The sequence below is a fragment of the Carassius gibelio genome, chromosome A15 (assembly GCF_023724105.1).
Source record: "Carassius gibelio isolate Cgi1373 ecotype wild population from Czech Republic chromosome A15, carGib1.2-hapl.c, whole genome shotgun sequence".
Classification (NCBI taxonomy): domain Eukaryota; kingdom Metazoa; phylum Chordata; class Actinopteri; order Cypriniformes; family Cyprinidae; genus Carassius; species Carassius gibelio.
In genome coordinates, this window is record NC_068385.1 from 6,372,241 (window position 1) to 6,444,329 (window position 72,089).

General features: G+C 37.1%; 3 protein-coding genes and 1 long non-coding RNA gene across 6 annotated transcripts in view; 2 read left to right on the forward strand and 2 right to left on the reverse strand.

Annotated features, from left to right (window-relative positions):
• LOC128029013 (uncharacterized) overlaps positions 1 to 14,061 on the reverse strand; it is a 385,593-nt gene extending 371,532 nt beyond the window's left edge. For both annotated transcript variants that reach the window (XM_052616458.1, XM_052616457.1), the window contains exons 1-5: positions 13,650 to 14,061; positions 13,099 to 13,181; positions 12,844 to 12,963; positions 12,549 to 12,668; positions 11,975 to 12,085 (exon numbers count right to left, since the gene is read on the reverse strand). In XM_052616458.1, coding sequence (XP_052472418.1) covers positions 11,975 to 12,085; positions 12,549 to 12,668; positions 12,844 to 12,963; positions 13,099 to 13,148 — 401 coding nt within the window. In that variant the 5' untranslated portion in view covers positions 13,149 to 13,181; positions 13,650 to 14,061. The remainder of the gene's footprint in view (positions 1 to 11,974; positions 12,086 to 12,548; positions 12,669 to 12,843; positions 12,964 to 13,098; positions 13,182 to 13,649) is intronic.
• Positions 14,062 to 31,053: 16,992 nt separating this feature from the next.
• Positions 31,054 to 39,736, reverse strand: LOC128028631 (inward rectifier potassium channel 13-like). Its single transcript, XM_052615902.1, has 3 exons — positions 39,490 to 39,736; positions 33,947 to 34,460; positions 31,054 to 32,115 (listed from the first exon to the last, which is right to left on the reverse strand). Exons 2-3 carry the CDS (start codon positions 34,428 to 34,430, stop codon positions 31,517 to 31,519), a joined length of 1,083 nt encoding a protein of 360 aa, XP_052471862.1. The 5' UTR covers positions 34,431 to 34,460; positions 39,490 to 39,736; the 3' UTR covers positions 31,054 to 31,516.
• A 10,680-nt stretch (positions 39,737 to 50,416) lies between these two features.
• LOC128028556 (galactose-3-O-sulfotransferase 2) lies at positions 50,417 to 59,602 on the forward strand. 2 transcript variants are annotated; one of them, XM_052615802.1, is made up of 5 exons: positions 50,417 to 50,527; positions 50,644 to 50,873; positions 55,345 to 55,455; positions 56,636 to 57,284; positions 57,940 to 59,602. In XM_052615802.1, exons 2-5 carry the CDS (start codon positions 50,800 to 50,802, stop codon positions 58,897 to 58,899), a joined length of 1,794 nt encoding a protein of 597 aa, XP_052471762.1. In that variant the 5' UTR covers positions 50,417 to 50,527; positions 50,644 to 50,799; the 3' UTR covers positions 58,900 to 59,602. The 2 variants fall into 2 exon arrangements, with proteins under 2 accessions (XP_052471762.1, XP_052471763.1); XM_052615803.1 differs by lacking the exons at positions 50,417 to 50,527; positions 50,644 to 50,873 and adding an exon at positions 55,031 to 55,190.
• Positions 59,603 to 61,350: 1,748 nt separating this feature from the next.
• On the forward strand, positions 61,351 to 63,228 carry LOC128028623 (uncharacterized). Its single transcript, XR_008187178.1, has 2 exons — positions 61,351 to 61,493; positions 62,381 to 63,228. It is a non-coding gene; the product is annotated as an uncharacterized LOC128028623 (long non-coding RNA).
• The last annotated feature ends 8,861 nt before the right edge of the window (positions 63,229 to 72,089 follow it).

Sequence of the window (72,089 nt, forward strand, 5' to 3'; positions counted from 1 at the left end):
TTAATCATTTCGCTACCGCTACCGATTTGAAAGCCAGCGTCGTGGAACGATTTAACAGAACCTTAAAAAGTCGTATGTGGCGATTTTTAACGGCTACAAATTCCCGTCGATACATAGATGTTTTACAAGACATCGTGCAGGGGTACAATACCAGTTATCATCGAAGTATCAGAATGAGACCCGTGGACGTCGGTAAAGTAAACGAGGATCAAGTGTTTCAAAACTTGTACGGCGATATAAAGAAGACCGAGAGATCCGTATTTAATTTCAAAGTCGGCGACGTCGTCAGGATTTCTAAAGTGAGAGGTCCGTTCGCCAAAGGTTATGAGCAGAACTACACGGAGGAATTTTTCACCGTATCCTCGCGTATTCCGCGTCAACCCCCGGTCTACAGACTCACCGATTACGACGGCGATGTCATCGAGGGGGTTTTTTACGAAAAAGAGCTGCAAAAAATAATTGTGAGTAAAAACAAATCTTTTAAGGTGGAAAAGATTTTAGGCCAGAAAAAACAAGGGAAATCTACGCTCGTTTTAGTGAAATGGCTAGGGTGGCCTTCAAAATTTAATAGTTACATAGATAAAAAAACTCTGCTGGACTTAAAACACCCCGTCGTTTAACGGACGAGATCATACCGGCGAAGGACCACCATGGACGATCACGGGTTCTACGTCACGTTACCGTGCAATGCGTCGTCGTCGGTTTATCCTGAAAATCGCATATCCTCCTATACGACCAGGTTAGCAAAAGCTATAGACTTGAAAGGACAATGGGAAGTCGGACTCGCCGAAATCGAATATCCTAGAAGTTGGTACAACTTTGATGACGAAGACGGTCATTTCTTCCTACATACGGTCCCGGAACCCCCGGATAGCAAGACCTCCAAAGGCTCTTATAGCGGTTTTTCTGCAATTACGAAATTACACATAAGCGGCGGGTACTACGCAAACATTCGTACAATCCTGCGTGCTATAAATCAACTTACCGCACCGGCGGCCGTTTTGAGTCTCGACGAATTCAAAAACAAGGTGAATCTGACCGCGAAACCCAACATTTCGATAAGTTTTCGAGGGAGGCTAGCCACTATTTTAGGAACGACGCTAAAACCTCTAGGAGGTTTAAACTATCATAAAAAACCAGATTTTACCGTAAACGCCGTCGCGGACGCCCCTCATCAATGCGATATCAACGGGGGGTTCTACACGATGTACGTCTACACGGATATTATCCAATATCAAACGGTCGGCGATTCTTACGTTCCTCTTTTGAGATGCGTACATATATCGGGTAAAAGCAACGACTCGGTCATTGCTAGATACGACAACCCACATTACGCATCGATCAGCAAGGATCACATCACCGACATCACCATAGAGCTGAAGGACGATCAAAACCGCAGAGTACCATTTTCTTACGGGAAAGTCATCGTAAAACTACACTTTAAACCGAAAAATGGTTTATTATAGACCCGGAGAGACCGCCGACTACGTCAGCTACTACCGAAATCAGGCCGGCGGGGATTTGCCGGGCTATGCCGGGGGAGGGGTTATGTACGGAGCGGGGTTAGGGGGTCTTTTCAGAGGCCTGTTCAGGATGGCTGTACCTCTGTTAAAAAGAGGATTTAGCATCGCGAAACCCCATCTAAAATCGGCCGCTAAAAATATAGTATCCGACGTCGTCTCAAACGTATTGACGCGGTCTCATAACGATAAAGCTCAAGACGGATCCGGTCTGATGGTCATGGCCCGTAAGAGGATGTCTAAACCACCCGGTGTGAGGAGGCGTGGTCAGTGGGGAAAGAAGAAAACAACACTCGGACCGAAGAAACGCTCAGTCGTACGCAGAAAGCGTAAGGCGGGTGTTAGACGAAAGGCGTCGATCAAGAGAGTCGTAAAAACCATCTTCTAACATGGCGTTATTGCACCTTAGCCGGGTGAGCGATATCTGCTCCGTCAGGCCCCGTGATTTTCACCCGTAGATAGAGCATCGTGTTGTTAAGATCCAAATAATCGTCGCCGTTGCCGGCGATAAAAAACTCCAACGGTGCAGAGTACGATATGGCCGATAATGGGGCTACTTCTAAATAGCCGTTTTTCTCAATAACGGTCTGCGTCAGCGGGACCGTAAATAGGTCCAACTCGGACTTGATGCACTCCCCCGACATGCGGTGCAATAACGCCATGTTAGAAGATGGTTTTTACGACTCTCTTGATCGACGCCTTTCGTCTAACACCCGCCTTACGCTTTCTGCGTACGACTGAGCGTTTCTTCGGTCCGAGTGTTGTTTTCTTCTTTCCCCACTGACCACGCCTCCTCACACCGGGTGGTTTAGACATCCTCTTACGGGCCATGACCATCAGACCGGATCCGTCTTGAGCTTTATCGTTATGAGACCGCGTCAATACGTTTGAGACGACGTCGGATACTATATTTTTAGCGGCCGATTTTAGATGGGGTTTCGCGATGCTAAATCCTCTTTTTAACAGAGGTACAGCCATCCTGAACAGGCCTCTGAAAAGACCCCCTAACCCCGCTCCGTACATAACCCCTCCCCCGGCATAGCCCGGCAAATCCCCGCCGGCCTGATTTCGGTAGTAGCTGACGTAGTCGGCGGTCTCTCCGGGTCTATAATAAACCATTTTTCGGTTTAAAGTGTAGTTTTACGATGACTTTCCCGTAAGAAAATGGTACTCTGCGGTTTTGATCGTCCTTCAGCTCTATGGTGATGTCGGTGATGTGATCCTTGCTGATCGATGCGTAATGTGGGTTGTCGTATCTAGCAATGACCGAGTCGTTGCTTTTACCCGATATATGTACGCATCTCAAAAGAGGAACGTAAGAATCGCCGACCGTTTGATATTGGATAATATCCGTGTAGACGTACATCGTGTAGAACCCCCCGTTGATATCGCATTGATGAGGGGCGTCCGCGACGGCGTTTACGGTAAAATCTGGTTTTTTATGATAGTTTAAACCTCCTAGAGGTTTTAGCGTCGTTCCTAAAATAGTGGCTAGCCTCCCTCGAAAACTTATCGAAATGTTGGCAGGCCATCATGTTTTTGTCAAGGATGTAATCTACGTACATTACGACAATTTTGTCCACGTTTGTAATCACTTCGACGATTTTGACAACGTCGTCCTGATCATCGGAGTCATATTCTTTTGATTTCTTCATTAGCTCGGTGCAGACATCTGCCACGTAGGTACAAGTACTCAGCAGATCGGTGATCTCGAGCGGGGATCGTGATTCACACAACATATCTAGAACCTGTTTTATCATTACGATGGGTGGATCGTTACCGTCAACACATTTGTCCGTCAAATAGTCCCACGAGCTAACCAGTCCTCTTATATACGCCATATTTTTCTTTAGATTTGCCTCGCGCACGGTATCGTGACACGGAGTATCGGGGTGGGATGCGTCCATAATAATCTTGCTCACGAGATTCGTCATCTGCTCTCTGTAATGGTCTTTAAACAATAATTCCATACAGTACTTTAGGCTACAGGCTGCACCCATGTTGGAGGCGGTTTGGTCACTGGCCATTCACGTTTGGGAGATTTTCCCAGAGATCAACGACGTCGCCGACTATTTCCTTGCAGGGTTTGTCCAGAAGTCTCGCCCTGATTTCTTCCACCTTGGAGACGATGAATGGTTCGTCTTTTAATTCACGCAGAATAGTCCCGACTGTTCCTTGAATACGATGGGGTTGAGATTTTAACCCGCACCGCTCCAGGAGGGTAGTGATGATGGAATGAAAAGAGGGTTTAAACAGCTTGCCCGAAAGTTCGTCAAAGTGTGTGTCGAAGTAGTAGTTGGGAGGGTCAAACAGACAGGAATGTTGCAGCTGACTAGGATGGTCAATCGCGCAACCCTCGCACTCGTCCTTCTGCTTATCGTTGATGAGATGTTGCAGTAAAACCACGGTCGCGGCTTTCACGATTTTGAATCCGACGTGGGTGAAACATCCGTCTACGACGTCGAAGTCAGGATTAGAATGAGGAAGGGTTCGGTCGAATGTAGAGGAGTCTTGCGATTGGACCCCTAAACTTTTGTCCCCTCTGTGGGGGCTGGGGGTCCCGATCATCAGATCTGAGTCTAAGCTACGTTTGATAGGTGGTCCGAAGTAGTTTTGGAGGTCCGAGGCTTCAGCGGTGACGATGTTGTTGGGAGCCCAATCGTTTTCAAGGCACGATTCTAACTCTATGCGCCGTCTGACCGTTTTAGCCGAGACCCAGTCGTTGTGGAGGCCCGATGGACCGCCGGCGTCAGTCGGAGTATGTAGGGTTGCGTCGTCGGGAGGGTCGAGAATGCTGTCGAAAGAGATACCGCAGCTGCACACGTGGTCTTCGGCCATGGTTTATAAATGATGCTCGGGAGGGTCGAGTCGCGGTATTTTATGATCGCTGTGGAAAAGGGGAGGGGGCGTTGGAGCGCTTCAGCCTTGATTTATACACGACGCTTGACGAGGTCCGACCGTGGAGCTTTAGAATGGTTGTAGTGAATGGGCGGGGACGGCAGAGAGTATGTGCTGCTCCGAGCACATCTCTCGGGGTGGAACAGTTGAACTTTAATTTTGTTGTATCCGTCATGCATGTCACACCATTTGAACATTTTGTTGATGGTTGAAAAAAGCCTATTCAGTAGATCCAGATCGCACCACTTGAACAAAAACTGCATTTCATACAGATCGTGATGCTCGTTAGGCAGGATGCGTCCAAACCGTGTGTTGTTGAGCTTTGTCTTGTCTTTACAGCAGAATATGTAAACAGAATCATTCGGTCTCTTTTGAGTATGGTCACCCACCACACGGTACCGGACATTCGGGGTCGTCCCGTCCCACTCCGCCACGTACAAAGGCTCCTCGCCGCCGTCATTCAGATCATTCCAGACACGTTTGTAAAATAGAGACCAGTCTTTTTCAGGAAATACCAGACACTCGTCTTCCCCAGCCTGAAACTCACCGAGGCCGTCGGTGGTGTAGAGCGTAACGACTCGAGTTGGTTTGTGAAATTTGTATCCAAATACGCGGTTACTACGCATCATAAATTCACCTTTAGTCCATTCTGAAATTTCATGGAGAAAACTTGTCAAACGGATGTGTCCGAAAGGTTTTCTCGGCGCCATAGTCAGGCTATTCAACATCCTGTTGCTCGGCCCCAAATCTGCCGATTGAGGGGAGGATAAACCATCCATGCTCATGTAGCTCATGTTTCCCTTTCCGGTGATGGGTGTAGAACACACCGACCCCATTTATACACCGCTCATAAATGTAATGGGAGGGGGAGAAGCCTTATAACCACACACACACACACACACACATAACCGTATAACTGTGATAAACTTCAAACAAACTAACTGACACAGAGTTCAAACAACTGGCACACACTTCAAACAAACTAACGGTCAATAGGGTAAAACTTTCTGTCAAAACCGCATGATCGATGCGTGAGGAGTCTTTCATGTACCATTATAATTTAAAACTAATTAGGTCAATAGGGTAAAACTTTCTGTCAAAACCACATGATCGATGATTGGAGAGTCTTTCATATACCTTTATAATTTAGAACTAACAGGTCAATAGGGTAAAACTTTCTGTCAAAACCGCATGATCGATGTGTGGGGAGTCTTTCATCTTAAGTTTAAACTAGCCGTCAAAACCATGATTTAGAACTAATTAGGTCAATAGGGTAAAACTTTCTGTCAAAAGCACATGATCGATGCTTGCAAAGGTCATAGGTTAACCCTTGAAGTCGGAAAGTTCCGCCCATCCATCATAAGGTTACCGGAAGTTCAACCTGTCAAAAGGTCAAAGGTCAAAGTCATAAATCATCATGACAGAAGCTGTATTATAATAACTACTAACCTTAACTAGTAGATAATTAATAGTAGTTATTCAGGAGGTATCACAGAATATATTAGTTACTGATTAGCTAACTGTTACTTAACACAATCATAAAATTATATTACATACTGATTAGTTAACACATCTTTCTTAGTAGTTAACAGTAGTGAGTTAAGTGTTAATGAATAATTACCTGTTAGTTCTTCAGTAATTCCTAATTAGTTATGTAGTAAGTAAGAAACAGTATTCTAAAGTGTTACCCTTTATTTTTTGGTTGACAAAAGGGGATTTACTATTAAAAATAAAACATGCAAGAAATGTTAAGCAGGAGATGCTTTAAAGCGCGAGAAATAGAGGTTTCCTCAATAACAGCTGTAAATAAAGCAACGCTGAGCTCACAAACGCTGCGTTATCAGTCATATAACATGCAAGTCTTCCTTCAGAAACACAGTGATATAAAAACACCTGTGCCTCATTTTGATATTTAAACATATAAATGTAAGGAATTATTATTATTATTATTAAACGTTTTGTTTGTGTTTTTATACCCAAACTTGTAAGCATCCCACCAGAAATTATAAGTGCTCACACCTTTTATTGTTAATGAAACTCTCTGCTCCATCTTTGAACAGTATCGGACGATCTAGTGACTGGTCACTTTGTAGAGACGTGCATGAAGGTGCTGGAGATGCTGTTTGACTTTGTCTCAACGTTTGAAGGGAAGAGAGAACTGGTGCTTAACACTTGACAGACATGAAAACCAAAACTCTTTTAAATTTTCTTTATTTAATTTACTTCTGCTTATCTTACGTGTATTCGTACTGGACAGTTTTGGTGCAGGGCTTTCGGTATGGTGCACATGTGTACCGAATAACTGAAAGCAATATTTTGTGTGCGGAACATATACATTTTTGTGTTTCCAAACGAACATATTAAGTGGCGGAAGTCTCCGCGTTCAGCGCAAATCCCGCCCTGCAGCTGATTCTAAGGCCGGTGACACACTGGCTGCGTGGCGTGAGTATGGCGTTTCTGCTGCGTGTCTTGTCTTCGTGACAACAATATCTATACTTCATGTTGAGCATAAATATAAAGCCTACTGATAAAGGACACCATCACCAGTATTCAGAGGTGGGTAGTAACGAGTAACATTTACTTCGTTACTTTTACTTGAGTAATTTTTTGGAAAAATCTGTACTTTTACTTCGTTACTGTCGGCGACTTTCCTCTCGTTACTTTATCTTAATGCAATAAATGTTATAACCATTTCAGTTTATTCCAAACGCGCCGTCTACTTTTCTCTGGGCAATGAGCAATGCCCATTCGCGAATTATTCATTCTTTTGAGTCAATTCTGTTCAAAGGCTTGATCAAACCAATTGGCAAACGAGTGAATTGGTTCATGAATCAGTTTGAATGATTCGTTCAGTTCCCTACCACATGTGCTGAGCGTCTGAAGCGGTTCACTTAGAGTTGTAACGTTTAAGATCATCAGCAGCGTTGAACACGTGGCTATGGAACTGCACTGAATTGAAAGCAAATCTGCAAAGGCTATTATTTGCTTGCAATGGAGATCCTTATTAGATGAACACCGCGTGTGCTGTCTACTGTTTAACAGGTAATAACTTGGGCTATATTCGATTACAGTACACGATACCTGTGACATTAGTTTGTTGTACGTGTGACTTATAACAGAAGGGAACCAAGTTGAATGCAGCTTCCAAAAGACAAAAAATAGCCGATTAATATTTTATAAATTTTAATACAATCACATGGTGCGAGTACGTTCAGCAAGTCATATCATTAGCTACTAAATTCAGATCTGTGATCGCTTGCTGGCGCTGAGCCAAAGATAGATGCGTTTTTACAGCACTGCGCATTATAACCAATCACACAAGATTCTGCTGAGCTTATGAATGCAATGGCCAATCAGAGGCGTTCAGATGAGTCATCGCTAAAATGCAGGTGCTTCCTTCACTCGCTCGCTGACTGACTGAATACCTCTTTCTGGCGAATTCTCTCGTCAGAAACAACAAAGTGCAGATGTGTGTACGAATCTATAATTAAGATATTGATTTCACAGTGTTAACAGTTTCAGTGATTTTAATGAGAGTGATTGAACTCTAGACTGTCAGTGAAAATGATCTTTTATAATGTAAATGTTATTTGCTCTCTTTCTGAACAATGAAAGATTAGTAGCAATTTTTATATCACATTAACTTTCAATGTTAAATTCACATTTAATATAAATTCAGTCGTATTAAAAATGTTATGGCATGACACCTATATCTGTTACTTACGTAAACAGACAGGGTTTTATAATAAATTACATAAATTGGAGTAAATGCTGATGAAATATATACATTTATACATGCACACATACATTTTATCTATATATCTAAATAAAAATAGGCTCAGTATATATGACCCAAAGTAACTAGTAACTAACTACTTGAGTAGATTTTTTATCCGATACTCTTTTACTCTTACTCAAGTAACTATTCAGACTAGTACTTTTACTTTTACTTGAGTAAATATTTCTAGAATACTTTTACTTGAGTACAGTTTTTGGGTACTCTACCCACCTGAAACTTCTGAAACTTACAGGATTTTTTTATAGTACATTGACCTGTTATTTGTCGGAAATTTATGATCAATATGAGTTTTAAAGGTTTTGAGCAATCTTGATTCCTCATAATGGCGCACTTGTATATTTTTCCTGGGCACACCAGAGTGAACTGCTGTGTTTATACAGTGTGATAAAAACAAATCAAGCACGGCAGACCAACATCTAAAGTCAAGATATTCATAAAAAATAAGTTGCAATTCAATTAGAGTTTCATTATTGCATATCTTCAGAACACCTGCCAAATATAGCCAGGGGCGTAGGACTGGGGGTAAAACCAGTACTGATTACCAGGGCCCCAAAAGAAGGGAGGGCCCTTGAAAAGAGTGGGGGGGGGGAGGGCATTAGGACTGCCTATGCATAGGGCCCGGGATCTTGTTCAGCGCCCCTGAATATAGCTCTAGATGTATGGGATCATTCTGTGATACTTTTTTAAACTTTGAATGTGCTCACTGTTCACTGCCATTATATAGATTGTGAGCATTTTTTTTTTCTCCTTTTGTGATGAGAAAAAGACATGAATACTAGGGGTGTAACGATATCACAAACCGAACCGAAAAATTGCGCCTGAGATTGCAGATCCCCCGGACACATTTATGTCTCTTGTGTGGGAACATTTTGGTTTTCCAGTGGAGTACAGAATGGAATTTGTGTCGTAGACAAAGCACACACAATCTGTCGTAACTGTTTCTCAAAACTTACATAAGAAGCCTAGCGCCACATGTAGGAAGCCTCAAAAACAGGAAACTTTTCCCACTGCCTTCAGAATGAAGCTACAAGCTAACTCTTACTGTGCTCAAATAATTACAAAGGCAATAGGTGTTTTCATGGCACTAGATATGCAGCTGTTTTCCATTGTTGAGAATGACGGATTTACGCATTTGCTAAGTCTGTTGGAGCCCAGATATTAAAATTACCAAGCCGACCGCATTTCAATCAGAATGTGCTGCCTCACCTTTACAGCGAAGTAAAAGCCAAACTAATGGAAGACCTGAGCTATGCTAAATTCATTGCTTTAACTACGGACAGGTGGACCTACCGTGCAACTCTGTCTTTCATGACGATCACCGCGCAATACATTACGGATAACTGGGTAATTAAAAATCTGGTTCTGCAGTCTATGAAAGCCACACAAGTGATCATCTGTCAGAAATACTACAGGCAGCTGTAGCAGAGTGGAAAATCAACAGAGAAAGTGCCGCTACTCCTGTGACAACAGATAAAGCTAAAAACATTGCTAATGCAGTTTTTTCATCAAATATACAATGTTTTGCGCACAGTTAATCTGGCATCACAGAAGGGAATGGGGGTTAACCAGATGTCATGGCTTTTAGGCAGAGTGCGAAAGGTGGTCACCTTTTTCCATTGTAGCACTACTGCTGCAGCAGTGCTGAAGGACAAACAAGAGATGCTCTATCTACCTCCACACAAGCTAATTCAGGATGTTCCCACCAGGTGGAACAGGTGTATTAAGAGAAGCATTAAGGACATTGTTACTCTTTCAGATGATGTAAAATTATCAGAGGACATCATTCAGGTTCTTAAACTCCTGAAAATGGTCACAACTCTGCTAAGCACAGAACAGCTGCCAACCGTTTCAATGATAATGCCACTGAAACACACTATCCTGGAATCTATGAAAGTGAGTGACACCGTGATCACCGACCTTTCCTTTCGGTGAACTTGTTTATGGAGCACCGTGTTTTTTTATGAAAACAAACTGTTATTTTTATTTTAGGCTAATTACTTACATTAGACCATCCTTAAAAATATTTTTGTAAATTTAAATTTAAATAGTAAATAGTAAATAGTAAATTTAAAAAAAAAGGTTCGATAGGTAGGTCTATATTTTGTTTTTTTCAATGTAAACCGGCAAGTCGGTCAGACTAAAAGCAAAAAAAATAAAAAATTGAGTCAGTCCTAAAGGGTCAGTCGGGTTACGGCAAACAAGAATATTTTTAAGGATGGCCTAAGCTATGGATTTCCTTTAAAGCATCCCATTTTTTTGTTCCCTTAATTCAGTTAAATTATGGGTTATATAAGGAACAAAATTAATGAAAAATAAACAGCTGCCACAAATTAATAAGTCTTAGGAATGAATTAACAAGTTGTAGGAATGAATATACTGTCCTGTGTCCTGCAACCTTGCAGCCCTGTAAAGTGCAGAATATGAAACGATTATCTGGTGAAATTACTTTTTACAAAATTTCTATTGCTTTCCATGTTGAAGAACTTTGTGTTGACTTTAAAGTTAAAATCACATTAAAAGCCTAATTTGTACATTATGAATGAATGATGATGCATTTATATATGTTTATCTTCACTCACAGCTGCTCGCTCGTGTTGAGTGCGCATCAGCCGCACGCAGCCCAACATCAAATAAGTTAACCGACCATTAATAGCTTTAATTGATTGCATCTCTTATTGATAATTAATCAATCATCGATTAATCGTTGACATCCCTAATATATATGTATATTTTTCATTAAATTTAATCAGAAATCTATCTTCATTCTATCTAAATGAAATCAGTGTAGTTGGTTCGTTAATTCTCGTCTGTCTCTCCTGTCTAGTTGTTGTTCCTGTTCTTGTCCAGTTGGTATTTTCACAGTTATTCCTCGCCCACCTGGGATTCCTGCGCTGGGTTAGAGTAACTGCAGCTTGAGCGGTCTGGACGTTATTCATCTGGAGTTTATGCCATCGTCTTCCTACATTTCTCATTGCTTGCTATATTCAGATATATGCAAATAAACAATTTTTGTCCTCGCACTTTGGATCTCGAGACTCGATCATTGTGACAGGTATTTCTTGCTCGGAATCGCAATAAAATAAAATACAAGTTTATTGATCTTTGAAAAGGTGCGCCTGCATTATTATGCCATTATCATTATATTATTTGAAACTGGTCTTAGAACAACAATATTATCGTTTATCGCGATAATTTCTTGGACAATTTATCGTCTATCGTTTACTCAGTAAACTGACATAAAAGGTAAGCTGACATCACTAAAAAGACAAATGTTTATTTCTGACTAACTACATTAGAGTTATCTCATTTTAGTTTACTCCGTTAAGCTGACTACACTAAAGAGATAAATGTTTTATTCTGACTAGTGTACATTAGAAGTATTTATTTCATTTTTGTTTACTCCGGTATGCTGACTGCACTAAAAATTTGAAGCCAAAGTTAATAATGAAAAGCTCAAGTTATTATTGTTGGTATAATTAAGTTAATTGAATTTATTGTTCCTTAGCATTGCTGGTAAAATGACATGAACCCTGCCCCCACAGCAAACCGAACTGAACCGGACCTAACCGTGGCTCCAAAACCATAAACCGAACCGAACCGTGCCATTGGTATATCGTTACACTCCTAATGAATACTGAATGGAAACAACACCAGGGTAAGTAAATAGCATTTGTCCATCAAATTAGCACAGCAGGAAAATCTGTTGTGTAAACCAGTGCATGCATAATATGGACACTAACTCTTATTCCTCATTTACCTTTCCTTGCTCTGAGTTCCATCTTTGAACAGTATCGGTCGGTCCAGTGACTGGTCACCTTGTAGAGATGTACAGGAGAGTGATGGAGACATTGTTTTATCTTGTCGCAACCTTTAAACAATGAAGAAAAAAGTGAGTGTGTTCTTACTTTCCAATACAAGTAACCCTAACAAAAAACAAATAACGTACAATTCATGTCCTTTGTAGCATGAAGATGAAATTTGCATTGATAACTTTAATAACATATTTGCTTTCAAATATTAAAGCATCATTCATAGAGTAATATTTAATATACAGTTACAACACTAAGACATTTAACTTGTCTATTTGTTTTCAAAGCTTTCCTATGTGTTCTGTATTTCAAAGCAAAGTATGTCAGTGTTGTGGAGCAGAAGCCAAGAGATAAGTGTTTATTTGTCGTTGTTGTTGTTTTAAGATGTTTATTTAGTACAACAGTTCAAATGAAAGTGGAATATTGCATACTTATAGTAAATTATTTAAATAACATGAAAAACTATAAATTACAAAACCAAGACACAGATTTATATTGAGAAAATGTATGCAAGTACCACACCTTTTATTCCCCACTTTACGCTCTATTCCATCTTTGAAAAATATCGGTCGATCCAGTGACTGGTCACTTTGTAGGGATGTAACAGAAGTTGCTGGAGATGTTGATGGACCTTGTCTCAACCTTTAGTGGGGGAAAGCTTTTTAAATAATCATTTTCATACTAACATTTTAAACTGATGTGCATTTACACCTAATTTTTAAAGGTTTGGAGAAAAAATGGTTATAAGAACAAGATTTTTTTCCATTCTGGTCATAAATCGACAGGAGTTTGGCACTCCAGTTCTAAGTTAGCATACCTTTCTATCATCAGAAAACTCTGAGATCCATCTTTGAACAGTATCGGTCGATCCGGTGACTGGTCACTTTGTAGAGATGTGACTGAAGGTGATGGATATGTTGCTTTATCTGCTCTTAATCTTTAAAAAAAAAAAGACCACGGACAGTGTAATGACTAGTAAAAAATATTCTTGTTGTAATAGTTTCTTCACAATTTACACAAGACCTATTGAGAAATTAAGAAAGTGTAATATATCATAAAACTAATATTTTACCGTTCACTCTCCACCGTCCCCAGATCATCTTCCTCTTCATGTGTGTCCATAGCCTCATTTAGCAGTTATCTCAAGTGTGCACTCTTTAGAGGAAAAACAAATAATATAAAACTAAAATTCTAAAAACAATCAGATAAAGGAAAATTGAGTTCACAATGTTTGTTACTCGGCCATAAATTCAAAAAGTGTCAGATCTAGAGGTCTGTGAATCAGCACAGAAAACGTGGTAGGCTAATCGTCCATGCTGCTGGAAATGTTAACATCAAATAACATATCACATCGGCTATAGGGAGCACTGCAGAAATAAACACACCTGTACCTCCCAGAAATGTTCTACTGCACAAGCGTGTGATTAAAAATATACTTCAACCTTAAACATGGTTTCCTCGCCTTAATGACAATCTAACTGAAAACGACCTCATCTTATACTATTCTCTCTTCTATCAGGGACATTAAATTCCCACAAAATAAGTAAATTTAAACATTAAAACAGCCACAACCTTTTAATAAGCATTTAAAAACGCAATCTTCAAGATTTCTTGTATACGTACCTTATTCGGCTCCATGGCCTAGACGTCGAGTCAACCACTGGACAAATGTGTTAAAATGTAAAAACAAACGCTTCATAAACTGCTAAAAGTCTTGTTCCAGCTGACAAATACTAATATGATAACCTCTGAATACGCTTGACTGAAATACTGATACGAGCTTTTAGTTAAAGTTAGGTCTACTTTCACTTTCGCTTCTCCGTGGTCATTTTGTTCAGAAGTTAAGTCCTATATCCTCAGTTCAATATATTTCCTGTCGTCTGGTGACTGATCTTCATTTAATAAAGTGAAATACGGCAATAGGTCCCGGTCGCCTGAACTCATATTTTATCTTTTCCTCCCATCTGTTCCCGAAAAGATCATTATGAAGCCAGAGTGTGTCGTGCGAAAGAACAAAATGGAGTTCGCTCGCTCGCCCGCCGTCGCTCGCTTTCTGCTTAGTGCGTCAGGCAGTCTATGGTCGGGCATCACGTGACTGAAAATAACCCCAACAACCTATAAAACATTCAATTAGTATTTTAAACTGTTATTTATATATATATATATATATATATATATATATATATATATATATATATATATATATATATATATATATATATATGAACATTTACTTATTTTTTTTTATTAGATAATTAGATTTTAATCTCTGGTTGACTTTGTTTTTCATGTTTTTCTGGTCTCTGCATACTCTAATGTTTAATGCACACTATGTCATGCAGCATTTCTATAACTAAACATCAAAAATTATACAATAAACATCATTTTAATCCTTTTTAATTATTGTAAAATTATTAATTATTGATAAATAAATAAACAAACAAATTAGTGAATAAATATATAGATATATTTAATTTTTTTCCTTTTGTCCAGCAGATGGGAGCAAAGCCTTACTCTCCGCCTGTCAATGGCCTATATAGGATCTTAGTACACTGCAGATATGCTCATTGAATATAAACCAAACAGACCTCTCAGATCATTAGAATCGAGGAAGTTAGAAATACCAAAAGTTCACACAAAACAAGGGGAATCTGCTTTTAGCTATTTTGCCGCCCTCATTTGGATTCAGCTTCCAGATGAGATCGGATGTAATAAAACAAGTCACATTCAGATCTAGACTCCAAACTCATCTGTTTAGCTGTGCATTTATTGAATGAGCCGAACTGACTGCACTGTACTATATGTATGTATAATCATTTTCTATTTTAAACTGAAATTCATTGTTCATCCATTTTTAAGTCATCTTCAAAGTTTTTTTTTAATTCCTAGTTTTATTTGAATGATTATTGTTTTTTTAAATGATTGTTGTACTTTATTTTATGTAAAGCACTTTGTGTTACTATTGCATAGGAAATGTGCTATATAAACTGGCCTTACCTTGCCGTGACTGTTACATTTCTTTCGTGAAAAAAAAAAAAATTGACCAATGTGATTTTAAAGCTTTTTTTAGTGTATTAAAATGAACACTACTGAGGAAATATTCTGTGGGTTTAAAATAATATAGGTGTGGACAGACTGTCCAGATGGTAAGTAAATAATTAAAATAAAATAAGCTAAGATGGTTAATTTGTGTTTATTTTTATTGATTATTAAAGGAAGCATTGTAACAAACGATTGCTTCCAATTTGCATATAGACCGCCTATAAATAAGAACTGTGACTTTCTGTTCATGGTACTTTGCTAGAAGGCTAACAATGGAATCCCCCATGAGCTGTGTCCACTGAAAATGGTCCAGGACAAAAAGTAGACCACCTGCCTTGATGGTACCTGTACCATCAGCTCATGGAGAGGGAGCAAAAGACAGTGGTTGTTTCATCTCATCTAGAGTAAAATTGAAATCAGGAAATAATTAATATTTCTCACTCTTATCGCTGAAATATCTGTAGCTTTCATTTAAATAAGGAATAATTAAGGGATGAAGATGTTACATCCCTGCCCCTGTTTTCTTTTTATCTTTTGAGTTCTAGGACTGACTCCTTTTTGGTGGGCGGGATTGCTCAAATGAAGATCAGCTGCACCTGTGGCAAACTATTTAAGGAGCTCCTAAATTTTGCCTAGTTCTCTCTCACTTGGGTTTTGTGATTTTTGTTTGAAGAGTGGGTTCTTGAATTTGTGTTCCCATATTATTTCCACAACTCTACCAACCTCATTTCCAACTGTTTATTGATTTGATTTTGTGTTGATATTTACTATAATTATCTTGTGTTCGAACCCTAGACATTATTTGTTTAATTTTAAATAAACTTACAATTTCTTTATTAGAAATCATCTTGTCAGTTGTCCTCTTTATGTTATGACTTTGAGCCGGGTCGTAACATAAATTGGGGCCTCATCCAGGATCAATAATGGTTTGGATTTGAGGTTTTATTTGTTGAGTGGAGTGTGGAAAGGGGTATTGGATTATTAGAAGTCTCCGGTTAGGTAGAGTGTTCCAGCTGGGTTGCTAGTCAATCCTTCCAACGGCACACTGTTTGTTTTGTTAGTTTGTTATTTTTGAAGGTATCCCGGGTGGAGATTTAATCTCTTTTGGGGGTACGCTATTCAGGGCCTGGTTTTTTGCCAGGTGACATGAAGTTTAGTGTTTAAAGTGGCCCGAGCCTGGTAAGCCTTTGAAGATTAGAGAGGATTTTTTTTTTTTTTTTTGTACTGGAGTTGCTGTCTAAGATAGCCATGTTCAGTGGTGTTTTGTTTAGCATCATTGTTTAGTGTTGGGAACTTGTGAAAAGTTATGTTTGAGAGAGCAGGATTTTTTTTTCTCACCCCCACTTTCTTCAGGTCGGTAAGTAATTTTGCACCAGTAACCAAAGTTGTTGATATGTCAATGTGTTGGGTAACATGCGGTGGTGATGTAGCATGCTAAGTTGTTGAATGTGGTCAGCAATTTAGACATGATTTTGGTGATTTATGAGGAGGTTTCTTTTTGAAGACTACCATTGTGTTCGCATGTTACCTGTTGAGAGGTTTTTGGTAAACCCATATAGTTTTCGGGTAAGTGATTGACTTGTTGACTGGTGTAGATTTAAAATTACCTTTTTAGTAGTTGTGTGTAAATGGAGTTGGCCAAAAGTTTTCAAGAGTTGGAGTTGACTGCCAACTGCCTGTTTCACCTTTTGTTGTTCCCTCCGAGATTCCTCAAAGGGTAGAGCAAGTTTTTGATATTGGGAAGCATATAAGGATGGTTCCTCCTTTTTCTGAAAAAGAGGTAGAGAAGTATTTCTCCCACTTTGAGAGAGTTGCTGCTACACTGAAGTGGCCTAAGGAGGTTTGGACGCTGCTTTTACAATGTGTGCTTACGGGTAAGGCTCAAGAGGTTTATTCAGCACTTAGTCTAGAACAGAGTGCTGTATATGATACTGTTAAAACCTCCATTCTCCATGCTTACGAGTTAGTGCCCGAAGCATATCGTCAGCGCTTTCGAAATTACTTTAAAAGTGAGAAGCAAACGTTTGTAGAGTTTGCTCGAGAAAAGGAGAACATGTTTGATAGGTGGTGTGCTTCTAAGCAGGTTGAGACCAAAGAACAGCTCAGGGAGTTGGTTCTTTTAGAATAGTTTAAGAATTGTCTCCCAGAAGGTCTAGTTACTTACTTGAATGAACAGAAGGTTTCCAAGTTGTGTGATGCACTAGGGCCCCACTAGGGCTGATGAATTTTCTCTAACCCATAAAGGGTTGTTTGGAAATCGTGAGCTAAAAAGAAACTACTATCAGAGTCGAAGTAAGTTGGTCATGGCCGGATCTAGTTCTGGTTCAACCTCTCCTAGGAAACTTGAGGCAGTTCCTGTAAAGGCAAATATTATTTGTTTCTATTGCAAAAAGCCAGGTCATAAGATATCAGAGTGCTTTCTCAATAAGAAAGCAAAATCTACCAAGCCAGTGGGGTTAACTACTGCATGCCAATTGCCCCTTTTGCCAAGTGACGAGTGTTTTGAGCGCCATTCTCCGAAGGGGGAGAACATGGAAAGTAGTGATGGTTCCACTGATTATACTCCTTTTTTAACAACTGGAGTTGTCTCTTTATCTGGACAGGACGGTGGTGTTCCGGTGCGTATTCTCAGGGACACGGGAGCTGCACAATCGTTACTACTTAAGGGGGTATTACCTCTGTCTGACCAGACTGATACAGGTGCTCAAGTTTTGGTAAGAGGGGTTGAAATGGGCTGTACCATTGTCCCTTTACGTCGCATTGGTATGAAGTCACCCTTGGTTTCTGGTCAGGTAGTAGTAGGAGTGCTACCTTCTTTGCCAATTGAAGGGGTTTCCTTCATTTTGGGCAATGATTTGGCAGGAGTTAAAGTGATACCTAGCCCTCAAGTTACCGAAGCGCCTATATCTGGTGAGAGCTTTGAGTTGTCTCAGACTTTTCCAGATGTTTTTTCAGTATGTGCAGTGACACGGGCTATGTCTAAACAGATTTCTAGTTCCACCGGTGAAGGGGGTACGAATTTCAATTTGGCCGATACGATGGGGAGTGTGATTGGAAGGGTGGAGATAAAGATGGGTCCGTTGAATCTGAGATAATGATAGGTAAGGAAGTGTTAAAACATCCCAAGACATTCCTTACAGAAAATCATTGATTACAAGGGATCAACTCATTTTAGAACAGAGTAAAGGCTCTTCTTTATCTTCTCTGTTAGATGAACTGAGTACGGAGCAAGAGGTGAATGAGTTGTCATCTGGGTTTTTCCAGAAGGACGGGGTGCTAATGAGAAAATGGTGCCCTCGATCTTTGTCTGAACAAGATGACTGGTGCAATGTTTTTCAGGTCGTGGTACCTCAGGTTTTTCGTGAAGAAGTTCTCAAGCTAGCGCATGACTGTAGTATGGCCGGACATCTTGGTATAAATAAGACATATAATCGTTTATTGCAGAATTTCTATTGGCCTGGTCTAAAAAGAGATGTAGTTTCTTATTGTAAGACATGCCATATTTGCCAGGTAACAGGTAAATCCAACCAAACTATACCTGTTGCTCCTTTGCATCCTATTCCAGCTTTTGAGGAGCCTTTTGGTAGAGTTTTAGTAGATTGTGTTGGTCCATTACCTAAAACCAAACGCGGCCATCAGTATTTGTTGACAGTTATGTGTGCATCTACTCTCTTCCCTGAGGCCATTCCTTTAAGGAAGATAACCGTTCCCGCTGTGGTACAGGCCTTGCTGAAGTTCTTAATGTTCGGGCTTCCAAAAACTGTTCAGTCTGATCAAGGGTCCAATTTTATGTCCAATATTTTTGAGCAGGTGCTGGATCAGTTGGGTATTTCATCTTGCCATTCTAGTGCTTACCACCCAGAGTCCCAGGGAGCCCTTGAGAGGTTTCATCAAACCCTGAAAGCCATGTTAAGAAACCTACTGTCTTGAGTTCCAGAGGGACTGGGATGAAGGGTTGCATTTCATGCTTTTTGCCGCCAGAGAGGCTGTACAGGATTCTCTGGGGTTTAGTCCTGCTCAGTTGGTTTTTGGCCATAATGTCCATGGTCCATTGAAATCGTTTAAAGGAGAAATGGCTGGCGGAGGCATCTGATTCTTCCAATCTGCTGGACTATGTTAGACATTTTCGACATCGGCTTAGTAAAGCCTGTGAAATTGCTCATACTAATTTGGCTGGCTCACAGAAAAAGATGATGGCCTGGTATGACAAGCGGGCTAATAAGCGGGATTTTTCAATAGGAGATCAAGTTCTGGCTTTGCTTCCTATACATGGTTCGTCATTACAGGCATGGTTTTCAGGGCCTTACACCACTGAACGCAAGGTTGGTGATCTAGATTGTCATTTCTACGCCAGGCAGACGTAAGCGTAGTCGTTTGTGTCATATTAATATGTTGAAGGAGTACCTTGTTAGAGCCAGAAACTCTGATGGATTAACCAATAATGTGGCTGTTTTACCGTATGTGCCCGTTTTTCCGGAGGAACTTGGTGATGTGCAAGTACCTGTACCTCGGTTAAATAACTCTCATTCTCTTTAATCTTGAGGCTCATCTCTCTTATTTGCCTCCGATGGAAAGGTCTACACTTGTAGAACTGATCAGTTCCTATAGCCCTTTTTTTCCAGATGTGCCTAACCAAACAAATTTTGTGGTGCATGATATTGATGTTTCAGGTGCTGCTCCTGTGAAACAACATCCATACCGGGTTGGTCTTGAAAAGCGTGCACTATTGAGCAAAGAGGTGACCTATATGACTGAGCATGGAATTGCTGTACCAAGCCAAAGTGCCTGGAGTTCGCCATGCATTTTGGTACCCAAGTCTGATGGCTCTCAGAGGTTCTGTACAGACTTCCGTAAAGTTAATGCTCTAAAGTAGATTCTTATCCTTTACCAAGATTGGATGATTGCATTGACCGGGTAGGGCCTGCCAGTTATGTGACCAAGTTAGATCTGTTGAAGGGCTACTGGCAGGTTCCTCTTTCTGACGGAGCCAAAGAGATTTCTGCATTTGTGACCCCAGATGGGTTATGGGAATATCAGGTTATGGCTTTTGGCATGCAAAATGCTGCTTCTACTTTCCAGAGATTAGTCAATCGAGTGATATCAGGGTTAAACAATTGTGAGGCATATCTGGATGACATTGTGGTGTATAGTTCTGACTGGAGTAGTCATATAACTCAAAGGCTATATTAGATCGTTTGTTAGCTGCTAATCTGACTGTTAACTTGGCCAAGTGTGAATTTGCCAAAGCCACCATCACTTATTTGGGCAAAATTGTGGGGCAGGGTCAGGTACGAACAATTCGTGCTAAAGAGGAAGCTATAGACCTTTTTCCTGTGCCTCAGTCTCGTAAGGATTTGAGAAGGTTTTTGGGAATGACTGGCTATTATCGGGCTTTTTGTCCAAATTTTGCAAGTGTAGTGAGTCCTCTTACTGACTTGTTAAGTCCAAAAAAAGATTTTGTGTGGACGACCAATTGTCAGCAGGCCTTTGATAATGCCAAGGCATTGTTAGTGAATGCCCCTGTCTTGTCAGCCCCAAATTTCGAGACTCCTTTTAAACTGGCAGTAGATGCCAGTGAAAAGGGTGCTGGTGCAGTTCTTTTGCAGGACGATGACCGAGGGGTTGAACATCCAGTGTGTTTCTTTTCCAAAAAGTTCAATATCCATCAAAGAAACTATTCTGTAATTGAGAAGGAAGCTTTGGCATTGATTTTGGCTAATCAACAATTTGAGGTTTATTTGGGCAGCGGCAGTCCGATTAAGGTGATGACTGATCACAATCCTTTAGTCTTTTTACAGCGTAGTTGTACTACCAACCAGCGCTTAATGAGATGGAGTTTTTTTCTGCATTCATATCCTTTACAAATTCATCACATTAAAGGAAAGGAAAATGTTCTAGCTGACGCACTGTCTCGTGTGTAATGTTCCGGCCTGTGACTTTTGGCCGATTTCTAAACATAAGTTCTTTCATAAATGTGGCCCTTTGTGCATGCTGAATTCCCATTTACTATTAGCCACTGTGGAAAGCCTTCTTTCAGCATCCATTACTGTTTGGTTTGCATCCGCATCAGCCCAGGCGAAGGCCAGACTACAGCGTATTGTGCGCATAGCAGAGAGGCTGACTGGACAAAGGCAGCTGTCTCTTAAAGACCTTTATGAGGCCAGAGTCAGGAAGAGGGCGGCTAAAATTGCTGCTGATCAGTCCCATCCAGCAAGTGACATTTTTAGGTTGCTTCCTTCAGGAAGAAGGTACAGAGCAGTGAGGACAAGGACCTCACACCATCTTAATAGTTTTTTTCCAAGAGCCATTTCCCTTATGAATAGCTGATCTTGCACTATTTTTGGACTATTTTATTATTTTATGGATTGTTTTAGGCATGCTTTTGCAGCTATACGCATATATGTTTGTGTGTTGAGTTTGTGTGTTACTGATGGCCATATCAAATTCCTGTGTATCTGCTGATGCATTTGGCGAATAAAGTGCTTCTTATCTTATCTTATCTTATCTTACTCCTTTTTCAATTTTACTCAAGTGAAAGTACAAAAGTACTAAATTTATGTATTTAAGTAAAAAAAGGTACTGAAAGATAGATGTTTGCAATTTTATATAGGCTAATTTAATTTTATATTAGCACATTTTTTTTATTTTTATAATCCTACTTCTCAAAATACCTGGAATTTTTTTTCCCAAAATAACCACTATATGGAGTCAAGATATATTTTTGTTGTTGCTATGGACTACGCTGATGAGAGTAATGTTCACTGTGAAGCTTACACTGTGATATACCTGAGAGAAAACAGAGATGACCATCTGATTTTCACCAGTAAGAACAAAGTATTTTAAAGTTTGTTGTTTTACAGAACATCACAGTTATATATGACATGATAATAAGGCCTGAAGATTTTAAGGAAATATATAATTATATTTTCATAATGATTTTTTCCTTCTCAAACCTTGTCTGGGGTGTAAAAACACCCCTGGCCAAACGTGCATCTCTTCCCCTCTTTGATAATTACTGTAGTAACCATGTTCTGGACATCACATCCTTTCTTTTCTCCCCAGATGTAATCTCTCTCTCTATATATAGGTGGTTGAATAAAAATATTTGGACATTATTTATAAAAAATTACCTCAAGTTAGCACCAGCAAGCTTAGCTAGACAGTTAGCATCAGCTAACAATATTTACTTATTTTCAGTACGGTTATGAATAACGTCCTTAATAACAATGGATGAAAAGTTTAGAGCTCTACTGATGATTAAGTCTAGAGTGTGTCCACCTTTGTGTGTGGGGTCCATGTACATGTGCCGAAGTGCCGATCTGAATCAACCGAGTCGCGAACAGGCTCCGAAGTGCCGATCTGAATCAACCGAGTCGCGAACATGCTCCGAAGTCCCGATCTGAATCAACCGAGTCGCGAACAGGCTCCGAAGTGCCGATCTGAGTCAACCGAGTCGCGAACAGGCTCCGAAGTCCCGATCTGAATCAACCGAGTCGCGAACAGGCTCCGAAGTGCCGATCTGAATCAACCGAGTCGTGAACAGGCTCCGAAGTGCCGATCTGAAAACTTCGACCAAAGAATGTAAAAAATAACTAAATTTCTCTAATAACGCTATACTCTAATAACTCTACAAATCTATGAAAGACTCAGATCACGTATCTAAAAATAAATCGGTATAGTAAAAGAGAAATAATAAGAGGAGTGAAGTTTCCTACCGTTCTGCTGTGTTTGGTCCTCACGCTCGTCTGACGCTCCGCGGCGCGTCTCCGCCCCTCACACGCGCGTTTACAGCGCTAAATTAATCATCTTTGCTAATTATTATACATTTACTTCATTGTCAGCTTCAGGTACTTCATTTATTATTGTTAAATGAACTGTCTGAAACAGAAAAAAAGGTTGTATTTCAGTAATAATTCTAAATTATCAAAATAAAATATATAAAATAATGGTTTCTAATATTTTAATATCCTTTAAAATATAATCTATTTCTGTGATGTGCAGCTGTATTTTCAGCATCATTCCTCCAGTCTTCAGTGTCACATGATCTTTAGAAATCATGAAAATATGATGACTTATTATTAGAACTATTAATAGTTGTGCTACCAAATATTATTTTGGAAACTGTGATACTTTTTTCAGGATTCTTTGATGAATAAAAAGTTAAAATTAAATAAACAAACTTGAGTAAAAGTACAGATACGTATAATAAAATATTACTCCAGTAAAAGTAAAAGTCCTCCTTTTTCAATTTTACTCAAGTGAAAGTACAAAAGTACTCAATTTTTTATGTACTTAAGTTAAAAAGTACTGAAATATAGATGTTTGCAATTTTATATAGGCTAATTTCATTTTATATTAGCACTTTATTTTTTATTTTTACAATCCTACTTCTCAAAATACCTGGGATTTTTTCCAAAATAACCACTATATGGAGTCAAGATATATTTTTGTTGTTGATATGGACTACGCTGACGAGAGTAATGTTCACTGTAAAGCTTACACTGTGATATACCTGAGAGAAAACAGAGATGACCATCTGATTTTTACCAGAAAAAAAATTAAAGGTTCCTGGAGGCACCTTTTGGGGTTCTTCACTTCGCCACATCGGCGGAACCCTCTGAAGAGGCACCGCTCTAAATGATGGTGGTTCTCTGAGGAACTTTCAATGGTTCCTGGAGGAACCCTTTTATTAGGATGGCCAGGAACCATCTGGGGTGCTTCAAGGCACCCCCCCCCCCCCACCGGTTTATTTGTCCTGCTATTAACATTTTTAATGATTTTAAAAAACAAACTGAAAAAAATAAACCAAATGCGTATAAAACATAGTTTATTGATAAACAACAACAATATCCATAATCACCTTAAATAGTGAATAATGCACATCACAATCCCATTCATGGAAATATCAGTGTTAATACTGCTATAAACAACAACAAAATTACACCTTGGTAAAATTATAAACAAATAAATGTGACTCAATTATCTTAGAACTTTAAAAAAACATTTTATGTACCTAAAACAATGATACAATTTAAATTAATAAATTAAATTACATTTTAGACACAATGCAATTAATAGTGACATTTTCTTTCCCGTTCTAAATAGTGGTAACTGATTGGGATAATTCACACAGGACATTTTAAGAAATTGATAAGCCTCAAGATAGATGTATTTAGCTTAATAATCCAGTTTCTCAGCAGCATAAATTGTTATAGTTGGGTTAACTTCGAGAGCAGTGAATGGGACAGTATCAAAAATATATTTTTGCATTCTTATTTACTCAAATAGCAAAATGAAAAACTCTACAATAGCATTTTCACAACTTTCAATCAAAGGAAAAAATCTGACAGAGACTGATAACAGCAGTCAGAAGAGAGAACAATGTCATATTTAGCATCCCTCCCAAAGACTCTTGGATTAGAAACACCCTTGCATTAGCATTAACAATTGTTTTTTTCTGTAATTTGATACGAATGTGATATAATACAAAGTATAGTGTTATAAATGCACATAATTTTTTAATCAAAATTTACATTGTGAGGATTTACAATGAAAACACAGCTTAAACACATCATCAGTCTTGTGAAAATGGTCCATGATCTCCTCCTGAATGGCCAATAGATACAGCATAAAAACAGTGTGTTTTAGTGTACTTTTAATTGCTTTTCTATATAATGTTGAACAGAACACAGTTACTCATAGTAAGGTGAACTCATGTCTGCAGGTTCATCAGCAAGAAACTCCTCACCATCAGGAAAGACAGCAGTGCTGCTCTCACCAAATGGGTCCTCTGTTATTACCACAGCTGTTCTGAGATTATGTGTAGGCTGTTCATTGAAAAAAAGAGTGACATACATCAAATTAAATAATTAAATATTACATTTATTCATTTAGCACAGGTAATTTTTAAATTATCTTAAAAATGAGGAACACCACAGGAATTATTTTTGTCATATTAGTGCATTGATTAATGGTTGTGGGCTAATTAAGTGCACAATGTGTTTATGTGTGTGTATGTGTTGATGGAGTTTCTGCAAATGTCAATAGGAGCACTGGGAGGAGCCAGAGGAGCTTGATTTTTACACAGATTATCTGTCTCATATTCTACTGTCAGGACATAATGACAGGTTTAACAAATATGTAAAAAATATATTTTTACAAAAGTTCTCTACTACAGATTTAACTATTATATAAGTATTTAAAGTATTAGGTCACTTCCAGAATAAAAAAAAATCCTGATAATTTACTCCGCCCCATCTCATCCAAGATGTTCATGTCTTTCTCTCTTCAGTCAAAAATAAATTATGTTTTTTGAGGAAAACATTCCAGGATTTTTCTCCATATAATGGACTTCAGTTGGGACCAGTGGGTTGAAGGTTCAAACTGCAGTTTCATTGCAGCTTCAAAGAGCTCGACACAATCCCAGACAAGGAATAAGGGTCTTATCTAGCAAAACAATCAGTCGTTTTCTAAAAATAAAATAATAATAATGTACTTTTTGACCACAAATGCTAATCTTGCACTAGCTCTGTGATGAATAATTTATTGCTATTGTGTGAAAAATATGGAATCATTAAATTAATAAAAAATTGTGTTTCTGTGTGTGTAGGTGTGTTGACCAATTGAATCACCTTAAACACATTATTCATCCTTCCTTTTTCCCCCCTTTTTTGTATTTGTAGTAGTAGTAGTAACCCACAACACACTTTAGAACAGGTGACAGTGCAGCTGTGTGTTCAGTGCAGTCTGTCTGTTGTGTGTCGGATGCTGCTCTTGTTCTTCAGATTGGACAGACATTCCACATGGATAAGATAACACATACACACACACACACACACACACACACAGATTGTGCAGAGAAAGGGGGGAAACCCGATATAAGGTCATTCTTTTTACCTCTCCCTCACTTTTAAAGACACTGTAGATATGTTCCTTTAACAGCTATACAGTATACTAAAGAAAATGTTCTTTACTAAATACTGTATAATTGTTTAAGGGAAAGATCTGCAGTATCTTTCAATTTAAGTGTGGACATGGCACAGCTGATATCTGATTCTTTGTGTTTGTTTTTAGAATAGCATAGAAATGCTGATAACCTTCCAAGCCATTGAAATTTCCCTATAACCCTAACCTGTGTATCTGTGCGTCAGTTCCTGCTGATCTTCTGGAGGACCGCAGCAGGTGAGCTGCAGGAGGAGAGCGGACTGATGGCTCTGGCTCAACTTTCAGAGATCGACGTCTCGACCGAAGGGGTTCTTGGAGCGAGGCACTTCTTTGAGGCAAAGGTTTGTGGGGTTTATGTTAGTATGTTTGTCACGCATGGGCCAGCACTACTCTCATGTTCTTGTGGTCATATAGAGTAAGTACATGAAAGCATGACATCTGCAGAGAACACATCAAGGACAGTTGTTATAAAACACTTTAACTGAGTGTTTTAACTGAACCTCTGTGTCTTAAATTATTTATTTAAAATACATTCTGATAACTTTAGTTTTGTTAAACTTTTAAAATATTATTTTTGTATTAAATAACGTGTCAAATTTTTACAACAATTTTTGAATGCTTAGGTTAGGTTATAGGGTTATTATTTTTATAAGTTTAAATTATTTTGTAAGGTTTTTACATTTAGTGAACTTTATTGCATTTGTTATTATTATAATGAAGTATTATTATGCAAACTTTTTTATTTTAGTAAATATTTAAATAGTTGTATTATATTTGCATTTGAAATAAATTCTCATCATAATCTTATTTGGGAAATGTTGCTATATGATATAGATTCTGTATGACAAGTGTTATTTTAAACACTATACATATATATATATATATATATATATATATATATATATATATATATATATATATATATATATATATACATATATATATATATATATATATATATATATATATATATATATATATATATATATATATATATATATATATAATACTATAAAATACAATTATTTGAATACATTTTAATATAAAAATACATTGATTTTTATTTCAGTTTTGGTTGCAGTAATTTTAGTACTAATTTATTTTAAATAACTGCCAAGGCAACATTTTTTAAATCTAAAATTGTATTTTATTTCTGCTTAATTTAAGTCAATGAAATCAGATTTTAGTACTTTTAGTTTCAAGAAATGTTTTTATTTATAAATTGTTTTAGCAGGACTACAGCAATAATAATACATTATTATTTATTATTTAATACATTATTTTTATGTTGTAGGCCAGTGGTCTTCAACCTGTGGTCCGCGGCCCCCTAGTGGTCCGCGGTGGTATTGCAGGTGGGCCGCCAATTATTTCCTCCTCATTTCCAGTCCATTCTAGGGCTGTGCGATTAAAAGAAAACGTCCTAAAATCACGATTTGAGCGTGCGCATATGCCTAACTCCAGGTTCACACACTGTCTGTGATGCGCCTTTTTTCTGAGCCAATGTTGACGGATCAGAGCATTCTCACTGTGGTAAAAGGCTAGAAATAAAAACGTGCGAAAATAATTCATGTCTAACACATGAGCATAGAGTGAATTTGTTAGTGAACAGGATGCAGTTTAAGTGAGAGGAGACACGTTTTAAGTGTGCACACTCTCTCCTCACAAAGCAGCGTGTATCTGAGCAAGCACGACCGGTTTTGTGACAGAGCAAAGGAAATCTGCTGCGAACAGAGAGATTCGCACTCGTGCATTATTTTAATGTGCTTTCGCGTTATATTTATGCGCTCTCACTGCTGACCGCATACACATACTGTATACACACTGCAAACACCTGAGGCACCGCTACAATTAATGAGCTCTATGAACAATGCATGGCAAAAAAGAAAAAAAAAGTCCCTGTATACAGGATTTTTATTTATTTATTTATTTTGCCACAAGTCTATACATTTTTTTACATCTTCACTATAGTGATAATTTTGACTTATGTCTGTTCTAGAGATGTTACAACTTTTTGATAAAGCTCTGATTGGTTTTCTTTTGGAAATATGTTTCAAATTAATCCTGAATGCATTTATGACTGTAAAAGCACAATTGCAAAATTGATCCAAAAAATCGCGATAGTTTTTTTGTTTTGTTTTTTTGTCCATATCGCACAGCCCTAGTTTATTCAATAAATATAGTTTAAAATCTAGCTTCTGAGTACTAAGTTATTAACCCAACAATAGCGGGGTCAGTTAATTTTTTTGAAGTGGGCCGCGCAAACATATGTGTTTGGTTGTGTGGGCCGCGAGTTGAAAAAGGTTGGGAACCACTGTTGTAGGCAAATGACACATTCAACAGAAATGTTTTGTATTCATATTTTGGGTGTGTTTGGTAGGTTCAGTCTCTGTCTGTGCGCAGTAAGTTTGAGGCAGAGATACGAGAGGAACAAGAAGAGAAGAAGAGGATGGAACTGGAAAGAAAACAACGGCGTGCTGCATTTAAAGAGCTGCAGTCCACATTCTGCTCCTAAACTATAACTCTTTTAGAGAGAACAGTTTACTTGCACACAAGCACACACACGCATGCACACACTGCTTCTCGTACCTCACACCTATGTGTAATCAAAACCACAGCGGTACACTGAACATGTAGCATTAGCATTATTAGCCACTTACAGCTATCCTGAAATACATAATGAGGAATTTGTTTTGCTGGTGCCGGCTGAGGAAAGACCAGATGAAATTTCAGGAGATTTAAACTTTAATAGACTAGATTGTGCTTCTATTTTAATCTAAGCAACTACAGTATATATTTTTAGAAACGAAAAAGTTGTAAAACTACTGTAAACTTATTCAGTGTTAATCATAATTTTAAATACATGCAAAGTTGGTGTTGTGGACTTTGTTGATTATGACCAACTGAGAAAAAAGAAAGCATGTATTTTGCTAGTTAAATCAGTTTATAAAGAGCCCATTAAATTAATTTATTTTTCCACACAAAAAAAAGAAAAGAAAAAAAAGCTAGTTTTTTTATTATTATTATTAGAGTTTATTGTGTATATTTCAGTGAATTTATTTTCTTATGTTATATTGAAATATGACCTAATATACTTTTTTTAAAATTATTTATTATATTATATTATATTCAGCTTTTGCATTTCTCATCAACCCTATACATATATACTATTATAGACATTATATGGCAAGAGTTTTTTGTGTGTGTGTTAATTATATAGTATTATTGTTAAAATGCATAAAATATTATGTAAGGATAAAACAACAACAACATTTTCACATATCTTTTAATCCAGTCTTGTTTTCCACATATCAAAATAAAGACATTTCTATTACAGATCAGTTTTCACTCAGTGTACCTTGAAAAAAAAGATTAGTTGCCTGTTTGCAGGAAACTGAATTACTACAATTCTTTTCCAGCCTTCCAGACTTTAACAATAATGTTTTATACATATAATAATAATAAAGTGAAAGCAATCAGTGTTTCCTGATTGACAGACAGACAATACATGTGCTATATAATCACCTACAGAGTAAAAAATCATCCAGTGTTGTGCCACCAGCAGGACTGTGCTAATTCTAGATTAGTTTTATTGCATATATTGCATTGCACTGATAATATTGAGATTTTCTTTCCCAAAAATAATCTAGTAAATACTCTATGTATTTATCTATATACTTTATTATTTACATCACTGTTAATATTCAGTTCAATATTCTCTCTCTCCATACAAAAGCCCATTTCATGACTTTGGTGAAAAAGAAAAGTTTAGGCACTTGATAGTGTTAATGAACACTTTAAAGGTATAGTTCAAACAAATAGGACAAAAGAGGCCAAAACCCAGAAACAAGCATTTGTGCATGTCTGGTTTCTGAAGTCAATGGGTTATTTGCATGGGGTTTTGGTTAAATAGATGAATTTTAGGTATCTGGTTAACACAAGCTCAAGATATTTTACTCTACAATATAAAACTCTGTCAGTACTACTCCTTTGTGATTTTTCTTGTACTTTTTTTCAAAGGAGGTCGCTAACAAGTGTCTAAATGGGACAGTAGAGGCTGTTCGGGACATTAAACACTCACACAGAACAGATAAACTCATCTTCTCACTTCTAGTCTGCTTTTACAGCCTCTTTGTGTTTATAATCACACTCTTACAAACTATTCCAACTCAAGACTTTCGGGGAAAATGTTATAAATAAAGACTGAAACAGTTGTTGGAAGATTAATGGTGCTGACATTAAAGTTATGCAACCAATGTTGTATATTTATAGCCCATGTTAAGCAAATAATAAACTTTTGTTGCCCACCTAACTCAATTTATGCAATAATAGAGACAACTGTGGAAAATTGCTATTGAGCTTTTTCTGAGGGAACCAGGATGATGTGAACTTCCGGGTCATCACTGCAACACTCTATTAATAAATAAAACGATGATGATGCATGATGACAGAGTTTTCATTTTTGGTTGAACTATCCCTAACATTCATGCATTTTGATAAAAATACTTTATGGACAAGGACCTTGGTCTGTGTAAGCAGTGCTGGGTAGCTGATTACATGTAATCTGGATTATGTGATCAGATTACAAAATGTAATTACTTGTAATTAGAATGTTATATTATAAAATGCTCATAATCAAATTACAGTTACTTTTTTATAGATAACATTATAACATTGTTCACACAATGGCAGTAAATTATTCATGATTTGATTGCCATTATTATTCTCTCTCTCTCTCTCTCTCTCTCTCTCTCTCTCTCGTTTTCATTTTTAAAATTCTACTTTTTTCATGCATTTGGAAAGTTATGGCGTTATTTCCCTGTCAAATGTCGAGAGCGCATAATTGTAGCGCGAAAGTATATTAATATGGTGCATTATATTCCGCGCGCGAGCAGAGAGATTCACGCTCGCGCATCATATTAATGTACTTTCGCGCTACAATTATGCGCTCTCGACATTTGACAGGGAAATAACGCCATACTTCATGAATGCAATATATTTTAAATCAAAAGTAATCCAAAAGTAGTCAGAGTATATTACCTAATATGTGTGATCCAATTTCCATCATATAATTTGTAATCAGTAAAGGATTATAATTTGTAAGTAATCTACCCAGCAGTGTGTGCAGTGCTTTAATAATTCATATTTAAAAAATAAGCCCTTGACTCAGATACAGACAGGGTTTGTAGTGACTATGTCCAGGCGCTGAATAAATGAGAGCTCAAACTTGGTTTTGTGCTGTCAGTGGATTCAGGGTGAAGGTGGTCAGTTACAATCATAAAACATTGGAGATTCCTCTTATTGCCATATGAAAACAATATCTCAATCAGCCGTCACTCATCTGTGTTGATCTGGAAAACACAAATGTGTCCGTAGCAGCAAAAATGGTTTTGATTGGTTACCTACAGGACGGGGTGTCTTTTGGGATTAAAAAGGCATAATCTGGAGGTTGTGTTGTGAAATGAAATGGCTGTTTCATGACTGGAGAATTCTTATGAAATCATACACTACTCCACCCGTTCACTGCCTTCTCCGTTGATCTGGACCACCACATGCTCTTTCTCCAGTGCATCTCTGGTGTGTGTGTTTGGGAGCGTGAGTGGACAGGGCTGCGTGTCAAAATAGCGCATGCTTTTGGCTTTGCTCTGGCCTTTTCCGTGCTGAGACATCACCTTGGTGAAGCAGCTGCCGTACTGGATCTCGTCATGCAGGTAGGACGTCCTCTTGTGGTACCCAGAGCCTGTGCTCTCCTGAGAAGCGGTGAGGAACACCACCAACTCAAAGTGTTTGGTGTTTGGGGCATTGTTTAGAGGGCTGGATGGTGTTAGAGGGTGATAAAAAGTCAGAGGTGACAGGAAAAGGGGGCAAGGTCGTGACCCCAGGTCATCGACACTGAATTCAATCGCAGTTTGGTGGAGTTCATGATCGTCATGTTCTTCGTAGAGAACGGCGCTCACACACACATCCACCAGCGGCCGTGGAAGCAGGTTACAGACACGGAACATCAAGCAACGCTGACCTCTGACCTCACACACTACGGCCTGAGGACTGAACAGGATCCCACCGCAGTGCTTCTGTGGCCGGGAGAACTTAGCCACGAATGCACCTGAGCAGTGACAGGGGGAAAATAGAATTAAATAATATTTAACAAAGTAAATAAAAATGCTAAATAAATTCTTTAATAAATAAATATTTATATTGATAATAATAACTATAGAAGATTTATGCTTTTTTATTTTTCATCTGGAAAAACTTTGGCACAAATGCACATAAGAAGTGATGGAAAAATAGGATGAAATGATGAAAAAGGTAATTAAATGAAGCTTAATAAAACTGCTAATAATTTAACTATTAATGATGATGATGATGATAATAATAGTATTAATAGAACATGTGTATACAATAATAATAATAAGGTAAGTAAGGTAAAAAAGGTTAAAAGGGTAAATAAATAAAAACTGAAACTGAATTTAAGGATTTAAATTGAAAACAATGTATAATAAATAATTCAAGAATTAAAGGTCTTTAAAAGTTCTTTACAGACATAGATTTATTTGAAAAATCATTAGATTTTTTTTAAATAAACAATATATAAAAAAACGTAATTTTCTTAAACTGCATTTATCTGTTACCATTACCTGAATTGTGTTTCAGTGAATTCCCCTTCCTTTATTTACAGTTCAACCTCTTGTTCACAATCATAATTCTTAAATTCTGAATTTTGACAAATCCTGGTCAAAAACACTCAAAGTACCCAGAGCAGTCAACCCCTGCTGGTAGAATCTGTAACTACATTTTTTTTCTATGCTGACTGTAAATATATATATTTTTTTATATATATATCTAAGTGATATGTATGTAAGCAAATGTTTCATTATATTATAATAAATGTTTGTAAACGGACTTTCCCTCTCTCTGTTGTCTTTGGTATCAAATCACAGGATAGTTACTCTAGTAGAGTGATTAGTCACATGACATCTGCAGCTCAGCTGATTGTCTTATGTATGCTGCATTTGAGCCAAGATGGCAGCATGCAGATTGTGTAAGTGACCCCTGGGCCACCAGTGAAGAAACTGCCATCAAAATTAACAGGAATGGTATCTCCAGGTATTACTGTGCTCTTTCATAAAATGCAGTTCATGCTGCTTGTTTCTGGCTGCATTTGTCAGTTCACTTACAGTATTTGTTTTTACGGGTGGCTCTAAAACTAAACTAAAACTCTAAAGTAGGATCAAGTGCATACTGTTACATCCATTTATATTTTCTAGTTCAACAGATGTCATCTACAAGCCCTTTTGCATTTCCTCTGAGGACTTCAGTAGCAGCACTGTCTTCTACAAAGCCAGATTTGTGATGCGTTTACATTTACCCTGTACTGTAGTTCAGAGGCAGTGTACTCGTGATAGGTTTTATTTCAAATATACCCATAAAAGAGTCTTTTAATGGTGCTCTCCTAAAAGCATGGGAACTCAGTCCCATGACTGACTCTACATATATCTGAAGTCCTCATCTATAGGTCATTGTGAGATTTATGTTTTTTTTTTTTTTTTTTTTTCATTTCTGTCAGAATGTTGAATGTAGAACAAATAGAATAGAAAGGAACTGAAAGAAACAAAACTGCAAATAGAAAAATTTTGTAAAGCAATAAAATTAATAAAAATGATAACTTGTTTAATTTGTTATTGTGTAATAATTTTTTGTTTAAAAAAGTAGGTTTGACAAGACAAATGATAAACAAATTATAATAAGAGTTATTGTAAACGTTTTTTTAATGCAGCCTTGATTTTTTTCTTATTATGCAGGTGCTTGTCGATTAAGCTAATATAATATTCCAGTAAATAAAAAACTAATTTAAAATCCTAATTTCCAAGGAGAGTTAAATCACTTATATAGACTTCATGCACATTTCTACAGTGAAGAAGAAGACTGTGGTGTACCAGTGATGAAGGCCTCCAGCATGAGTCCCAGCAGCATCTGCAGGGCGAGCAGGGCTATGGCGGTCGGACAGTCAGCGTTGGGGTACATGGTGCCGTACCCGATGGTCAACTGTGTCTCGAGAGCAAAAGAGAAGGCGGCGGTGAAGCCCGTCACGTGTTTGACACACAGCACGTGGCCGGGTGGTGGGGAGTCATGGTCGAGCACGTCCAGGTCTCCGTTGACACGGGCGAGCAGGTACCACAACACCGCAAACAGCAGCCAGTGAAGCAGGAAGGAGCCGCAGAACGCCAGCACCACCCATCGCCAGCGCAGTGCCAGCCACGTCCCCCACATGTCCCGCATGGCCCCGAACCACGTCTCTCTGGAGCCCGGGGCATTGCCTTGCATCAGGCTCCGTCCGTCCTTACTGACCAGCCGCTGACGCTGAGGTTTGGCCATCAGGGCGCAGGACACAGCCTTTTGGTCGCTGGTGGTGCTTGTCATGATGATGGAAAGTTGGCAAGTGGTTGACACCTGGAAAAATGAGCTGATATCAGTTACACATGCTGCGTTTCTGCACTTTTGCGTATGAAGATCTGATGTTTGTAAAGGGAAAGTTCACCTTTTTTAATGAAATAAATAAAAATGAAATTTCGATCACTTGTCAATACACACACACACACACTATTGTGATGTTTTTATCAGCTATTTAGACTCTCATTCTGATGGCACCCATTCACTGCAGAGGATCCACTGGTGAATAAGTGATGTAATGCAAATTTTTTTAAATCTAAAAATGGTTCCAGATTTGAAGTAATTAAGAGAAATTTTCTGTAATTGGAATAAAGCTGAAATAATATGATATAAACAATAGATTAAAATCATAATCTTACAATTTAAACCTCAGAAATTTAAATGAAAATTAGAACTGTTGCCTAAGCAAATAACAGAAATGACTATACTAACCAAAATTACTAAACCTGAAATTAAAGCTGAAAAGTGATGACAAAATCACATTGTTGAAGTAATAAAAATTAAACCTATAAAGAAATATATATAAACTAAATGACCAGAGCACACAACAAAATTAAAAGGAAACTGATAGAAAAAGATAATTTGAAATATTACTAAATCTTTTGATAGACATAAATAATATTACACTCACTAAAAGGTATTGTATTGCTTCAGGAGACTTGAAATAGTGCCCCAGTTATGTATTAACACAATAACTACTTGTATGGTGATTTCTTTCCTTTTTTGGCACTTGAAAGCTGTCAAGATATAAAACGTTTCTCTCTTTGGGTTTGGAACTACATTAAGGATGACGGCGTCAGATTTTCGGGTGAACTATTCCTTTGACATTTAACCAGCAGTATGAACATTAGTCACCTGTGTTATTACTGAGAAAGATGTGTAGTGTGTGTACTTCTGCACTGATGTGACTTAATTAGTGATGTTTCTCAGTGGGGTGTGTGTGTGGAAAAGACAGCCGGAATGTGTGTTTAATCCACTCTTTCTTTTTTGAGCTCTCTCTCTACCAAACGACTGCAAGTAGTTAGTCTGACACTAAAAAGCAAAGCACTGAAATAATAATAAAAAGAAAAAAGGAATGTTTTTTTTTCAATGTGTCACGCTGCTTAATGATATTAGATTGTGTGCTAGAGAACATGAGAAAGAATAATGTACCAGCCCCTTGTATAACAAGTTAAATGTGTCTGTAAATATTATGCTGGTGCACTAAATGAAAGTGCCTGAGGATGTTTGGAGGCCAACACTTCAGGTTAAACTGTAAATAAGAGGAGAGTGTCACATTTTCATTTAACAAATGTTAACTTGCCCTCCGGCTTCTCTCCTGGTGAGGAGAGGGAATGTTTTCCTCATGCCTGAAGATGAGTGAGCTTTGCTTTCAATCTTTACAAATTGTGCCCTGACCTTGATCCCCATCTGAGGTTAAAATGGGATTTCTGGGTTTTTCTGGTGAACTTAGACAAAATATGACATGATATTTTCAATGTAGAATGCATTTTGCCATATTACTACATAAATATATTTGCTGAAAAAAAAAATTATATATATATATATATATATATATATATATATATATAGCTCAAAAAACACACACACAAAAAAGATAATTATGCTTACCAAGGATACATATATTTAGGAAAAAATATGGCAATTGTAGCATTAAAAAATTATATTTAAATGTATTTTAAAATGTAATTTATTCTAGTGATGGCAAATTTCTAAATTTCTTTCAGTGTCACATGATCCTTCAGAAATCATTTTAATATGTAGATTTAGTGCCCAAAATATTTCTTATTATGTTTAAAACAGTTCTGATTCTTCATATTGTGGCGAGTGGGGCGGGGCCGAGAGGCGTGGGAACGAGGAGTGAGGCCAGGTGTAGTGATTGGAGATGAGCTACACCTGCGCCCCACCGCCCGTATCGAGTCCCACGTAGGAGATGGAAGGATATAAAACTGGAGTGACGACCGTGAAGGACGAGAGAGGACCAGGCCTGGGACATTAATGTTTTGGTTTTTATTTGTGCGCGTCAGTCGCCGTGAGGGGCTGACACGCTGTTTTGTTTACTTTGAATATTAAAATTATGTTTTGATTGTGCGTCGGTTCCCGCCTCCTTCTTCCCGATGATTAGGGAGTTTTTATCATTACAGTGGTGCCGAAGCCCGGGAGAAGGAGGGACGCGCTGCTGAAGGTCCCTCACCGCTGTGGTGAATCTGCGGTGCCCTCGAGCAGGCGAGGTATGTGTCGCCAGGGGGCCGGAGCCTGCCGCCTCCGTGACGGAATCCGGAGGGGCAGGGAACGGGGGACTCCTGCCGCTGCCCAAAATCGGAGGAGCCGTCGCCGTCCACCGGGCGGCGGAGGAGTGTCGTGCCGTCCGCCGAGGGCCGTCCAGTGCCACCGCCGGGCACCGCGGAGGAGATCACCCAGCCGGTGGAGGGCAAGCAGCAGTGCGTCTGGGAACCCGAATTTTTTTTTTTTTTTTTTTTTTCACAATCAAAAACATAATTTTAATATTGTCCAGGCCTGGTCCTCTCTCGTCCTTCACGGTCGTCACTCCAGTTTTATATCCTTCCATCTCCTACGTGGGACTCGATACCGACGGTGGGGCGCAGGTGTAGCTCATCTCCAATCACTACACCTGGCCTCACTCCTCGTTCCCACGCCTCTCGGCCCCGCCCCACTCGCCACACATATGTTTATGGTAACTGTATCCATTACAACTCTGATATATAGAATATATAGCTGTAGTACTGAAAAGTAGACTTTCAATTTTCTAGTTTATTTTTATTCATTTATGATTTTCATTAAAAATTGTAAGATTTCAAGTTTAAGTTTTTACATAATGTTTGTTTATTTCAGTTTGATTTGAATTACCAAATTATACCAAATATATATATACAGAAACTTGCAATGCATGAATTGGTCTGGGTTCAAAGCGTAATTGTAAAACTTTTAATAAAGTATGTATTTATTTAATTACTGTTTCTGCCTGTATAGTTGATACAGTCAGTTAATGTCTATCAGAAATGAGGACACATTTATTGCGAATGTTACTGTATATAATTATATCATAATTTGTTTTTAATTCTTCAATGAGAGTTAACACCACCCTAGGATCATTCTGGCCCAATATACCCCCTGGTCCCTGAAGTACACATTCGATTAGACAAGAACATGAATGTTTTCTATCTTAACCTAAACTTCATGAGAGAATCCATCACATGATAAATCACAGTTGACCATAGCTGTGTGTGTGTTTCCGGCGCATGTAATTCATGTGATCGGATCCGCCACGGGGCGATTAAAACACACGTCTCTTTATGTGTCTGGTTCCATGGATCCACTTCTAGTGAGTCTAGTGTAGCACATTCTGCACATCTGATGCTATGGCTCCACGTATAAATGCCATTCATTTACACAAACCCTTTGCAGACAGAGCATGAGTCATTGCCACATAACCATATTGTTGCTTGTCCTTATACAAGGTTTCATTAGCTTATGAATGATGGGCTTTCAGTTGATGGCGTGACGCTGGTCATATTCACAGATGGTACTAAGTTTGTATGAATTTTGCAAAAACATTAAAAAAAATCAAATAATGTATTTTGAGTAAATCTAGCTAAGAGCATCATTTTCTTTGCATTTCAGGATGTGTTCTTTATTTTCTTTTATTTCTTTTTCCCCTTTCATCAGTCATATCTTTGATTGACATCTTGCAATTATTAAGCTACCTCAATGACTTCTCACCTTGTGATTGCTTTCTTCAACACATGAGAAACAATAGCAAAACAATGAGTAGCTGATTCCTGGATATAAGATTAACCCCGACCTTTGTGTGTGTGTGTGTGTGTGTGTGTGTGTGTGTGTGAGAGAGAGAGAGAGAGAGAGAGAGAGAGAGAGAGAGCTTGAGATGGTGCTGTCAGTTACTGTAAGCACTGTATCTGAACTTTAGCACATGTCGTGCATGGTTTACTTGTGTGAACTTCAAGCTGAATGAGAATGGAAAAAATGTGTCTTGTTTCGGTGATTTTAGTTACGAGTTTAACCAGAGATTTGGTCTGATTAAATCTGAGTGATTCTCCACTGCACACAGTTCAATGTGTCAGAGTGCAAATGAGTCTGGTGTGCTCATGGGTAAATGATTATTTCAAGTGTGTGTGTGTGTGTAAGTGTGTGTGTGTGTGTGTGTGTGTGTGTGTGTGTGAAAGAGGGAGAAGAGAATAGAGAGAGATATGGATATTTTAAAGACAGTTACCCTAAAATGTACATTTGAAATACAACATATATATAATACGACATATAAAACATATATATAATGTTAAGAGTCCTTGCCACATTTTGTAAAAAAGGGTCTGAATCTGATCCAAAATGACTAAAAGCATCATAAAATTACTATAAAAGTAGTCTATATTACTCATACACTCTATTCATAGTCATATGATAGCTTTGTGTGACAAATAGAGCATCATTTAAAAGTTTATTTTTGCTACAGGGCAAAGATGCTTGATGTCAAATTACAATGTTATATATTTGGTTTCCGTTTCATAGCTTTGGCAAAAGGGAAGACCTACATTACAATCTGTATACGGCTGATTTTATGGTGCTATTTTTATTATTTTTAAGTTTGACAGACCCGGTCCTCATTGCATTGCATTGGTTTCTGGTCTGGAATATTATTATTATTATTTTTTATCACCTCTGGTGTTCAGGTAAAATAAATAAATAAATAAATAACTCATTTTTAGGAATGACATTAAAGTCAGTAGCTTTTGACTTTTTTGGGGGGGGGGGGGGGGGTAGATGTCACGAAATCCTTTATGAAAAAATAATTATTCATAAAAACACACACACAAACACTGCCCTGTGAAGATTTGGATGCTGATTTGCTTTTAATAGAGAGTTTGTCTGTTGAGACTGTGATTAGTCATGGTCACCCAAGGTAAAATTTCTTCTATTTTTCTCTTCCAGCTATAAGTCTTATCTAATCATTTCTCTAACAGAGCATAAAACTCACACACACACCAGTTTTACTCACCAATTCTCTCTCTTCGGGGTTAAATAGGGATTCCTCAGTGTTTTTCGACAGTGTCAAACCTTTAGAGATGTTCAAGCAGGATCTAGAACGTGAGGAACCGTAGATCCTCGGCCGGAGTGTAAAACCAATCCAGATCCTTCTGTAGGAGACACCAAAGAGTCAAACGCACTGATGAACTCCAACAAACACACACTCAATGAAGAGAGCCGGCCCTGAAACTCATTGGTCACATTACTCAGCATGTGGCCAATTAGGAGTGCTTGAGAGAGGAGGAGAACACCTAGAGTCACTTCTGTGTGTGTGTGTGTTTGTTTGCGTGTGTGTGATGAATGGAACAGTACAGTAATTGTCTTTCTAACCCATCTTTATGAAGCTGCTTTAACAGATGAGTTTCTCCCAATCTAAACTTTTCATTCGGATAAGGGGTGAAATCAGATTTTGTCCTGTTTTTGTTGGTCAGCGTGAGAGTTTCTGCATGAGTGCCTGTGTTAATGCTTACATAATATCGCTCATTTGCAGGAAAGGGTCACACTTTTCACATTGCTGATGAGTTGGATGGCCTTGTGATCATATTTAATTGTCCACTGCAGAGAAAACTATTTCTGATTTAGTTTTTTCTTCTTCTTTTCCAGAAAAAATATTTATGAATTGTTAAATCAAGGCAAAATTACTATAGAAGCAAAACGACAAAAAATAAAATAAAAAATAAAATCTTGTTTTCTGCAAAATGTGTTAAAAGCAAGTGTGTTTATGCTTAAAAACAATAAGGTTTGAAAAATAAACATAATCCAAAGGGAAAACAAGAATATTTTTCTGACCCAGTTTCTAGTTTTAGAAATAGAAACCTAAATTTGCTTATTTTTTATTTGTATTTTTTTTAAACAATACTTAATATATTGAGCTATTTTGCTTATCAATTAAATATGCCTTGATTCAAGAATGTTTCAATATTTGTACTGTAAAACAAGACAAAAATACTGTAAGATTTTATTTATTTATTTATTTATTTATTTTGCAGTGTTGTTGCTCATTTCTTCTTAAGATACTCTAATGTAAGTATCAACTTTCTCTCAGATATTTTTTCTAATTGCATTGCTTGCACAGCTCAGATCATTTGGTTTAGTTAGAAACGTTTTACAAGCAATGTGTTCATACTGGGATCTCTGACTTCTGATTGCAGACAGACCTGAGCACAGTGTGAGACATTGTTTTTTATCTTTTCTGAAACTCTAAATGACCCAAAATGTGACTTTACTGGGCTCCTTTTCCTCAGGAGTAAAATATGAGAAGCTCCAAAGTCTGTCTTTAATCTCAGTGCTTTCTAGGAGAAAGAATTGAGAAATTGAAGATTTGTGCAAGACCACACTTGTACAATTTAGCACTGGTAAGTAACCACACACAATAAATGTTGCTCTTTACTTAAAAAGCCACTAAAATGATATTTCTGGAGGTGATGTGAAGCTAACTTGAAAATTTCCAAATAAAAACAGTTGCCTGTGGGAAACTGTAGTGTTGTAACAGGGCCATCTTATCTAAATGAGAGCTCCACACAAAAGTATATCAACATAAAAATATCAACAAATAAAATATTTTTATGGCAGTTTATGAACAGCTTCCCGTGGGGCAAAACAAGCTCATCATTTACGGTGAGTTGCTATTTGAATACAGAATGGTTGCATCACACAGCCAATGGCCTCAGTTTATTGTAATGATAAGGAATCTGAAGGTCTTCCCTGCAAACTAGATAACAGATAACAGCTAGCTAACTTTTGTATGTTGCCACAGAGCAAACCTTGTTTATTTACAATCATTTGGTGAGGTGAATATACCAATGATATATTTATGTATAAATGACTTCTTTCTCCAACATTTACTCATGATTAAAGGGATGTTCCACTCAAAAGATCTGTCATAATTTAATCACTCTCATCACTCTCAATCACTCTCAAACCTCTGTGATTTACTTTCTTCTGTAGAACAACACTTGAGAAGTGGGAAGATCGTTTGACCGGTCGTCTTCCTTGAAAGTATCAGTCATACAAAAGACATAAGGGTAAGTGAAAGATATTTACTAATAAAACGAACTGAAATTGCAGAAAAAGATCCTGTTTAACATACCTTGTGTTGCCTCCTCGAGCATCAGTGCCGGTTCAGAGCCTTTGTGAAAGTTGTGCAGTCTCTCAATAGTCCTGAGGCCAAGCTGGGCCTCTGCATCTTTGAGCGCTGTGAGGAGAATTCAGACGTGCAGAGCATGCAAGGCACCAGAGAACTTACACGACCTGGAGGTTTTTTGTCAACAGAAGTAATTTATGAGCTTTACAGGCTTTAATGGGTTTTGGGATATTTGATCATCAGCTATTGAAAGTCAGAACAGCCAAACTTGGTAGTAGTCTAAAACTAGGAGTGTATAAGCATATTTTTAAATACTTTTTATTTAAAATGTTAACTAAAAAAAAAAAACATATATATATATAATTTAAAAAATAAATTTAGCACTCTCATTAAAAATATCTAATAAAAATAATTAAATTAAGTAAATAATTTTTGAGTAATTTAAGTAACTTGTACTCTATTAACATAATCGAAAAACCATACTCTATTAGTATTGCGCTTAATTTGGCACTAAAATAAAATTGTGCAATTTCAGTATGTTATTTTTTCTTTCATTGAGACATTTTCATGAAAATTAAACACCCTAATTTTTTTTTTATTAAGTAAGTTGTAACTAATGAGCTTTGTTATTGTGCTTCACTCATATACGCAATAAAATGGCAAAAGTATAATACCATCAATATATATATATATATATATATATATATATATATATATATATATATATGTGTGTGTGTGTGTGTGTGTGTGTGTGTGTGTGTGTGTGTGTGTGTGTGTGTGTGTGTGTGTGTGCGTGTGTGTGTGTGTGTTTAACTCTTACATTTCTACATCAACCTAGTATTTGCTGTACTGATTTTAATTTATACTGGTTTTCATCCTCAAAAGATCTGTCTGGTGTTTTTTATTGTATTACATTAATAATAGACTAATGAAAGTTATCATTAAAAATAGTCAAGATCACATAGTAATAGTCAAGAGAATAACAATTTCAAAATTTGAAAAAAAAAAAAATATATATATATATATATATATATATATTTAATAAAAAAAAATCTAAAATATTATGATAAGGATGTGTGAGAAATGTTTGGAGAGAAATAATAATAAGAATAATAATTTATACTGTGATGTGTTGATATTCTAATAAAAAAAGTATAATACTTAGAACTAGTTGTAAGACCTTGATTAAAATCAGTCATTACTGTACTGTACGATTCACACTTTATATTATTTTTTTCCAATTGGTTGTGTTTTCATAATTACCAGCAGATGGCGCACTGTGTTCACGAACAATACCTCACAATCATTCAATCTGAGCTGGAAGAAGGGCTTTGGTTAATAAACACTCTCTCTTCACTGTCACTTATTGCCCTCACACAACAAATGTTTCACAGAAGCTCTAAAGCACACTTTAACAGAGACAAATGTGTGAATCAATAGACACAGTTACCTATGAAAGACTGCGTGTGTATTCAATGAGAACGTCTCTTTGCTTGGTGTCTGATTACTGCGAATTATAGGTATACAATTACATTCTACACACACACGGGTAGATATATAAAAAACTACTTATTATCATTTGGAAACTAATTTGAAAACAGGAAATGAATCACAGCAGTGTGATCTTCACACTTAATGAGCTATACTTGGCTTAACTTTGCCGCAATAAACAAATTTGAGACTATTTTGAACAAAATTTCCTGTTGTCTTCTTTCCTAATGCACTGTTTGGCTGAAGGAACAGAAACTCCAACTTCCTGTATTCGGTCCTTTTTGAAACATTTGGGAACCAGACACTTAAACTTTCTGATTACTGTTGTGAAACTAGTCCACTGTTTGCCCTATAGATATTAGGCTTATCAAACTCATTTCCTCATCACATTCCTCTTCAAACATGACAGGACTAGTGTGAGTGTTATAAACCCAGAGGAAGAATCGTTACTCAGAGGCTCTTACAAGGAAGACTCCATGGGGATTCGGGTTGTTTCATTTATGTTTTAACAGATGTTTCTAATAAAACTCTTCAGGAGAAATAAAAACAGCCATGAATGAGACAATTGTTAACAGACAGAATGAATACACAAGACATTAAATTATCAGCTCAAATCTTTTGGAAGAATTAAATAAGAAAGTTTTATGTCTGGGTCAGTTTATATAGGAATCTTCGTCTTTTGACTGCAGACTTTGGTAGTTTTGCTCATCTGAGCACCGTTCGAGATATTTTTGAGATTTGTTTGTATCTTCTGATATATTTCTATTGTTAAAATATCAGAGAATTCAGAGAAAATGCCAGAAAGTCAATTTGTTCTTTATTTAATTGCATAGCTGCCTTGTGACAGTCGAACCATTCAAGATAAATCATTGTGAACTCTTCTGTGGTCAGACACAGGGTCAGCTGGGTGCAGTGATAACACTGGATGGTTTGACTGTTATTTAAATAATATTTCCCTGTTTCCTAATGTCCAGTATATGCACACCACTTACAAGAATAATGAACAAATTACTAAAGCCAGTGAGAACACACATTTAGTCCACTGAATTGTCGAAATACACACACACACACATACTCTCACAGAGTCTGGGGTATTGCTTTAGCTCAGTTCTACTGTTACTGTTAAAGCAGGTCACAACACAGAAGGAACACTGTCCGACTGAGAGCGAGAAAGACTGAGACAAAGGGAAAGGGAAGAACAGAATGCAAGAGAAGCAAGGAAAGGAAAAGTAGCAGAAACAAACGACGGGTGGTCTGTGAGCAGAGAGAGAGAATGGAAAGAGAGGTCAGAGATGAGAAATGGAATGTAAACCAGTAGAAACCTTCAAAGTAAACAAGATTTTTTTGTCATTGTCTGAAGAAAGTGTGAGCACTGCTATCTCATGTAAAACATGCCACAATGTAAGTGTTGTTATGTGGCTGCTAAGGTGCTCTGGATGGTTGCTTAAGTCAAAAGAGCATCTATGGATGATATTCAGCTCTCTAGATAGGTCTAGGGTCCCTCCATCAATGCAAAACTATAGTAATATTTGCACATTTTATTGTCTGCCTCAGCAAGATAACAATAGCAGACCTCGCTTCAACAGCTGCTTGCAAAACCCTTAACCCTGAGTATGTCTTTACTCTTCACTATTTCTGACAGACGACAGTCCAGAAGTCATTCATTCCTGATGGAGATCAATGGAATTCCATGGAGTTGCATGAAGTTCCGATCATGGGCGTGAAAACTTTTTTAGATCTGATTTGAACTGTGGATGACTAAAATATTTCGATTTCTTTAAACAAATGATGTATGGTGCATTGCATTCACATCAAAACTGTGAGCAAAACATGAGCATTACCAATATTTGTCCACTAAAACATTATTATTTGTACAGTATTGCTCTTAAATGAATATTTTTTCTGAGCTAAGAAATATCTATTAATTGTTAAACGACATTGGTTTTCTTTCAAACAGCTGATAACACTTTATATTATTCACAAGTAATTCACAAGACTGTGTATTCAAATCAAAACTATAAGCTAAATTTGCTACTTAGACTGTAAGGTTGTTAAGTTTAGATAATGGGTTAAGGGATCTAAAATCATGCAGAATAAGACATTAACAGTGAGAATGGGTCCTTAAAATATAGTGTACCCTAATTATTTACATTGATTAGCCCTAAAAAAGAGACATTTTTTTTTTTCTTTCAGACATATTGCCGGTGGAAAACAGTGCTAGAAAGATCATGGTCATGGGTTTGATTCCCAAGCAAAACAAGAACTGATCAAATGTAAAAATGTCTACCTTAAATGCAATGTAAATAGTTTTGGATAAAATTGATTGCCAGCCGTATCATAGTGAAGGTTAATTCTATCTTTTCTCTCTATGAGTTTTGGTGTTTGCTTTCCTATCCACAATGAAGACCTGAACAGTGGATGCCTTCTATATTTCGGGACAGGAGATGCTTCACCCTGTTTGAAAGACTTTCTATTTGTTGCAAGAGCCTAGTACAACACTGTTTTCCCCAATTCTGTGTTCAATATTTCAAGAAGGTCAGTTGTTTGTCAATGTGTCTGACTTCACTTTACGAGCAACATTTGTACCAGACGTCAATTGTGCCAGTCTGTTCGCTGATCAACAAATTCGGATGCTTTTGCTCACTACCTAGAAAACATTCTAACATGTTTGTGAAAAGATTAAAAGCTAGTTTTTTTTTCTTCAACATTTGCTTTCAGGTCTTGTCTTTGAGGAGCAGGATGATGATTAGAAGTCTCTGGCATTGTTCGAGTCGATTGGGCCTCGTCTCTAAAGTAGGTTTTTTCTAAGCCAGACATAATATGAATCCCCAAAGAGTTGAAACGGGAACACCGCCTCCTTAGTGACCACTGACACTTTTTGTGATGATGACTTGACTAGATCTGATGGAAAGTGAGAGATCGAGAAAGTGAGATAAAAAAGTATGGTTTTTGGGAATTATTCCTCTGGGGCTGTTCAGGTTTACTGGTCTAAAAATACTAATCCTACTTATATAGAACTGAACTAAGTGCTCTGAATATACTGAAATCAAGAAGACATGGAAAAGGACACATGTTCCTTCGAGCGAGTCACTTCTTAGAATTCATTGGGACTTTATGTGTGTGTGTGTGTTTACTGGGGTCCAGACAGCGCTGGCATTGTTTGAGCATTCAATAAAATGAGTGAATCATCAAGAAAGCATAACAGACTACAACACACACACACACACCAGAATGAGAGTCCAAACAGCTGAGAAAAACATCACAATAACCCAGAAGTAATCCACACCACTCCAGTCCATCAGTTAATGTCTTGTGAAGTGAAAAGCAGCATGTTTGTAAGAACCGAATCCATCAAGACAGTTTCAGCTCCAAACTGTTGCTTTTGGTTAAAATATGAGTCCTCTATCCATAATATTGCTTTCTCCATTGAAAAAGTTGTCTTGCCTTAATCAGTAAAGAAATATGCACAGATCAAAGATCAAAAAGATGCACAAATATGCACAGATCAAAGATTATGATTAACTTATGGAATAGAGGAGATTAGTTATGGATTATTGTGATGTTTTTATCAACTGTTTAATATAGTTTAATTATTTTGGTCTGGAAGTATTTTATAAGAAATGTTTGGGTTTGTAATGAAATCTATGACTTTTGAACCATTATATAAATGTTATTATTCAACAAATTTGTTGTTCTATTTATTGCATATGTTAAAAGTCTCTTTTTCACCATTGGGCTATTTTTTTCACATGTGCTCCGTTTATTTCACTCCAAATTTATTTTAACATGTTAACTGTTCTACATCTGTCTCTTTACAGGCTCTGAATAGGACTGTTGTATCCAGTGGCTTGTGGTTGAGAGAGATTTTGAGCATGTGAGCATGTACATTATGTGAGCATGTCTGTACAAGGAAGAATGAGATAAGAGAAGATAGGAGAGAAATGTACGTTTAAAAAGAAAAAAATAGCAATGTAGAAGACCAAATAATGGAGAGCTAGACATTCCTGAGCTGAAAGAACATCAATTTGTCAAACAGGGATGGAAAGCATCTGGTTCTGATGGAGAGCAAATTGATGGAGTCCAGCACTTGGGCTTATGGGTAATGTAGTCCATACTGAGTTTTTTTGGCTGTGAAGAGAAAAATGAGAAAAAGGAAGTCATAGAATAGTTTCCAAAGTGGTTAAAGTGGGAATGGTTTTAACGTGCCAACTCTGCTCTTTTTTTTTTGTTTAGTTTGACTGAAAAAATTTTCCTCCTCAGACTCCTGCTTTGTAGAATTAACTGATCGCTCTCATATTTATGGCCTATTTACACTTATTCACTTAATGTTTCTTAATTGTTTAAACTGCTTTGCAAATTTTTTACATGCACGTGAAGGTTTCTCCAAAACTTGATACAGGCATGATTTTTCCTATTAGTGGTATTTTCAATTAAAACCAGTGATGGTGCTAATGCTGTTTAGAATGAGAAAGTTTTACATACATGGCAAGCAAAACTCGAATGCATCTTTTATGTGTCTCAAGTGTTGTTTATGTTCACTTCATTCTTGTATAAACCCAGGGTTTATAGATTTTGTGTGTCTTTCTGTCTATAATTCATTTTCATGAATTCAGTGGTTCTTTTCAGTTTTTGTCTCGTGTCAGTGACTTTGCATTAATGCAAGAGAAAGGAGAGAGAGGGGCTGTTGTATAAATCCAGATCTGGTTTCTGAGACTTCTTTTTTTCTGTATAAAACTTTAAAGGGCTTGTTGCATTATTCACCACTTCAACCACAGGACACACACACACACACACATGCTTATTTTAAACCACTGAGAGCCTGCTTCTTCTTCTGTCTTTGCGTGTGTGTTTTGGTTCACTGAATGTTATGGGTGATGTTTGACTTTTAATGGCTGTAGTGGGAGAGTGTGTGGTGATTTAACGGGACTTGTGGGGAGTATTTGGCTGAGATGGTCAGTGCGCAGGATATCATTATGTACTTTTAGCAAGTAGTTATAATGTTGAATCACACATGACAGTGAAAGATGGTCTTTAGAAATCCACCAGGACATTCACACGTTCACAACACGCGCTCACACACTGGCGTTATTCTGTTTCCACTGGATTAATGGTAGCAAATCTGAGCCTATAGTCAAACTTTACATTCCAGGTCCATGTGTGACATCATCATCAAATAAGAATAATTTACCTTGGGTGATTCAGGATATGCTGTTTATTACAGCAATAAACACACATTACTTTGAGAGGTTAAAGAGTAAGTAAATTGAAAAAAAAGGGATTGTGAGAGAGAAAGAGAGAGAGAGAGAGAGAGAGAGAGAGAGAGGGAAATATATGGGTCTTATTTGAGCGTCACTGTTGGATCAGCAAACACCAGGGCCCAGCTGTACTCCCACATCACTGTTTAAACACACACACACACACACACACACACTGGAAAAGGAGTACTGCTTGCCTCAGTTTAATAGTGTAATATGCTAAACCGTAAATTTTATACACCCACGTCAAAGACAAGCTACACACTTCAACACCAATTACTTACAATGTAAATGATGAACAAAACATATTTTTTCTTATTTGAAATATTCATCAGTCCTTTATATAGATGATAGATTAACCTTTTCTGAAAAGTCTAAAATTTAATTTTGTCTTGACCTTTTATTTCATATATTTAACATAGATTTTCAATGTACACAAGTTTGGTTCGTTATGATTTCAATTGAATGATGAGTTACACCCGGGTGCAACAAGCACACAATCTTTGTGTGTTTTTGTGTGTCTTTGTATGAACTGAGAAATGGAACAGCAGATTTTTTGAACACATGACCTTCTCTCTCTCTCTCTCTCTCTCTCATTTTTAATGTGGTAGAATAATTGAATTATTGAACGCCCCCCTCTCATTTTCAGCTATTTATAGAGAGATGCCTGAAGGCAGAATTTTGTATCCAACTATTGTGCTAATCTAAAGCTATAGCATGTACTGTCGTACTGCACATTTTAAACTGGTGTGATATTACTTTATATTCATGATTTTGTTTTTGTTTTCATGCTGGTTTAATATGCATTTGCTGCACTGCAAATTACGGCAGTTTTTATACTGGTATACTAGCATGTTTTACACAAAAGGCAAATGTAAAAAAAGGTGATCAATGTTGTTGTTCTGAAAGTCCTGATACAGACATTAGAAACTGCTGCTGTGATAGAGTACATTGATGGTGAATGGTACGTGTCAGGGTTATTTGCACAGATGAACAGTGCGAGGGAATTCTGTGTGGGTGTCCTATGTTTGCCGGTTGTCCTGCTTCCTGTTGGAGCTGTTGCTGTGGCAGGAGAGCTTTCCCAGACGATTCGGCAGGCACTCTCTGCCCGACTGATCGATTGGTGGAAAAGTGTCAGCCTGCAGGCTTTTACCGATGATGTCATCATTATTGATCTGTCCGTGGGCTGAAATTAAACTAAATAGAAAGTGCTTCCTTTCTTATTATGCATGTGAGTGCAATCACTGCAGGAAGCACTGAGCGACGCAGCACAATGTTTTTTTATGAACCGAAGTAGTTTATTCAGCTGTTGATGCTTTTTGTGGGAATGTGTGCTTGTACAGTAAAACTATTAATAAGTATAATACTGAAAATAATTATGATAATGATATAGATAATCTTGCCTATATTATCATCAACAAGACATCTGTTAAACTATTTTTAATGAGACTTTTTGTAATTTACAGTGAAATCTGTTAAAGCATGTGCTCATAAGTCCTTGAATGATACAACACTGATTATATTTTGTCTATAATAATATATTATTTTATTTTTATTATTTTGCTATTTACAAAGGGGTGTCTCCATAGGTAGTTAAAAAATATTCAAATTTTGTTCCTTAATTGTCATTATTTTCTTACATATATATAGTACATATAGGCTAGCTATATATATTCTATATACTATTTCTATTTGTAAATTTTCTGATAAGCATTGGGTGAAAAAAAGAAACTTGCAAGTCACTCTTTAAGTACTGTATACACTTTGATCCTCCGTTCTTTGCTTACTTTGTCCTCCTCTTTCTTGTATTCTTGTCTCCTCTTTTTACCTGCTGCTCTCCTGGTATTAGTACAGTATCTTTATTTATCTTTATTTTGCTCCAAGCAATCACAGTGTTCAGAGTTTCAGCATCAAGTTCCCTCATCAGGGAAGAACAACAAGGGCACATAGAACGGATTTTACTTCTTGCTCTCCTCCAATGCCATCAGTGCGCACAGAAAGAGAGAGAGAGAGGGAAGACAGGTGTGCTCAGTCTGTAATGAACTCAGTATGATCACAGGAAGGCACTGAAGTTGATTACGTCTCCTACCATTACTATTAACATCATTGCTTGTGTCTTAAACACCCAGCTTTTAGGAATGCTCCTCTAACTCAGGACGTGGTTTCTACATTCTTTCCCGGTATTACTACATTAAATCTACCTTTTCTGTCATAGCTGTACATTTCGCCAATGGAAGCTTTGTTTATCTTTCACTCGCTCCTTTTTTCTGTCTAGTTCTCTCTCTCTTTTCCTCAGAACCAATCGGTTGTTAGCGGGAGGAGTCCCAGCAGTGTACCTGGGGGACGGATAGCGGTGTTTCACGAGTTCGGAGGAGCGTTTGACGACTCCGGAGGTCCGAGGGCCGGTGGGGGGACTTGTTCGGGGGAGTCGTCTCCGGTACAAGCGAGCGACATGCTCCCGCATCAGAGAATCGCGGGCCGAGAGCGGAGAACATTTCACTTGGGAACCCCATCACCGTGGGCCACGTAAGTGAACTCTGAATTTACAATATAGATGCCTCGGTATTCGCTTTCCTTTCAGAATGCATCTTACTTACCGTCTTAGAAAATTGTGAGTGCACCGCTGGATGCGCGAGGCGCGCCGGGTCACCCCGATGATGCGCGCGCTCCTTCTGAAACTCTTCACCGCTTTGTTTATTGTGTTTCAAAGAACCAAGTAGAGTTTTATCCGGTCTCATTGTTTTATTTCTCACTTAGTGACAATATATAGGCTGCACAGATCCCACAGTCGCACAAATTAAGTTGTATTTAATGTTCTCTAGTTTTCTAGTTTACTTTTCTGTTATTCTGTTATCAAATTAATGTATTTAATTTGTGTTTGTGAATACAGTTTCCATGTATTCAGTTTCCATGTACTGTATTCTGTTCTTCAAAAGATTATTTTTTTTTTTTTTACTCCTGTGAAACAAAAGTTAAAGTAGGTATCATAATTTTATTGACAATGACATAAACCATCTATGTTGAAGAAACAGATGTTTGTGTTAGACATTGAATCTGGTTGGGGTCCATGGATGCATTATAACATACTGGGAAGATGCGTTCATTTATTCCCACCCTAAATAATTAAATACCATTATGGAAAAATGGCATACAAGTGTGTTTTGTGTGCATGTGTTATAAAGTGACAAGAGATTGAGGTTGAGCTGCCTATTCTAGATGTTTCTGTGGCTGAAGGGAACTTGATAGGTTTTGTTAGTTAATTTTTTTTTCCTCTTGTTTGCATGTGTTTCTCTCTCTGTGACCACAGCCTTCACTAAGTCACTGTTTTTCATAATGAGGGGGAAAAATAGTTACTATGTATTGTGGTGTTTTACAGTTCAAAACATGTTGAGGATAAACATTCATACATGTTCAGTACTTGTAGGAATATTGTTTAAAATTTGACAATACCAAGTCTTTATGGCCTCCAATTCTTATAAAACATTTAAACAGTTAACTTGTTCATGAGGTTATAAAATCTTTTGGAGAGATAAATACAGGCTGTTCTCGTTAGTATGCTGGAAAATAGTTTAAAGCTGTTTACCTCACTCCTTTATTCATCTGTTGATGAATTAAAGGCAGACTTCCATTTCAAACTCAATTTCATGCAAGTCAGTATGGTCATTAAAAAGTATTTTTTTCATATTTTCACAAGAAAATATGTTTAGCTTTGTAACCTTGACTGTATTCATCATGAAATGAACTTGTGGATGCTTAAAAAGGAGTCCATTTAGACAATATAATTCAATTTAAACCCACACATACTTTAAACTGGATCTCTTGTGGTTTGCGCTGTAGACACAAAGTAAATTACGCAAAGAGGTAGTCATTTGCAACAAGCCATGGGAAGTAAACCATATATTAGAATAGGTAAATGAAGCTGTAAAATGTGTTAACACACTAAAGCCTTCTGTTCCCTGACTGATTTGCTCTGTCTTTTGTGAAGTAACTTGGATCTTAAACAGTTCTGCTGGAGTTTTTTGTACTAAAGGACTGCTGTTTCAGCAATAGTGGTTTCCTTGGTCTGAAGAAAAACATTCTCTGTGCATGTGTGACCGCAGTCTAATTTTAACCCGGTAGATGACTGTCTGTAATTAATTTATTTTTCATTTTTGGGTGAACATGCATTTAACATACAGCCATTATTTTCTTTTCATTAATATCTGGCAACAAAAGTGAGTACACCCTAAGTGATCATGTCAAAACAGTGTCCAAAGTGTCAATATTTTGTGTGAGCACCATTGTTATCTAGCAGTGCCTGAATCCTCCTAGGCATTGAATTCACCAGAGCTGCTCAGGTTTTTGCTGGGATCCTCTTCCATTCCTCCATAATGACATCACGGAGCTGCTGGATGTTAGACGCACCGTGCTTCTCCAACTTCTGCTTGAGGATTCCCCACAGGTTCACGCTCCAGGAGGTGGGGTCCTCTAGGTCCATTTCCTGTGGGGGCTGGTGTGACAAAAAGAGGAGTAAATACATTAGCACTAGCAGGCAGAGTAAGCTCACTGTTCACAATGTGCAAATTAGGAATGTATCTCTGAGGGGAACTGACTGTCTTACGAAACAGTTTAGATGGCATTTTCCTTTCACCTTGCCTCAGTATAATGCATTTAGTGTTAACACCTGTAATTAAGGATGGGAACCCTAAATTCTTATTCAGAACCGGTTTTGTTCTTTGAAAGGATGTTACGAACCGAATAAAAGACACACCTCCCTGCCTCTTTAATTACTGAGCACATTGATTCCAATGACGCGCATCCACAAACTCTTTGTGCTGTCCCGTCTTTAATTGCCGAACACATTGTTTTCCACGACTGAATGTGCACTTGCACCTTTGATAACTGCACATCGTTTTGTCTGACTGTACATCTAATGGCAGCCCGCTGCACCTGACGCCACTAAATTACATTATAATTGTCCCATATTGTCATTAATACACATAATGGCTTCAACTTGGACCACTAAATAAATAGACTGCTATTGTTATACAAGTACGAGGGTTAGATTATTTAGTGTACAGGTAATTTCAAGAGTGATAAACAAAGTGATAGAAAATATTTATTTTAATGCATTTTTAAATGTTTAAAAATGTGGAAACCACTCATTGCATCACACCATCTCCTGACTGCATTATTATTTGTAAAATAGGGACTTTATGGAGAGTGTGTATACATGTTTAAGTTTAACCGTTTATATTTCATTAATTAAGGGAAATTAACAAGTGTCCTCAAGGGACTATCTGGTCAACAAGCTTATTCATGCTTGAAAAGCAAAACGTTATTGATGGGTAAAAAACATCAACTTTGAAACACATGCTGATTGATGGACTAGCATTACTCAACCTTACTTACTACCTTCCAGCAACGCTACATTCAGTGAAGGTAAAATAACAAAAAACATAGTTCATTTAAATGAAACCAGAAGCCGAACCAGAAAATTTCTAAAAATACCCTACCCTACTTATAAAGATCTGTACACTGTAATATATGTTGCATTTTGACATTGCCAACCTTTAAATTAAGTTGACAGTAAGTTATAAACAGTGTTGAACATTGAGTAGTTGAGTATTGTGCATTTTTCCTTACCATATTTCTTAATAACTGTTTAATGATTTTAATGGAACCGGAATCAGAACCGGAACCGTTAGGTGGAACCGGAACCGGAATCGGAACCAGAAAATTTCTAACGATTCCCAACCCTACCTGTAATCAAGAAAACAATGCATCACTGCTGTTCCTTAAGCACCACCTGCTGACAGAGAGTGAATTTGCATTATCATTAAGCCCATCCGCTGTTTGGTATGTTTTATGTAGCCTAATTTCACAAAGCTAATTTCAGACCATTCAGTTTTTGCTTTATGTTTTGAAATGATTCAGTCTAATTTAGATTTTAAAAAATATAGGCTAATAAAGCAACAAACCATATTCTTCCTTTACTCATATATTTTCATTCTATCTTGTCTTTCGCTTAAATACATTATAAATCATCCCTACATTTAAGAATGTCTGAAATAAAAAAAATATGATTTAAATGTTAGTATTGTAGCTGCCTTTGGATGATAATGTTCTCTACTTCAACTACCTGAGTTAATTTCAATTTATTTATTTATTTATTTTGTGTGTCTTGTCATATTTTATTTGTTTTACGTCATAAATATATGCTGTTTCTGTGTGAATGATCAGTGGTAAAATTGGCTGCCACAGAAGGAGCACAAGCTAAAATCTTGCCTATAGGGCACCAAATTGGTCTTCACACAACCCATATTTGTCATCTCTGACTGTTCTGTCTAAGCCTGGCCTATCCCTGCTCTCTTGGCCGCAAAGCAGCCTCATAATTATATGGCTGGAGTCTAAATAAACATTTACAATTTCCTCAGTGTCTGATCTGTCATTGTGATCCATTGTTTTCCTATGGTATAAATCTTTTTTTTATTATTATTATGCATCAAACATTAAACAAATACTATAAATAAAATACAGAACAGTTAGAACCTCTACTTTACAAACAAGGGAAAACATATCACACCTTGTAAAGTTTCACAAACAAATTTAAATAAATAAAGACAAATAACTAAAATAAAAATAAAGAAATAAATTAATACATAAGATAATAAAAAAATCTAAGCATATACAGAGGAAAACTGCATGTATCTGCGCTCGCCCTCTCATTGCGTAATTTCCGGTTTGGCGTTGTTGAAGTGCATTTTTCTTTCTTAATGGGGTCTAACCTGCAGTATGCCCTTTAATAACAGGAACTGCTGATGCCTTCGCAACATTTGCGTCGCTGAACACAATGGTTCAACGGTTAGATAATCGATCACCAAATGATCTCCCACATTACACTTGACCTTATCGTCTGTTCAGCTAGAATGTATATGCACATATATCATGCACATATCTCACTAACATTCACTGTTGCTGTTGAACCTGTGCTTCTTTCTGACCCGTGTGTTTGCAGGTGCGTGAGAGCGGCGTGCTGCAGTCGCATGCGCTTCATGTGGTTCTCTCTGATGTTCCTGACGGTCCTCTGCGTGGCTCTGCAGATGATGGGAGTCGCCCGACAGGCCAGGTAACTCATGGTAACTTATGCATCGACATCGGTCATAAACAGACCGAGGAAGACTTCAACTTTGCATTTGACGATATTTCAATTAAGGGCAGTACAAATACATTGTTAAGGTAACGAACTTATTATAAGCATATATTGTAAACATACAGCGGTTCTCAATTCAAGTCCTCGCGCCAGCCTGCTCTGCACATTTTGTATGTCACTTTTATCTACTCCAATGATCCTCAAATCTGGCTCGGGAGATCCACTGTCCTGCAGACTTTAGCTCCAATCCTCATCAAACTAACCTACCTGTGATTTTCTAATGATCCTGAAGTCATTGCAAACTCGTGTGTTTGATTAGGGTTACAGCTAAACTCGCGAGACAGATATGAGGATCACTTCTCCATTCGAACATAAGTGCCCTGAGAAGTGAACACCACAGGATATTCCGCCTTGATTCCAGTTCAAAGAGAATGTATATGTTCCATTTAAAGTGCATTGAACTGTGCGAGACGTGCATTTAAATTGTATTTATTTGAATATGTATATTATATCACGCTTGTTCGTGTGTGAAGACGTTGGGCAGCGCAAATCCGTGAATGAATGTTCAGAAGTGAGGTAACTTGAACAGATTTCCTCTGCTCAGGGAGTAGAGAGCAATGAACACTGTGTAGGGAGGGACCATGTCAGTGGGAACACAGTTCATGCACGGAGCTCACTTCTAACGAGCTGATTATCTGAATCAGGTGTGTTAACAGAGAGAGACATACAACATGTGCAAGGCAGAGGTCTGGAGAACTGGAATTGAGTACAGCTGTCATATGAATATAATATCTATTTTTAACAGCTTGCATTGTTTTTATTTTATTTGTTTTAAAAGCAATGTAAAAGGAAAAAAAAAACTTGACCAAGTTACAAACTTATAAACATATAAGAAGTATTATAAACATCTCAGATTTAACAGCTTGCATTGGACAATATGCAATGTAAATATCTTGTCAAAATTACTAATTAATTATGAACGTAAAAATTTTATTATTATATTTGACTCTGATTTTACAGCTTGCATGGGACAATATTTACATTAATGGGATTATATTATAGAGGCCAAAAATATGATTGATTTGTGTTGGTTCCATAAGGGACAGCATATCTCTCTCTCTCTCTCTCTCTCTCTCTCTCTCATTCTCACTCTCAGGAGCTCCAAGGAATTGAAACTTGTGAGCGAGCAGCTGGTCAGAATGCCTGCAGAGATGCACGGGCCCATAAAGAACAGAGACTGGAAAAATCTTTGGTCTGTCTCAGCAGCCATTTTTGAGGAACCAGTAGACCAGCAAGCTTTCATACAAAGAAAAGACAAGAGTGAAAACCCTCATTCAGAAGAGGAGAGGGTCCAAGTCTTGGAGGATACAAGAAAAAAGCGTTCTAGCACTACCAAAGCAGCTCCACCAATAGAGGCGAATAAACTATGGCTTGACCAAGATTTTCCAAAGAATCCACAGAGGCCAGATTTCCCCAAAAGGATCCCAAAAATGAAAACACCTCCACCCTCTGATGACAAAGCTGGTAAACATGCAGTAAAATCACTAGTTGACGACACTGTGATGTGTCAGCCCAGAAACCATATCGTCTTCCTCAAGACACACAAGACCGCCAGCAGCACTATACTGAACATTCTCTATCGTTATGGGGAAAGCCATAATCTGACCTTTGCCTTGCCAGTGAAAATGCAGAGCCAGTTATTTTACCCAATATTCTTTGCAGCACACTTTGTGGAGGGTGTCAGGTCTCGCAGCGTGAAGGAGTTCCACATCCTGTGCAACCACATGAGATTCAGATCACAGGAGGTCAGTCTGAGAGCACATTACCCAGCCTTTGGAGGCTGTTGCAGGATTGGATAAATAATAGAATATTTATTATATTAAGCCAAGACACAAAAGGCAAAAAAAAATTTTCATGCACTGGTCAATTTTGAGATTTTGACATCTATCATTCACCTGGTTTATATTACAATTTAGACCGAAAACAGAGTTGGAAACTTTTTTTTTTTTTTTTCTGGCTGTTGATGGTGACAGCAAAACAATTATCCTAGTGATGCATAAGAACAGATAAAAATATAATGCTTTTTTTATTTGTAATATTTATTTACTAATTTATTAATTTATTTTGTATCTATAATGTTTAATTTGGAGTGTGGCTGTTTTTTTTTGCAGCACAAGGTAAAAAAAAAATGACAATGCATTAAAACTTGGACGCTTTTTGATTAAATAAATTGCATCATGTTGCTTTTTTTAACTTAATTGTATTTATTATTCTGTGTTTTCAATGTTATATTAAACATTAAATGCCTTGTATCAATAACCTTTGAGGTGAATATTTTTGCAATTTTGTCAAGACTTGAGCAAGAGGTCAAAATTTCATCAGCATGTACTCTAAAACAGTGATGAAAAGCTGAATATAATATTTTATTCATAAGTCTGTATTGTCTTTTCTGACTTGCAGGTCAGGAAAGTGATGCCTAAAGATACATTCTACTTTTCCATTCTTCGGAATCCAGTGGCGATGATGGAATCCCTGTTTGTTTACTACAAATCAATCCCAGCTTTCCGTGGTGTCAAAAGCCTTGAGGAGTTCCTGATCCAGGGTGGGCGGAGCTACAATGCGTCTGTGCCTTATAACCACTATGCACGTAACATTTTGACCTTTGACTTCGGTTTGGATAATACAGCACCTAAGAACGACACCGAGCTGGACAAACGTAGCGCCGAGGTCATTGCCGCTGTGGAACGTGACTTTCCGCTGATCCTCATCTCAGAGTATTTTGATGAATCGCTGGTGCTTCTAAAACATGCCCTCTGCTGGTCACTGGATGACGTTTTATCTTTCCGCCTCAACAGTCGCAGTGAGCGCTCGCGCAGGCCCTTGAGGACAGAGACCGCAGAGCGGTTAAAAGAGTGGAATTCACTTGACTGGCGATTGTATCAGCACTTTAATGCCACTTTCTGGAAACGCATAGAATCCACACTCGGGCGGGCGAAGCTCCAACAGGAAGTTATACTTCTGAGGGCCAAGAGGAGAAAGCTTGAGAAAACATGTCTTCAGGAAGGAGGGGCGGTAGATCCTGCGCAGGTCCAGGATTCATCCCTGAAGCCCTTTCAGTATGGTGTAGCAGTTATTCAAGGTTATAACCTCCGACTGGGGTTAAACAATGACACTCGTCAGCTTTGTCAGAGGTTGATTACACCTGAGCTGCAGTACACCTCAGCGTTGTACACTAAACAGTTCCCTCAGCTGAGTGCCGCTGCCGCTGCGAAAAAAAAGATTGGGGTTTCCAAAAGCACTGCAGCGCACAGAGCTGTTAAGCGCAATGTTGAGACAAATGTTCACACAGCAATGATGAACAATACCTCACATAACAATACTAATAAAGTCAGCATGCATGAACAGCTTAAACAAGTTTAGCTAATTCTGTTCCAGTGCAGGTGACTCTTGTGAGGAAGTTCAGTTTAGTGAATCAAAACCATGCAGCCCAACCAGAATGAAGTCACTGAAGAATGAATCATTCAAAAAGACAGGTTTGATTAATTGTTCACTGAATTGAATCCAGCGAGGCACTGAAGCAATGTCTGACTCCCTTACCTAACTAAAAGTGATCATTATTTCCAGTGATATCCATATCGAAATGAACCAAGGATTTTGTCAGTATCATTTCAGCATTATTCGTCTTCTTTACCTTGTTTGCACTTTCTGTTTGAAAATAAATCATCTAATTTGTATGATTTTCCATTTTAGATTGGAAGAGGCCTTTCAGCTGTTGTGTTTTTGTAAAATGCAAACCTTTCTGCTCATTATGGCTAAGCTGGTTTTCTAGAAACAATGGTTTAGGTTTCCAGAGTGAGTCAGAAGTTAAAATAACATGGATAAAGTGTGTTTGGCCTATGCAAAAGTACAGCTTCGCCTGAACTTGGTTTTTGTTATAATGCTTGGAAACTGATTTATACAGCAGTATTGTGAATAACTTGGAGAACAGGCATACACTTTGTAAATCCAGCTGTTTATTTCTGCAGCATGTGACAACTGATTTGTGGTTAAATGTCACTGGAAGAAAATGGAAAATATGTCACTGGCAATCTCAGACACATAAATCAGAGCCTAATGCAAAATACTTTGAACGGATCTGTTCGATTTTTTTTGTGTTGTTTCCGACATTCCAATCTTAGAAGTGTTCTATAAAAGCACTAAGGTCACACACATTTACAGTTTGCTAGTGCTGTGGCATAGTTGTTCACAGGACAAATAAGAGCTGCTGGTTTGAGTCTGACCTGGTTCACGTCCTGATCCCATTTTAGCTTTCTCTCACTTTTCTCTCTGCATTCTGCAGTCCTATAAATAACAGCAAAACACCCCTAAAATAAAATGTGTGACCTTCATCGTATTAGATAAAAATATCAAACCAGGTGAAATCAACAAACAAAATATATTAGAATTTTCTCAGAATGAACTGGTGTTAATCTGATACTTATGAAGTCAGCAGACACATCAGATCGATCACATACAGTATAGTTCATATGAACATGATCCAAGTCTGAAAGTCCAAATAATTTTTTAATTGGTTAATTTGATAATTTAAGCCTAATAAATGTAATTTCATATTGAAAAGTGAACTTGGGCTATATTTCTTCAAAATAAACACTGTTGGTTTGGTGTTTTATTATGCAACACAATGAAAAGTGTGGTATAAGTGTTCAAGTATTTAATGAAGCCGTGTTTCTCACAAGTGCAGCCCTAATTAATGTAAATGTTCTGTATAACGATGGATTTAATTCAATGGCCCTCTAAAACCGGTCTGGAAACCCTGTGCATCATTGAGGTCAATTTTAATTGTGAGAGCAGACTAACAGTATGCTAAGGGATAATGCTGATTGTCAAGTTTTACCAGCCTTCATAAAAAAAAAAAATCTGAACCAAAGTCTCAGAGCTTTAATCTAAAACTTTGCGCAAAATATAATGTATATGTGTGCCATTTTATTTCAAATCCCTGAAAGCTTACAGTATATTTGTTTCATATTTATTAATAAAAGAGGATTCTCTGGTGATGGCTGTCTTCTGTCACTCAGCCAAAAGCCAAAGCTGTGTCTGAAGGCTAGCGTTCACTGAGATATTGTTCATCACTGTTGTTAAAAGAATGTATTTGGATAGACATGAAAGGCTTTTTAAACATCTTGGATTTTAATATGGGGATCTGAGTTTGTCACTAACCAAACACATTTTAAAGCTTGTGTCCACATGCCTCGACAGCAGAACATTAAACGAGTCCACAAGCAACCCATCTGCTACATAAAACAACAGTTATTGAGCATCTTCAGTGACTAGCAAACCACCCCAATTTGAATGGGTTTAAAACCTCATGCTCACATTTTTTAGTGTTGAAATCACTATGAGCTATTTTAATATTAAGCATCTATGCATGAGTCCATGTGGCTTTGGAAACCATGAACTTTGCTGTTGTCCACACTTTAAGATTTAAAAAAAAAAAATTAATTACCTATAATAAATCATACATACAAAATAATAATAATTTAGTATGTATAATTTATTATAGGTGATTTAATGTTATTAAATGCAATCCATTTAAATAATTTAAGTTATTTTAATACTGAATTAAATAAAATGTTATTTCATCACCACAAACACAAAATATAAGTTCACCTATTATTTTGATGCATGGTTATTGAACAAATGGAATGCAATTTAAAGTATTTATATATATATATATATATATATATATATATATATATATAATTTTACTGTAACCATGATACAACTGCATCCATCAGGTCAGTAACCCACGCATCAAAATTAAAACATTTTTTTTAACGTTTTTATTTGAGTGTTTGTGTCGATGACTGTCGCCCTCTTGTGGAGACACGTGGAAGCACTTTAGCACGCTGCTGTAGGTTCATAGCTTCCCTCCAAACAACACAAACATTCGAGAATGTCTCTTCAGGTTTGCATCTACAGATCCAGTTGGAGATGTATCAGTTGGACTAGCTTTGGTGAGTAACTAACCGGATAATACATGACTGCTCAGTAAAAAGTGGAGTTGTGCAATAAGGAAACTAGTTACCACAAAACTTATAATGAGAAAAAGCACACAGACACTCTGGCCAATTAGAATCAGAAGAGTATTTAACGTTGTTTAACAAGAATTTATCGATTTCTTTTAAATTTTTTATGTGAAAAATCAGAAAATTGTGTTCAGAAGTGATGTGTAAATAGTGTAAACAGAAGCCTAACTCTTCAAATTGAGGCAATTTGCAATCCTTCAAACTTTGCAAGTCAAAAGCTGTTTTGTTTTTTTAACGTTACCTGTTTATTGACTGTGATTCAGAACACCAAATTATTTCAGTTTATCCGATAACTAGCTATAGTAGCAATGGTATTTTGTTGAAAACTGATTAATCATGTTAATTTTTTTTTAAAAAGTTGGTATTTGGGAGTTATAATTTAATCTGAACTTTTCAGACAGCATTTTTTACATGCCTACTGTTTAATCTCTGCTCTCATAAAGTGTGAGATTCTTTCATGTTTCTGCTTTTGATCATTCCACAATCGAGAGAGAAGAGCAGAGCTGTTCATGTATATTTAAAGGAAGGGCGACGCTGATGTTGTAATGATGGCCAGAGTGCCTCAGGATTCTGCATCTTTAGGAATGTAACGTGGGTTGGAAACACTTCTATCTTTAGAGGTTTCTACCTTTTTATGTGTGTTGCATTTGTAGCAATCTTGCCTGATGCAATTTTGACTTGATTATTTGCAATGGAGAAAGAAATTAAGGATCGTGGATCAAATTAAAAAATACTCAAAGACTAGAAAGTTGGAAAGGGTTTAAGAGAGACATATTTGAAAACTTTTTTTTTTCTCTTTTATCTGTCATAATTAGAAGCAGTCCAAAGTTTCCCCCTCCCAGCGTCTCAGACAGGGACTGAAGGCATGCAGCATCCGTTCTGAAACACCCACACCATCCGCAGTAATACACTCATTAGTGTCAGAGCTTCAGCGGGAATCATGAGACCTGAAAAGCAGACGCGTTCACATTGTTCTGACTGACAGCACAGCAACAAAACAATCCACCAGTTACGATTCACTGTCACATTGTTCTGAAAGTAGAACCAGAATAGTTAAGTGTTGTGTTGACAGTCTGAGACTGGAGTGATCCGATCATTATCAACCTGTGCAAAATTAAATATAAAAATTAGGTTATCATTTTCTCCTAAAATTATGTCCTCGTGTTTGAAATATTTCTTCTGAAGCCATTTCATAGCATGTTTTATTGACCTAAACATAGCCTTCCCTTCAGTAATAAAACATGGAGCAAATTAATAGGTAAACTATTGCTTTAATCATTGCTTTAAAATTCTGTGTAAATCTATAGAGCATTATTATTGTGAGATGAGGAATATCATCATCACAACTGCTATGAATGGCATTAGTTTGGGGTTGGTACGATTTTGAACGTCTTTTATGCTCTCCAAAGCTGCATTTATTTGATCACAAAATACAGTAAAAGCTGTAATGTTGTGTAATATTATTGCAATTTAAAATAAGTGTTTTCTATTTGAATATATTATACAATGTAATTTATTCCTGTGATGCAAAGCTAATTTTTCAGCATCATTTCTCCAGTCTTCAGTGTCACACGATCCTTCGGAAATTTTTAATATGAGATTTTGCTGCTCAAGAAACATTTCTTTTCATAATAAATGTTGAATGCAGTTGTGCTGCTTTATAAATTCGTGGAAATCATGAAACATTTATTCCAGGATTGTCTTTACTGTCACTTTTACTTTTTTTGCATTTTGCCCGTTTAATGCATCCTTGCTGTATGAAAGGAAATAAATCAAATTGAATCTTTAAAAAAATTATACCATCCTCAAACTTTTGGATGCTAATATATATATATATATATATATATATTACTATTATTTAATGTTATTTTCCAATTTATATTATATAATACATGCTAATGTTGAGTAGTCTGTTTGTCTTCAATATCTTCAGTGTGTGTATAGTTCGGCATCCAGTTGGCAAGCTTATAAATGAGCTGTGCTGCTATTATGAGGTTTATGTTAATGAGGTTTATATAGCTGCAGGCTTTCACTGAAGAAGTTGAGTGTGTTGTGCTGTTTTCATGACGTTTGATGAGATTATAGACATCAGATATATCACAACTCACAAGATCAGGGATGATTTATTTATGCTGGAACACAACTTTATCATGGGTTAAATCAAAGGACATTGTTCGACTTGAATCCATTTGTGTATTTATTGTAAATGGCACAGTAATAATAATAATTAAACAAACAGCCAAAAACAGTCCAGATTTCTTCAAACCAAGCTAATCACTGCCATAATCATCAAGACTTATATAATCCCACTAAATCCAAGAAAAACACGAGTCCATAATACAAAGGGGAGTCAGTTTAAATCAGAATGTAATAAGATGTCCCACAGAAGAAAGGGAGTGTTTAACTGCTCTTTAATTACTGGAAATGTCGAACAGATGTCCTGTGACTGAAGCAATGAATCTTTAGAAAGTCTAATGAGAGCGCCCTCTACTGACTGATGCAGATAGTGATTTTAATATTATTTTTTTAATGTTTTATATAATTTTATTATAAAATAATTTATTTAATTTGAGTTTAACTTTTATAAAAAAAAAAAGTATTTTATTTTATTCTGTTAGTCACTGTAAATAAGCAGTTGCAGCATTTACCATGACACTTTAATTTTTATGTTTTATTCATTATAAAATAATTTTGAATTTAATTTTTGATTAGTTTAACTTTATTAAATGTTTTATTAAATTTATGTATTTTTATTCTTATTTTATTTTATTCTATTCTGTTTGTCACTGTAAACAGGAACATTTGCAGCATCTACCTTAACTTGAACATTCCATTCATTTAAAATTGACAACATAAATAAGTCTCTCCTGCATTGATATATAAATTCGATGTACTATTCCCTCATTATATCTAAATATAATTTTAGTACTGGAACTACAAACTGCCGTCAGATCCAGACCACCAGATGATCGAGATCTTGACTGGTCTTCTCTTACAGTTTTTTTTATTCGCTTTGGTATTCGCTATTTTCACAAATAAGGTGTACATTTTCAAAACTCTTAGTACAAAAATCCAAACTGATCACACTTGTAACACAGCTAGTCATTCTTTCAAAACCTGATCTCATGCTTTAAATCAGTTGCACATGTTTTCATCACATATAATCATTGTTTCAAACACCAGATTATTGTAATATGTAATGAAAACATTTGGTTTAATCACCGAAACGCAACAGTATCATCTTCTTTCAGTTTAGTACTTTTAACATTCAGTTCATCCAACAGCAAACAATGCAAGATACTGGTTTCAAATCAGCCTTAGAAGTGCTGAAATTAATATGCTACAGTACTATAAAAAACAGATTACACAGTTTTCACATTAGACAATACACTTTTATATACCAATATATTTAATACATTACCCAACATTTACATAATCTATAATTTCCAAAATATCCATCCTATGTGTAATCAAGTGAAGGATCAATGACTTCCTCTACAATAATTTGGGTGAATTAGTTTTTATTTTTCAGATATAATTGTAACATAGGTATACGTTCTATAATGAAATCTAACTAAATAAGAAGAAAACATAACATTTAGTACACACATTACATTAATTTGGATCAAGCCTGTCTTGATCATTTGGCCATAGATTCTCATCCACATCACAATGAATGTTATCATTGTTCAAGCACCTTGGAAAAAACCTTTTGGCGTGGGGAATCCATGCTTGACATTGGTCTACACTGATGTCATCACATGCATCATCCATGGCCTGAAGGAGGGTAGCACGCTCAAGGGGTTGGCGATCATAGGGTTGAGGAGGGGAGAGTATGGAGGTAGGTAGAGGGTCATGAATCGGGGATGGGCCTGAAACCATGCTTGAACTACCTCTGTGTGGTGGAACCTGACATTGTCCCACACGGTTACATAGGTGACCCCTTCACCTTGACAGGCTGGATCAATTTCATTGAGAAACTCAATAAGATATGCAGCATTATAGGAGCCAAGTAATGGCCTACGTCCAACAACACCGTCTTCAGAGATAGCTGCTCACATGGAGATGTTTCCGGTTCTGACTCCCTCTCTCTGATGGCAAACCCTTTGACGGGCCCCATGCCCACCTCTTTGACCTCTCTGTTGGGGTCCACCTCTCTGATGGATCCCTTGTCCACAAGCTCCTTCTATTCCTTGCTGTCTATCCTGCTCCATGTTGAAAGAAATTGCCAGTGTTTACACGCCCACTTTTATACAGTGACCAATTGTGGTTACTATGTGAAATCAATTAGCAATAAGTATTCATCATGTGTGGTTACACATAATTTATATGTTCGTACAAACACACATTTTTATTTCTGTAGTTCTCAAAATCCATATACTGTATATTGCTGACAAACCAATTTAAAATCTATAGGTTTACCAAACGGTTCAGTGATTAACCATTAAGATCATTTGGATTAAATAATAGACAAATATATTATACTGAATGAGAAGAGATGCAAATCAAAAGTTTGATAGTAAGAGATTTATGAAAGGTGGTTACTGTGAATGAAACATTTATTAAGATGAAACACTTATTTTGTGTAGTGAAAAGGGTACTTTGTGGTTTTGTGTTTTGTACTAACACAATCGAAAATATGCTGAAATGTTTGAAAAAAGTGCACTTTTGATGATCTGATGTGATATTAGTACTATGAGTTATGAAAATGTACACCTTGCTTGTGAAAATAGTACCAAAGTGAATAAAAAAAACTGTAATGATCACCATTAGTTTGCTGTAAGTAGACTGTGATCTTGACTGTTAGCCGAGACCCAGACCAGGACTCTGCTGTAGTATTAGACCCCGAGGCAGATGAAGGCCAGGTTAATGTAGATTCAAGAGGTCTCAGGACTGTAACTCCAGCTCTGCCGTATGATTATTTAAAGAGCATCACCAGGTTTCCAGTCCCTGGTCACAAGGGGGAGCCCAGGGGTCAGAGTTCGACCGGTTAGCCTCTGCTAGCAGATGTTGTAGCTTTACCATCTGGCTACAAAAGCATCTTTACAGACATTCAGAAGGAGCTGTGTATACTGGTGGAATACAGTTTTGTGTGTGCAAATTGCAAATGCAACATTGTATTAAACTAGATGTTTATAATATTTTATTCAGTACATAATATTTGTAAAAAAAAAAAATGCTTAATATATAATATAAACAGCACGGCCAAAGGAAATATATATTTTTAATTAATTTAAATATTCAAATGCACAAAATATACTTCAAGGGGCAAGATAATACATTTCCAGTCTTAAAAAAAAAAATATATATTTTTTTCAAACTTCTCTTTTTGAATATATTTAAATATATATAGGGTGCCCTCCACTAATACTGGCACCTTTGATGAATATGAGCAAAGGCAGCTGTGAAAATGAATCTGCATCGTTTAGATTTTTGATCTTTCATATCTCTAAAGTATCTTACCATTCATATTCACATTTTTTAACACATCAGGGTGACTAGTAGCATAACATTTTCCATCCATGACTTCCTGTTCCACAGGATTATGAATATACACAAAAGCCAAATTCCCTTAATCGTCCATACAAGGAGTAAAATTAAAGAAAATAGTTCTACTGTGCAGAACAAGATTGCTGAGCTTCACTAAATAGAACGTGGCAGTAAGAAAACAGTGAAAGCACTGAAAATCCCCATACACGTGTGTGTGTGTGTGTGTGTATGCGATTGCAGTCTCCAGATATTTTATGTGGTTTGTATTTCTGTGTTGTCTTGGTGACTCTGTAAGCTTGTGCTAAATGTCACTGTAGAAATTGATCCGGACTGTTGTTATCTTCACAATAATTGCTTGGATTCCCATATAAAGGACTGTGATGCTATGATAATTGCTTAATTGACGAGGATCAATTTCAGAATGGTCCTTTTCAATTAGAGTCCGGAGCCGGAGTGCTGGATGTCATGACAGTGCTTTCACACATCATGAGGGAGTCGAACTGCTAGGATTTCTGTTAACAAGGATGCCACAATGAGAAGAGATGCTTTAGAGGCCAGTATCTGTCTCTACACGGGTTACACACACACAGAGACGTGTGTGACTGCTGATAGAGCAGAAGGTGTTAGTCAGGCAGGCAGTCTGTCTTCCTGGGGTTTCAGAAAAATAAAAGCAACCACTGCAGCGCTTCTTGCTATTCCTTCTGAATACTGCTTCCTCTTGAAGTGAAGTGTTTGTGTGTGTGTGTGTGTGTGTGTGTGTGTGCTTGTAAATATTTCATATATGTACATATTTTAAGTCTCTTCTGCTCACAAAGGTTGCATTTATTTAATCAGAAAGAAAGAAACATTATTGCAATTTAAATGAACTATTTTCTTGGTGAATATGTTTAAGTATATCGTTACTCGATTCTTCATGATTCTTCAGAAATCATTCTGAATGCTGATTTATGAGAAACTGTGATTATTTGAAGTTCAAAAGAACAGCATTTTTTTTATCTGTTTAATGCATTTTTGTATATTTTAATTAAAATAAAAAATGTTGATGTTAGTGCATGATGTTTGCTTTTTGTTCCAGATTGGTTTATTTTAATCTAGTAATTAATTACAAGTAATAGAAACTAGTATTTTTTGCCTCTTCTCGGTCATAATACTGTGTATAGACATTTTGAAATATATAGCTCACCTAAAAATACAGATTATGTCGTCATGTGTAACTTTTGTTTTTGCATAACCTTGGATAACTGAATATGGGAGTTATTTATTGCAGAATATCAAATCTGCTCTTTTTCCTTATAATGAAAGTAAATGGCAATCATGTTCAGTCTTCAGTGAAGATTTTTAGTAAAGAACACTTTAAATTTTGGTCAGTTTTTCCACATAATGCTTATATATGACATCAAAACACATGATAAAATGCATGCATTTATAGAATACTTTTAAAATTCTTTTTATGGTGCTTTTGATCAATTTTTATATGTTAATGATCACCTCAAACAATCTGCTAAACATTGATGTTACAAAAAAAAAAAAAAAATCACACTTATGGTGTCAAAATATTAATTTCTGGGTGAAGTATTGCTTGAATACTCTCCCTTACAATCCAAACCTTTAAACCTGTCATGTGAAAATGCTGCTGCTGTGTTTTATGAGCAAAAGAAGCTAGACTGGAGAAAAAGCAATTACCTTTAACAAAGCCTTTGTTTGACACAGACGTTTTTATATATATTTATATATGCGATCTCCTCAGCAGATCATGTTTTCAACACTAGGTGGAGCTGTGGATGAAGCCTCACTTCAGTCCTGTGCACTCAGTGTATATGCAGTTATAATGTTTTAAACTAGTAACTATACATGGTTTTATTTCTTTTTAATATATCAATTAAAAAGGAATAAATGCATATGCATGTGCTTTTGCAGCCTTAATATATCTTTGTAGCTGTAGAGTTTATGGGCAAACATATGCTAATGTGTGCATGCATGTGGCCGCACATAAATGTTTATGTTTCCATCAGTATATCCATATTCACAAAGCTACATGCTCGGTGAGGGTGTATGTCTTTGAGAGAGACACTTGTTGTATGGATGGCATGAATCATGCTGAGTGTTTGGGATTAGCACTTCAAAAGGATTATTAATTTATCAAAGGCAAGATGGTACAGCAGCACAAGCTCAAAGCCAGCAAGAATAATTGACTTCACACTCTTTCAAACACAATGCCATAACCCTCACAAACACATCCAAACACCCACACACTGATAACCTGCTGATTCATATTCCTATTACATAAATTAGACTGAGTCTGTTTTTTATATATATATATATATATATATATATATATATATATATATATATATATATATATATATATATATAGACAAACACAACAAAGTGTTTTAGATATCTTGTCAATCAAAAGCAAATCACTTGAAACATTAAGATTGTATTTCAAGCTTGAATTGCTCTGTTAATTGGAAAGTGTGTTTATTTTTTTCTTTCTTTTTTTTATAATTTACAGGAAGAGGACATTATCATTTGCATTTTTTTCATCACATTATTTTCTTATGAGTAATTGCATTACAGTTAAAAGCTATATATTTGATTATTAACTAAATAATGCAGTCTACTGTATGGACTATCCAATAATAAATTTGATTATGCATCAATAATTACATGGTTAATAGCAATACTAAGATTTCCAAACCTCTGTTTGAAGATTTATTTTAAGTCTATTTAGTCTATGTTTAGAGTACAATAAACTAATATTTTATTTATTTATATATTATATTATTTACGAAAGAAGGGCAGCTTTGAATAATGATGCACCAGGCTGTGTTCATAATTGCTTACTATACTTCTCATACTAATATTTGCAGTATATCTAGTGTGCATGGCATACAAATTGTTTTAATGCATGGAATAATGTGCATTATACAGCAGGACACATCAACACATAGAATACTGTATCTCATTATGCAACACTCAAGTTGGCCTTACATTTTTGACTTATTTGACCAGACTACCCTTATTTATTGGATTACAAATGTAAAATAACAACATTTTGAGATTATAATTGGATTGCATGCATAGAACATGCATACTGCTGTTTTAAATTTAAATACTTTAACATTTAAAAACTAAGGCTGTGTTCAAATTCATATAATCTGAGTAGGTACATTTGACATACCACTCTCATCAACATGTTGTTTTTCGTCTCCTCTATATGCAACCCTAAGTGTTCTGAAGCAGTATGTGTATTACATCAGGCTATGCGAGGCAGGTGAAAGCAGTTGTTTCTTAGCAGCTTCATTTTTTTTTTTATTGGTCTATGCAACCCAACAAATTCAACTGCTTTACACATACTCAGACACACCTGGCTTGTAAAATAGCACACATCTTGATTTGTTTTGGACGCAAACAATGTGCGAGCACAAAAATAAAAAAAAAAACACAGCCAGACAGTCGTGCAAGTTTTCCCTTCATTGCACACACACACATGCTCAGATGCACATGCACATCTCAGGAGACGGCGTTGCATTCGGGCATTACAAAATGCTCACACAGAGTCTGTTCCACACCTTCACAGATTCAAACTGCCATCTGGACCCATCTGGAGGATTTGGCCACCAGAAATGCACACATACACACACTATCTCTCAAACACACAGCCTACATGTTCATGCAGCCATGCAAAAACAAATATGCATGTGCACACAATTGCACAACTCAGTTAGTGATATAAAGAGTGTTGGCACTCTGTAGGGTTTAAATACGTGCAAGCCAGTGACATTTCCTCTAATGTACATGTGAACATGCACATGTTGGAAAGCTGCCCGGATCACTCCGAGGACGAACAGAACATCAGTTCAGTCTTCCAATCCGTTCCCAAACGTGGCAATGGGCCAGCAGACACACACGTGCATTCACAGACAGTGAATGGGGCATGTTAATGAGAGCGAAAGCTGGAAAGAAGAGGTTATTGATTACAAGTGTGATTCCTTACAAAGCAACTCCTCGTACAGTAGGATACTAAATAATGATGCTGCAGCATGTGTGTGTGCTTGTTTACTCAGCTGTACTTTAGGGAAGTTCCAATCTGACAAAACATTTATGGAATAGTTCACGCAAACATTCAAATTGGTTGAAAATGTACTCACCCTCAGGCCATCCAAGATGTAGATGAGTTTGTTTCTTTATCAGAACAGATTTGGAGAAATTTAGCATTACATTACTGGCTTACCAATGGATCTTCTACAGTGAATGGGTGCCATCAGAAAATATTGTAATATTGCTTGCCTCTGTAATATTGCTTTCTCCAGTGAAAAAGCGGTCTTGTCTGAATCAGGAGAGAAATATGCACATGTCAAGCAAAAACAGTCTAGAACTGTTCTAAAGAAAAAGGTTTGTGGATTTTGATGTGAGAGGACAACAGAGGAAATGTAAGCATTATGATGGATTTGGATTATGGACTGAAAAATACCAAAATTACGACATTTTGGCCAGAAGTGACAGTTTAAATAAAAAATGGCTTCATAATGGATTTGTTTCTCACAAACACACATTACTTGTAGATTTTTGTGATGTTTATATCAGCTGTTTGGAAGTGTGTGTGTTTCTTGTAGGGTTTAGTATGTAATTGGGTGTTTTCCTGAGCTCTCCTCATCCATGCTCAGCTGCTCTGCTGATGCACTGCAACACTAGGATTTATTTGAGTTGTTAAACTGCAGAATTGATGCCATCAAACTCTCTTCACTCGACTGAAAGCTGCAAGTGTGTTTCTCCCATTATCATACCACTAGTTTATACACAATACATAAATGCACACAATGCATATCTGCGATGCATGAGAGGGAGATCTCATGATAATATACTTGTGCGTGTGTGTGTGTGTACATATATTTCAGTTTGAGTTGAAGGACATGTACAGGAAGACACAATCAAGCTCTCCCTGACTCTCTATCACACGTACAGCAGACAGGTTTCTGAGGGGCGGGTTTTTGTCATCTCACTGCTGACTGATGAGGTCAGATACCTCAG

Excerpts from the sequence above, each read along its gene's own strand:
- LOC128028556 (XM_052615802.1), top strand. The coding sequence starts at position 50,800 with ATGCTCCCGCATCAGAGAATCGCGGGCCGAGAGCGGAGAACATTTCAC. Across the intron at positions 55,456-56,635 it reads GGAGTCGCCCGACAGGCCAG|GAGCTCCAAGGAATTGAAAC; the intron begins GTAACTCATGGT and ends TCTCACTCTCAG. Across the intron at positions 57,285-57,939 it reads TGAGATTCAGATCACAGGAG|GTCAGGAAAGTGATGCCTAA; the intron begins GTCAGTCTGAGA and ends TCTGACTTGCAG.
- LOC128028631 (XM_052615902.1), bottom strand. The coding sequence starts at position 34,430 with ATGACAAGCACCACCAGCGACCAAAAGGCTGTGTCCTGCGCCCTGATG. Across the intron at positions 32,116-33,946 it reads GCTGGAGGCCTTCATCACTG|GTGCATTCGTGGCTAAGTTC; the intron begins GTACACCACAGT and ends GTCACTGCTCAG.